The sequence below is a fragment of the Pongo abelii genome, chromosome 20, assembly GCF_028885655.2.
Source record: "Pongo abelii isolate AG06213 chromosome 20, NHGRI_mPonAbe1-v2.0_pri, whole genome shotgun sequence".
In the NCBI taxonomy this organism is placed as follows: domain Eukaryota; kingdom Metazoa; phylum Chordata; class Mammalia; order Primates; family Hominidae; genus Pongo; species Pongo abelii.
In genome coordinates this window covers 45806-115049 of record NC_072005.2, presented here as the reverse complement: position 1 = coordinate 115049, position 69244 = coordinate 45806, and the positions used below count along the sequence as shown (strand labels likewise).

The following is a 69244-nucleotide window of genomic DNA, read 5'->3' as shown; positions in this document are numbered from 1 at the left end:
TTTCAAATGTACATACAAATATATATCCGTGTGTGCATGTGTTTGTGCGTGTGCATGCGTGTGTGAGAGAATGACGGAGGGTTGAGGCTTCCACCCACTCATAGTTGGGACCACCTTTTTTTTTGAGACAGAGTCTTGCTCTGTCGCCCAGGCTGGAGTGCAGTGGCGAGATCTTGGCTCACTGCAACCTCTACCTCCCGGGTTCAAGCAATTCTCCTGCTCCAGCCTCCCAAGTAGCTGGGACTACAGGAGCCTGCCATCACTCCTGGCTAATATTTGTATTTTTAGTAGAGACAGGGTTTCACCATGTTGGCCAGACTGATCTTGAATTCCTGACCTCATGATCCACCCACCTCGGCCTCCCAAAATGCTGGGATTACAGGCATGAGCCACCATTCCTGGCCAGGAAGCAGCATTTTTAAAACGTGAAGCAGACGAGCAAATGAAGTGCACTGAACTATGTGGGGTTAGAGGGAGAGTGTGGCTGTTTCTCTGTGTGTGCTCACGCTTCCTATGTGGTGGGGGTAGAGCGAGTGTGTGGCTGTTTCTCTGTGTGTGCTCACACTTGTTATGTGGTGGGAATAAGAGCGAGTGTGTGGCTGTGCTGTTTCTCTGTGTGTGCTCACACTTGCTATGTGGGCTCAGTTGCTGCTGCTAGGGAATGCTGGAAACTCAACAGAGTTTCAAAGCCCAGATGCCTACTAAATTCTCACAGAGGAGTTCAAAGGAGGCTAGGTTCTGGGCACGGTTCTTCCAGCCCCCTTAGGGTCACCAAGTCCCCACTGCTTGGCCCCCTTACCCTGCACAAGGGCATCTGCCAGGCAGAGCTCGCATCCACCCAGAAGGTGCAGAAGAGACAATTAGCGTGCGGAGCAGGGGCCAGAGAAGCACTCACACCTGCACCAGTGTATGGATGTTTATATTCACGACGTGTGTGTGTGGTGAGCGCGGGTGCATGCAGGATGGTCTAAGGCAGTGCTGCATCTGCAGTTTCCATTCAGATGGCCTTGCCCAGCCATGTGCCACGTGGGGTTCTGCCTGTCTAGTGGAAGAGACTCCACGCTCTTTTCCCCAGGAGCCTCTTCACAGAGCCAGGGCTGGTCTGCCAAGAAGTGGGTAGCCCTTATTCATTTGCACAGAGGTTCCACGCAAAGAGGGATTTGGAAAGAAGATGGGAGCTTCCCCAGAAATCAAAGGCCCTGAAGCCCTGAGAGACAAGGTAGAGGACAGCCCCGGCTGCTATGCCAGACGTGGTGGCCACCTTTCTTCCTAGTCTCCAAGCAGTCTGCTGCAGCTCCCTGCTATAAAGGAAGGGGTGGGGGAGAGATGGTGAGAAGGGGTACCAGGAGGAGGGGGCCACGCGTGCCTGAGGGACAGCCACCAGGGAGCAAGACATGACACCAGCCAGGGGGAGGAGATGCCTCCTGCCCAGACCCACTTACCACCATGACATGAGCAGCTGGAGAAGGGGGTGAACCAGGGTCACCTGGGTTGGCAGCAGAGTGAGGAGACTTGAGCTGTCTTGGCTGTGGCCCTCTGAGTCCCCCTTTCAGGTACCTGTGGCCATTTTTTTTTTTTTTTAGAGATAGGGTCTTGCTGTGTTGCTCAGTCTGGCCTCAAAACTCTAGGGCTCAGGTGATCCTCCTGCCTCTGCCTCCAAAAGTGCTGGAATGACAGGCATGTGCCATTGAGCCTGGCTGCCAGTGGCCATTTGAAATATTTTTTCTTTTCTTTTTTTTTTTTGAGACAGAGTCTCGCTCTGTCACCCAGGCTGGAGTGCACCGGCGCGATCTCAGCTCACTGCAAGCTCCGCCTCCCGGGTTCACGCCATTCTCCTGCCTCAGCCTCCTGAGTAGCTGGGACTACAGGCAGCCGCCACCACGCCCAGCTAATTTTTTTTTGTATTTTTAGTAGAGACGGGGTTTCACCGTGTTAGCCAGGATGGTCTTGATCTCCCGACCTCGTGATCTGCCCGCTTTGGCCTCCCAAAGTGCTGGGATTACAGGCATGAGTCACTGCGCCCGGCCGAAATATTTTTTCTTTATAATTCACCCTGTTTTTAAGTGTAGATTTCATAGCTCGATGTGGCAGTGCATGACTGTAACCCCAGCTACTTGGGAGGCTGAGGTGGGAGGATTGCTGGAACCCAGAAGTTCAAGTCAGGTGGAGGCTGCAGTGAGCTATGATTGTGCTCCAGCCTGGGAAACACAGCAAGACCCTGCCTCAAAATAAAATAAAATGGGGCCGGGCGCAGTGGCTCACGCCTGTAATCCCAGTACTTTGGGAGGCCGAGGCAGGCAGATTGCCTGAAGTCAGGAGTTCGAGACCAGCCTGGCCAACATGGGGAAACCCTGTCTCTACTAAAAATACAAAAAATTAGCCAGGCGTGGTGGCAGGCGCCTGTAGCCCCAGCTACTCGGGAGGCTGAGGCAGGAGAATCGCTTGAACCCGGGGAGCGGAGGTTACAGTGAGCCATGGTCATGCCACTGCACTCCAGCCTGGGCGACAGACTTTGTCTCAAAATAAAATAAAATAATAAAGTAAAATAAAATGATAAAATGAAATAAAATAAAAAATAGGCCAGGCACAGTGGCTCACGCCTGTAATCCCAGCCCTTTGGGAGGCTGAGGCGGGCGGATTGCCTGAGGTCAGGAGTTCAAGACCAACCTGGCCAACATGGTGAAACCCCGTCTCTACTAAAAATAGAAAGATTAGCTGGCTGTGGTGGTGCACATCTGTAGTCCCAGCTACTCAGGAGGCTGAGGCAGGAGAATTGCTTGAATCTGGGAGGCGGAGGTTGCAGTGAGCCGAGATCATGCCATTGCACTCCAGCCTGGGCGACAGAACAAGACTCTGTCTCAAAATAAATAAATAAATAAATAAAAATAAAAAATATGTTTCAGTGGCTTTTAGTACAGTCACGGGGTTATGCAACCACCACCACAGTCAATTTCAGAACCTTTTTATGCCTTCAGAGGGTAGCCCTGTCCCCATCAGCTGTCACTTCCCATTCCCATCTCCCAGCCCCTGGCACCCACACGTTCACTTCCAGACTCTGGATTGGCCTGTCCTGGACATTCGTATAAATGGAGTCACACACTGTGTGTCCTTTCGTGTCTCTGGCCTCTTGCAGAACGTGCTGTCCTCAAGGCTCAGCCACGCTGTAGCCGGTGCTAGAGCCTCGTTCCTTTTCTTGGCTGAGTCGTATTCCACTCTCTGAGTGGACTACATTTTCATTCTCCATTTCTCTGCTGATGAGCAGGCCATTTGAATGTGGGAGCTTTTTTTTTTTTTTTTTAGATGGAGTCTTGCTCTGTTGCCCAGGCTGGAGTGCAGTGGCACGATCTGGGCTCACTGCAACTTCTGCCTCCCAAGTTCAAGCCATCCTCATGCTTCAACCTCCCGAGTAGCTGGGACTACAGAGACGCACCACCACGCTCGGCTAATTTTTGTATTTTTAGTAGAGACGAGGTTTCATCATGTTGGCCAGGCTGGTCTCTAACTCCTGACCTCAGGTGATCTGCCTGCCTCAGCCTTCCACAGTGCTGGGATTCCAGGTGTGAGCTCCCATGCCCAGCCTGAATGTGGAGCTTTGAGGTTTGAGCTTCAGTGCTGTCCTCCTCTTCTGCCCCCACTAGGGCCCAAAGCTCAGTCGGACAAGTGCGTTCCTGACCGAGATCCTCGCTGGGAGGTGCTGGATGTCACCAAGAAGGTGGTGGCCAGCCCCCGGATCATCTCCCTGGCCAAGCCCAAAGTGCGGAAGGGCCTCAACGAGGGATACAACCCCTATTACATCTCCCCGGCGTCCCTGGTGGCCCAGGCGTCCCCGCGCCTCTATGAGCTTGCCACCCCCAAAAGCATCACCAGAAAAGTGTGATCAGCCCAGGCCTGGCCTCTAAGACCTCCGCTCCCAGTAAACACCCTCAGGCACCCTAACCCTGTGTGTGTGATTATTCTCAGCTTTTTGGCCTGGAGAAGGGAGGGCGGGCTGGAAGGCCAAAAGAAGGATGAGGAGGACAATAATATTTATTTTTGCATCCAACCTGCGACTTGTCCAACTGTTTATTTTCTGAGTCACTTTCATTGACCATCTCGAGCGCCTTCTGAATCTCTTCAGTCCAGACTTGTTCGTCCACTCTTCCTGAGGGCCCACAGGACCGTCGGAGTCGGAACGACAGCCACAGTCAAAGCAGCCGACGTTCCTCCTGAGGGCCCACGGGACCATCAGAGTCGGAACGACAGCCACAGTCAAAGCAGCCGACGTTCCTCCTGAGGGCCCACGGGACCATCAGAGTCGGAACGACAGCCACAGTCAAAGCAGCCGACGTTCCTCCTGAGGGCCCACGGGACCGTCGGAGTCGGAACGACAGCCACAGTCAAAGCAGCCGACTTTCCTCCTGAGGGCCCACGGGACCGTCGGAGTCGGAACGACAGCCACAGTCAAAGCAGCCGACGTTCCTCCTGAGGGCCCACGGGACCGTCGGAGTCGGAACGACAGCCACAGTCAAACCAGCTGACGCTCCTCCTGAGGGCCCACGGGACCATCAGAGTCGGAACGACAGCCACAGTCAAAGCAGTTGACACCTGTTGCACAACTTATGGATCTTTAGAGTGACCTAATGATGGAGGGATTATCATTGTCCTCATTCCACAGACGTGGAGATTGAGGCTCAGATAGGTTAGGAAAAGACCCCCAGTCCCTGCTATGGCCTGAACTACTGTGTCTCCCCCAAATTCATATGTTGTAATTCCCACCCCTCAAGGTGATGGTATTAGGAAGTGAGGCCTTGGGGAGGCGATGAGGTTATGGAGCAGAGCTGTCATGCATGGGATTGGTGTCCTTATAAAAGAGGACCAAGAGATACCTGTGGCCCCTGTCTGCCATGTGAGGACACTGAGAAGCAGGTGGTGTGCAACCAGGAGGACCCCCGTCACCAGCACCTGATCATGCTGGCACCCTGATCTCAGACTTGCAGCCTCCAGGACTGTGGGAAATAACCTTCTATTGTTTCTAACCCACCAGTCTATGGTACTTTGTTACAGCAGGGCAAATGGACAAAGACAGTTCCCATATTAGCATCTGGTCACTGCTGTAACAAACACCCACAAATGGGGTGACTTAAAACACTACACATTTGGGCCGGGCACAGTGGCTCACGCCTGTAATCCCAGCACTTTGGGAGGCTGAGGCGGGCGGATCACTTGAGGTCAGGAGTTCGAGACCTGGCCAACATGGCAAAACCCCATCTCTACTAAAAATGCAAAAATTAATTGGGTGTGGTGGCGCATGCATGTAATCCCAGCTACTCAGGAGGCTGAGACAGGAGACACTCCTGAACCTGGGAGGTTGAGGCTGCAGTGAGCCGAGATCGCCCCACTACACTCTAGCCTGGGCGACAGAGAGAGACTGTAAGACTCTGTCTCAAAAACAACAACAACAACAACAAAAAGCACATTCTCTTATCCTTCTGGAGGCTGGAGTCCAAAGTCGATCTCACTTGGGCTAAAGTCCAAGTATCAGCAGGGCTGCTTCTTCCAGAGGCCCCAGGGGAGAGTCCGTTTCCCACCTTTTCTGGCATCTGGAGGCACTTGCATCCCTGGTGTCGGGTTGCGAGCTGAGGTCTTTCATCTTCAAATCCAGCAGCACAGCCTCTTCTCTCTGACTCTCACCCTCCTGCCTCCTCTCTTGAGGACACTGTAATGACCTTGGGCCACCTGGGTCATCAGGATAATCTCTCATCTCAGCATCCTTAATCCCATCCGCAAATCTCTTGTCATTTAAGGTGACCCATTCACAGGCCTGGGAACGTCCTTGATCATTTAAGGTGACCCATTCACAGGCCTGGGGACGGGGCTGGGAACGTCCTTGAGGTGCTATTCTGCCTCACTCTCAATTTCTCTGTAGCCTTCCTTGGCACTCTCAATTTCTCTGTAGCCTGGAAGTGGGTGACATGCTGAATGGGAGAGATCTTCAGGAAGTACAATGTCAGAACTGGGTGAAATAAAATGATCAGGGCGGGCCGCGGTGGCTCACGCCTGTAATATCAGCATTTTGGGAGGCCAAGGTGGGGGATCACTGGAGGTCAGGAGTACCAGACCAGCCTGGCCAACATGGCGAAACCCCGTCTCTACTAAAAATATAAAAATTAGCCAGGCGTGGTGGTGGACACCTGTAGTCCCAGCTGCTTGGGAGGCTGAGGTAGGATAATCACTTGAACTCAGGAGGCGGAGGTTGCAGTGAGCCAAGATCATACCACTGCACTCCAGCCGGGGTGACAGACCGAGACTTTGTCTCAAAATAAATAAAAAAAAAAAAATCAGACTGTGGCATTTGTGAAAGAAGCAGAGAGTACCCTGTTCCTCATGGGGAGGTATCACCGTTTACCAAGATAGGGAACATTGGGAGAGGAGCTTTCTTTTAAACATGAGAGTGGGTAATGAATTCTGGGATTGAAACTGTACAGTTTCAAGGTGCTTCGATTTTTTTTTTTTTTTTTTTTTGAGACAGAGTCTCGCTTTGTTGCCCAGGATGGAGTGCAGTGGTGTGGTCTCAGCTCACTGCAGCCTCTGACTTCCAGGTTCCAGTGATTCTCCTGCCTCAGCCACCAGGGTAGCTGGGATTAGAGTCATGCACCACCATGTCTGGCTAATTTTTGTATTTTTAGTAGAGACGGGGTTTCACCATGTGAACCCCAGGCCAGGCTGGTCTCGAACTCCTGACCTCAGGTGATCTGGTCACCTCGGCCTCTCAAAGTGCTAGGATTATATGCGTGAGCCACCATGCCTGGCCGGTGCTTTGCTATTTCCAAGAGAAAATATACACCTACATCTGTACCTGCAAATACATCTGTGCCTGCACCTACACCTCTGCCTGTACTTACACCTGCACCTAATCCTACAATGCACCTACACCTTTGCCTACATCTAAACCTGTGCTATACCTACACCTCTGCCTATACCTACAACTGTGCTACACCTAAACCTGTGCTTATACCTAAACCTGTGCCTACACCTAAAACTGCCTGCACCTAAACCTGCACCTACACGATTTCTGCAACATTCTCTCCATTAGAGCCAAGGATAGGTGATGCCCACCAAAACCAGCGGGGCGCGGTGGCTCACACCTGTAATCCCAGCACGTTGGGAGGCCGAGGTGGGTGGATCATGAGGTGGGTGGATCATGAGGTGAGGAGTTCAAGACCAGCCTGGCCAACATGGTGAAAACCTGTCTCTGCTAAAAATACAAAAAATTCACCAAGCATGGTGGCAGATGCCTGTAGTCCCAGCTACTCGGGAGGCTGAGGCAGGAGAATCACTTGAACCCGGGAGGCGGAGCTTGCGGTGAGCGGAGATTGTGCCACTGCACTCCAACCTGGCGACAGAGCGAGACTCCATCTCAAAAAAAAAAAAATAAAATAAAAACAAAATAACCTATATATTCTTTAAAACTCATCATTGCTGGGCCGGGCATGGTGGCTCATACCTGTAATCCCAGCACTTTGGGAGGCAGAGGCGGGCAGATTACTTGAGGTTAGGAGTTCAGGAACAGCCTGGGCAACATGGTGAAACCCCGTCTCTACTAAAAATACAAAACAAATTAGCTGAGCGTGGTGGCGCATGCCTATAACCCCAACTACTCGGGAGGCTGAGGCACGAGAATCGCTTGAGCCTGGGAGGCAGAGGTTGCAGTGAGCCGAGATAGCACCCCTGCACTCCAACCTGGGTGATGGAGTGAGATTCTGTCTCAAAAATAAATAAATAAAAATTAAAATTAAAAATAAATCAAATTAAATCAAAGGGCTAGGCATAGTGGCTCGCGCCCGTAATCCCAGCACTTTGGGAGGCCGAGGTGGATGGATCACCTGAGGCCAGGAGTTCAAGACCAGCCTGGGCAACATGATAAAACCCCATCTCTACTAAAAATACAAGAATTAGCCGGGCATGGTGGCGGGTGCCTGTAATCCCAGCTACTCGGGAGGCTGAGGCAGGAGAATCGCTTGAGCCCAGGAGGCAGAGGTTGCAGAGAGCCGAGATTGAGCCATTGCACTTCAGCCTGGGTGACAGAGCGAGACTCCATTTCAAAAAAAAAAAAGAAAGAACTGTGTTGAATTTCATTTCATGGTTTCTTTTCAATAGACCAACTTGCTCCTGCTTTTTCACTACGGGCACTGCAGCTTCAAACGATGCTTCTATACTTTTGGTCTCTTCTTGACTTTTGGCAACAAAATTAGTCAGCTTTGTACTGGAAAACATTGCTTTGCTCTTGTTTAGGAAAAAAACAAATAAATTAACCAAAGAATTAAATGTGTGCTCTCTCTCAGTGGACAGATAGATAGATACAGATCTACAGAGACAGTGACAGCTGCTATGAAAAATGAGGCAGCCAGAATGTCCACCAATAGGGGAGCAAGTAAACGCAGCGGTGTAGTCCTACAGGGGCATCACGATCCAAAAGAAGTTACGGGAATGAGAAATGGAGATGCCCACACCTACCTGTGAAGAAACGTGATGACATCTGTGACCTTGAACTGATAAGAAAACAAATTAATGATAAAGGGAAGTTTACTAAGGGTATCAGAAATGCTGGGAAAGGGTGTCTATGGGCTCAGATCTCAGAAAAAGCTGGTAGGGCAGTTTTCCAAAATACATACATTGTCTGGGGGCAACACCTATAATTCTTTCTCAGAATATTAGGAGCAGGTGGCTGGGCACAGTGTCTCATGCGTGTAATCCCAGCACTTTGGGAAGCCGAGGCGGGTGAATCACCTGAGGTCGGAGTTTGAGACCAGCCTGACCAACATGGAGAAACCCCATCTCTACTAAAAATACAAAATTAGCCGGGCGTGGTGGTGCATGCCTGTGATCCCAGCTACTCGGGAGGGTGAGGCAGGAGAACTGCTTGAACCTGGGAGGCAGAGGTTGTGGTGAGCCAAGATCTTATTGCCCAATAAGAGTGAAACTCCGTCTCAAAATAATAATAATAATATTAGGAACAGGCTGGCAGTAGGAGTTTCTATAGATTCGGTTTGGCATGAAACTTCAGGAAGAAGGGAATGCAGGCTGAATGAGTAACTGCCATGGGAAATCATATTTGCAGGAGGAAGGAATCTTCCCGTAAACTGGGTGCTGGCGTGGGGTTGCCTTCTGAACAACTCTGCTGTGCCAGCCTTGCTGAGTCAGAGAACAACAAAGGCTAAAATAACTCACTGTCACACAGACTGTGTCACAGAAGGATTCCTACTAACAGGAGCAGAGTCCTGGCTTGATCATCATATAACCTCCTAATAAAGGCTGGTTTAGGGAGATCACCCTTATTCAAAGATAAGAAAGTAAAGGATGGCATTAAGGCCAGGCGCGGTGGCTCATGCTTGTAATCTTGAGGTCGGGAGTTCAAGATCAGCCTGACCAACATGGAGAAACCCTCGTCTCTACAAAAATACAAAAAATAGCCAGGTGTGGTGGCGCATGCCTGTAATCCCAGCTACTTGGGAGGCTAAGGCAGGAGAATTGCTTGAACCTGGGAGGCAGAGGTTGTGGTGAGCCGAGATCACATCATTGCACTCCAACCTGGGCAACAAGAGTGAAACTCCATCTCTCAAAAAAAGAAGGAAAAAAAGAAAAGGGTAGGATTGAAATAAAGATGTCACAGAGAAAATAAGTATTGTTTAAAAATCACCAAATACAGGCCAGGCACAGTGGCTCACGCCTGTAATCCCAGCACTTTGGGAGGCCGAGGCGGGCAGATCACTTGAAGTTAGGAATTCAAGCAGCCTGGCCGACATGGTGAAACCCCATCTCTACTAAAAATACAGAAATTAGCGTGGCAAGTTGGCGGGTGCCTGTAATCCCGGCTACTTGGGAGGCTGAGGCAGGAGAATCACTTGAACCCGAGAGGTGGAGGTTGAAGTGAGCCAAGATTGCGCCATTGCACTCCAGCCTGGGCAACAGAGTGAAACTCTCTCTCAAAAAAAAAAAAAAAAAAAAAAAAATCACCAAATATTTAAATGAATTATCACAAAGCAGGAATACAGTTCATAGAAGATATGGAAAGGAAACAGAAGGAGATTAACATGAGGTTGCAGAATTTAGGAAAGAAATGGAAGAAAAAATGAAAGTCTAAATTAGTTAAAATGAAGTCTAAATTGCCTTAAAGAGAAATGACATTGCAGAAGACATAATAGTAAAAGGACATGGAAAACAGGATTGACAAAAGCTAACACAATACATGAAAATAACAGATCATCATGAAGGGTCAGAGAGAAGATAATAGATTTGGAAGCTAGAAAAAGGCCATACTACATATATAAAAATGATATTCACGAAGAAGAGATACAAAATAATGGAACGCAGCAAATATTTAAATTTATAATTTAAGAAAACTTCCCAGAAATACAAGAAGATGTTCATCTATACATTGGAATAACTCACCATGTCCCAAGACAAATGGTACTAAATGGCTTACACCTGAGTGCATCAAGATAATAAAACCAAGTGACTTAAAAGGGAAAAGCCTCTCTCCAGACTTTATTTCAGCAATATTCATTGCTAGAAGTCAATAGAAAAACGTCTACAAAGTTCTGGAGGACTTAATTTTGAAGTAAGATGGTCTGGAGAAATAATTTTATACCCAGCCAAACTGTCATTAAAAAAATGAAGACATTGGCCAGGCATGGCGGCTCATGCCTGTAATCCCAGCACTTTGGGAGGCCGAGGTGGGTGGACCATCTGAGGTCAGGAGTTTGAGACCAGCCTGGCCAACATGGTGAAACCCCATTTCTACTAAAAATACAAAAATTAGCCAGGCGTGGTGGCGGGCGCCTGTAATCCCAGCTACTCGGGAGGCTGAGGCAGGAGAATTGCTTGAACCCAGGAGGCAGAGGTTGCAGTGAGCCAAGATTGCACCACTGCACTCCAGCCTGGGTGACAGAGTGAGACTCCGTCTCCAAAAAAAAAATAAATAAATAAAATAAAGACATCAGACAAATGTCTTAGAGCATGCAAGAATTGAAGGAACTTCCTGAAGAAACTATTTAAGAATGACTTTCAGCCAACTGAGAGAAAATGGAGAAGCCACAGCAAGAGAACTGATGCTGAGAGCTGAGTCCATTCACCTTGAAGACTGGCATTAAATCAAATCTAAGAAGAGTGGCTACAAATGTAGATGTTATAAATCTTGAAACTAGAAAGGGTATGGTTAACAAAAAGTGAGGGGAGCAGAGATAATAGGAAGTGGTACAGTTATACACATTCCCCATTAAAAAAATTATTTTAAATGGATTATTCCAATAATAGAAATGTAAGTATATTTAAGAGCATAATGTTAAACAGGAAGAAAATCAATGTAATTAACTAGGATTCTGTAATTTAGGAGAGGGGGAATAGGGCAAAGCAGAAGTATTCTAATGTCATTTTTTTAAACACTAGAGTCAATAGATAGAAACAGTGTCAGCATCTAAAGCTGCGCTGTGCAGTCTTGTACCACATGTGGTTCTCGGGCAAGTAAAACGTGGCTAATTTGAATTGTGATGTTCTATAAGTGTAAAACACACACCAGAGATTGAAAGCAGTATGGAAAACAGAGTGTAAATATCTCAATAATTTTGTATTGATTACACATGGGAAAGATAATACTTTACAGATATTTGTATTAAATAACATATTACAATTAATTTTACTTGTGTCTTTTTACCTTTTTAATGTGGTTACTAGAAAATTTTAAATTCTTTCACATTCGTGTTAGACAGTGTTGGTCTGAAGGAATGGAATTAAGTAGATTATATGAAATTGTAATTATAAAGGTGATCGCTAGAAGAAAAATACAAGCCATTTAAATTCTCAGAACAAGATGTAGTGGAGCTGTGGCACACCAGCCAGAAGATCCCCCCCAGAACTCAGCACTAGTCCTCCAGCCTCTGGAAGACAATACCTCTGGGAACTGTCTTTGCCTGAAGACAACTGGTCCCCGTGGTCACCTTCTCTCCCTCCCCAATGACTGGTCAATGCATGGGTACAAAGCCTTTGTCCTGTGCCCCCATAGGAGACAGCTCTGAGGGGCCAGCCTAGCTCCACAGCCGAAGCCTCCGCGGTAACTGTGCTGCAGATCCTTCTCTCTCTGCCCTGCTGCCTTCACTTCCCCACAGGTGCCAATCCCGAGGGCCCTCCTGTCAGAATTTCCTGCATACAAATCTCTACCTCAGCATTCACTTCCTGGAGAATCTGACCTGCAAAAGGAGTTTGAGAAAGTAGATTCTAAAGTTGGATTTGGGAGCCAGATCACCCACAAGCATGCTGGCGGTGAGGCACCCGTGCCTCCTGGACGGGAACGCCGTGTGACTCACTGTGTCTTAGGTTTACTCCTACGTTCGCTCATAAGGTTGAGATTTGTCCTGTGATCCTTTCTGAGTTTAGCCTATTTAAGTCTCTCGATAGGATAAATGCTTCATCTTTGTTTTTCATCATATTTGTTACACTTTCTATTTTGTTTTGCTTTCTTTTGTTTTATATTTCTTCTTTTTCTTTTTTAATATTATATATGTGTGTATATATGTGTGTGTATATACACATTTGTGTGTGTATATACACATTTGTGTGTGTATATACACATTTGTGTGTGTATATATATTTGTGTGTATATATATGTGTATATATATTTGTGTGTGTATATATGTGTGTGTATATATATTTGTATGTGTGTATATATGTGTGTGTATATATATTTGTGTGTGTATATATTTGTGTGTATGTGTTTATATATTTGTGTGTGTGTGTGTATATATATGTATCTGTGTGTGTGTGTGTGTGTGTGTATATTTGTTATTCTTGTTGTTGTTGTTGTTTTTCGGTAGAGATGGGGTCTCATTATGTTGCCCAGGCTAGTCTTGAACTCCTAGGCCCAAGCAATCCTCCCGCCTCAGTCTCCCAAAGTGCTGGGATTACAGGTATGAGCTGCCACACCCGGCCCTATTTTTTTTTTTCTTTCTCTTTTACGGCCTCTTCTCTCTCACTACGTTACACTTTCAATTTGTATTCCTTCTTGCTATGGTTTGAATGACGGTGTCCCTCCAAAATTCATGTTGAAACTTAATCCCCAGTGCAATTGTATTAAAAGGTGGGACCTTTGGCAGGTGATTAAGACATCAGGGCTCTGCCCTTAGGAGTAGATTAGCACCCTTATAAAAGGGGTTAAGGTCGGCTGGGCGCGGTGGCTCACGCCTGTAATCCCAGCACTTTGGGAGGCTGAGGAGGGGCGGATCACCTGAGGTCAGGAGTTTGAGATCAGCCTGGTTAACGTGGTGAAACCCCATCTCTACTAAAAATATAAAAACTAACTTGGTGTCGTGGTGCATGTCTGTAACCCCAGCTACTTGGGAGGCTGAGGCAGGAGAATTGCTTGAACCTGGGAGGTGGAGGTTGCAGTGAGCCGAGATGACGCCCTTGCACAGCCTGGGTGACAAAGACAAAACTCCGTCTCAAAAAAAAAAAGGGCTCGAGGTCAAAGGGAGCACTCTCTGCCCATCCCCTCTGCCATGTGAGGGTTCAGTGTTCCTCCCTTTGGAGGATGCTGTACCAAGGCACCATCTTGGGAGCAGAGACCAGGCTCTCACCAGACACCAAAACTGTCGGCGCCTTGATCAAGGCTTTCCAGCCTCCAGAACTGTGATAAATAAATGTGTTTTTTAAATATATATATATATATATATATATAAACTACCTCATCCGTGGTGCTTTATTATAGCAGCACGAATAGACTAAGATGGTTTTTTCTTTTTTTTCTTTGAGATGGAGTCTCGCTCTGTCGCCCAGGCTGGAGCGCAGTGGTGCAATCTCAGCTCACTGCAAGCTCCGCCTCCCGGGTTCACGCCATTCTCCGGCCTCAGCCTCCCGCGTAGCTGGGATTACAGGCGTTCGCTACCACGCCCGGCTGATTTTTGTATTTTCAGTAGAGACAGGGTTTCACCGGGTTGGCCAGGCTGGTCTTGATCTTTTGACCTTGTGATCCGCCCGCCTCGGCCTCCCAAAGTGCTGGAATTACAGGCGTGAGCCACCGCGCCGGGCCTTGTTTGTTTTTTTAAACCTTTCAAAATTTGACTCATGTTTTGTGTCACGGGTTAGGTCTCCAGGAAATAGACTTCGAGACAGAGATTATGTGCAGGAATATTGTGGGGGTTACCCTTGGGGTCAACACCTGTCAGAGAGTGAAGGAAGCAGGGCTGGAGGGAGGGAGGAGAGAGCTGAGATGACCAAGCCTCCTCCAATCCTACAGGAGCTCTGCAGCCTCATGGTTGACGCCAGTTGGTCACAGGTGCCTGGGTCTTTATGGATCTGTACCAACCAGTCGTTGATGTGGGCCGCCCCTCAGAGGGATACTTGAACCTGAGCAGAGGGGGAAGTTAGTGCTTGTGTAGGGGAGGGTTTGATGATGCACCCAGCATCCACCACAGGCCACCCCATGCACTACTCACAGGTCCTCCAGTATCTTGTGAGGCCTCTTTTTTCTAAGGAAAATTTGCAAGAACGACACTGCTTGGGTGAACTACAGCGCCCCCTGCCTCCCCGCCTCGGGGCTGCAATGGATTCATCACCCCCAGCTCCACCACGCAGTCTCCATCTGCTCCAAGAGGTGTAGCGATGTGGTGACCTGGACCCTCATCCCGGGACACCATGCCTCTGTCAAACTTCGGAGCTGCCTGGTGACCATGAAAACCAGGCAGAGAAGAAACAGGGATCCTGGAGTGCAGGCACACACAGGCGTATCTCCTCCAACGTGAGGTGTCCACTCAAACCACTGTGCCACGGCCAGGGGCACCCTCTCCAGCCTCTCCCCTTAAGCTCCCTGCTCAAGATTCATTGCTCTTTATTTTCTGAGTTTTACTTCATTTTATGCTCATGGAATAATTGCAAGAATGAATATAGTAGAACCCCTCCGTACCGGCTGGGTGCAGTGGCTCACGCCTGTAATCCCAGCACTTTGGGAGGCCAAGGTGGGCGGATCACGAGGTCAACAGATCGAGACCATCCTGGCCAACATGGTGAAACCCCATCTCTACTAAAAATACAAAAATTAGCCAAGTGCGGCGCATGCCTGCAGTCCCAGCTACTCCGGAGGCTGAGCCAGGAGAATGGCGTGAACTCAGGAGGTGGAGCTTGCAGGGAGCCAAGATTGTGCCACTGCACTCCAGCCTTGGCGACAGAGCGAGACTCCGTCTCAAAAAAAAAAAAAAAAAAAAAAGATTTACACAGGTTTATCTTTTCTGGCATTAACTTTTTGTTGTTGTTGTTGCTTTTTTGTTTTGTTTTGTTTTGTTTTTGTTTTTGTTTTTGTTTTTTGAGACGGAGTCTTGCTCTGTCGCCCAGGCTGGAATGCAATGGCACCATCTCAGCTTACTGCAACCTCCGCCTCCCAGGTTCAAGCGATTCTCTTGCCTCAGCCTCCCGAGTAGTTGGGACTACAGGTGTGCACCACCACGCCCGGCTAATTTTTTGTATTATTTTAGTAGAGATCAGGTTTCACCATGCTAGCCAGGCTGTTCTTGAACTCCTGACCTCGTGATCTGCCTGCTTCAGCCTCCCAAAGTGCTGGGATTACAGGTGTGAGCCACGGCGCCCAGCCTGTTTTGTTTTGAGATGGAGTTTTGCTCTTGTTGCCCAGGCTGGAGTGTAGTGGCGCGATCTCAGCTCACTGCAACCTCCACCTCTCGGGTTCAAGTGATTCTCCTGCCTCAGCCTCCTGAGCAGCTGGGATTACAGGCACCCGCCACCACGCCCCACTGTGGCATTAACATTTCTGAAGAATACAGTCCCTCTTTTGTTTAACAGAATATTCCTTATTTGGGTTTGTCTGAAATTTCCTCATATGAGTCTCCAGATATGGGTTTCCAGATATGGGTTGTGCATCCCTGGCTGGATTCAGTGATGCCGCGTCCTGCTTTGGACACCACATCCAGGTGCACATGGTGTGCACCTGCCCTTTGCCAGGGATGCTGAGTTTTATCACCTACCCAACAAGTGGCCTCATTTCTCCACTGCGACTAACAGTCTATGGAGACAGACTTTCAGACCTCAAGATATCCTTCACTCTTTTTTTTGAGACAGGTCTCACTCTGTTGCCCAGGCTGGGGTGCAGTGGCACAATCACTGCTCACCGCAGCCTCGACCTCCTGGGCTCAAGAGATCCTCCCACTTCGGCCTCCTGAGTAGCTGGGACTACAGGCACATTATCGTCATGCCCTCTAATGTTTAAAGTTGTTGTTGTTTTTTTTTTTTTTGAAACAGTGTCTCACTCTGTTTCCCAGGCTGGAGTGCAGTGATCTTAGCTCACTGCAACCTCTGCCTTCCCAGGTTCAAGTGATTCTTTTGCCTTAGCCTCCACAGAATAGCTGGGATTATGGGCACTTGCCACCACGCCCAGATAATTTTTGTATTTTTAGTAGAGACAGGGTTTCACCATGTTGCCCAGGCTGGTCTCAAACTCCTGACCTCAAGTGATCCTCCTGCCTCTGTCTCCCCAAGTGTTAGGATTACAGGTGTGAGTCACCATACCAGGCCACAATACCCTTCTCTTCACTCAAGTCCTCATTTGACATCTATGTGATGATTCTTGAAGCCCTCTCCTAAGAGTCTTCCCTGGCTGTGCCAGGCAGACTCAAGCCCCTGTTTTCAGGCCCCTCCACCTGTTACAGCACAGCACCTCACTGTCTTATCTGTTCATGCTTCTCCCTGCTTCACAGGACCTCTGGCTACCCAGCACCCAGTTGAGGACTGCATAAGATATGTGTTTAGTTCACTGAATGACTGAATGAATAATAATAAATGAATAATAAAGGAAGGAACCAACTGTTGCACAAATCAGTGAGGACTCTTCAACACGAGGGCCAGAACCCTCAATCTCAATGATGTAAACCAAAAAAGGAGTGAGGGTAGACCCCACCAGAGTGGTTCTTCTATCTCTTGGTTGGTGAATTCTCAGAGGACTGAGTAATGCTTTTGCATCAGGAATCAAGGCTGGTGCATGTCAAGTTCTCACTATTCATTGGCTGATCACCGGGAAACAGGAATGAGACTCATTCCCTTCTTCCTGGTCCCCCATTCCCTTCCTCCTGGTCCCCAATTCCCTTCTTCCTGGTCTCCAACTCCCTTCTTCCTGGTCTCAATAGGAACCGCCCTCCACTCATTTGCGCAAGCCACACATCTGGAGGCCATCCTTCACTCTCTCCAGCTTCCCTCCATCAGGGAGTCTTGTGGTGTCCACCTTCTCAAGTCTCTCTGCACTCTGGTCCAGGCCCCACAGCTCCCACCTGGCCCCTGCCTCTTCACGCCCCACCCCTGCTTCCTATCCTCTCTCTGCATCGTGCGCCCCGAAGATTCACGGCACTTATCGGTCTCAAATTTAGTGTGGCGAGTCCTTGCCTTCCCATCCTCCACTCTAAACGCCCTGAAGACAGGCGTTAGGGCTGTCTCTTTCAAACCCTCAGGATCAGAACGTGCACGTGTTCCAGAAATGTTCAATCTGCGAAACAATGACGGACTGCAGAGCCAAATGGCCCTGGGGTCAAGCCCACCTCCCTGCCTCCCGCCTTGGGCTCTCCGGCGCGGGGCCGCCGCTTCTAAAACCTCTCCGACTGGTGCGCGTTCGCAAGCTTCCCAATTGGTTCCTCCGCGCGCTAGTTTGCTCATCACGGGTGCGAAAGTGCAGAAAGTTCCAGAACCACGCAGCCCGGACACCAATTCTGGCTCTATCACTGACACTCTGGGTGGCCCGTCGCCCTGGGCCTCAGTTTCCTAGTCTGCAACGCGGGGTATTAACAACGAGCAGCCGAGGGATTGGAGAGGTCACACGGGACCACGTGGTATCCACGCAGGTGTGATTATCAGGAATTCGTATTTTTATGGAATGCAGTTTCCTCCGCCAAGGCCAAGGCCAAGGCCAGGGTCCAACAGAGACGGCCGGGAAAACATCCCAAGCTCGCCAGAAGCCGCCGGCCACGCTCGGCTGCGCGCCCGCGCCCGCGCCCGCGCACCTACTACGCGCCTGGCCCGCTCTCCACCACCTCCAGGCTCCGCCCCCACCCCGCCCTCCAGGCTCCATAGCCAATGAGTGCGCGGCCCCTCATCCGGGGATCCCGGCGCGGCCACCGCCTCCCGCGCACACACGGCCATGGCGGAGGTGAGTGAGCGGGCCGGGGGAGCCGGCCCCCCGCCCCCGCGCGTCCGCGCCCCCCGCCGCCGTGGCTCGGCCTCGCCGTGGGCCCCAGGGACGGAGAGCCCCGCTCTGGAGCTCTGAGGCCGGCCGGGGCGCCTGGCCCGTCCGGGGCCGGAGGGGCGCGGGGCTCCGTCGGCGGCCGCCCCCGGCCCGGCCCGGCCCGGCCCGGCCCCCCCCCACTCCCCCGGCTGCCACATCGCGGGCTGCAGTGCGCATGCGCGGCGGCGCGGGGCGGGCGGGGGCCGGGGTGGGGGAGGGGAGGGACGCGGGGCGGGGCTGGTGTCGGGGGCCGGTGGGCGCGCGGCCCCGTTCCCGGGTCCGGCTCCGGTTCCCGGCCCCGGCCCGGGCCCCGCGGCGCGCAGGCCTCCCCTCCCGCGCCTTTGCCAACTTTGTCGAGTGCTGGGGCCGCCAGGCGCCCCGCGCTCCCCGTCGGGATCCCGGTGGACCCATCGCGCCTCCGCCGCCCGCGAGCCCCCCGGCGGGGTTGGGTCAGACCCCGGGCGGGATTTGAACTACCGACGCGGACTCGCTTGGCGCAAACTGGGCGCAAGGTGGGTGGGTCTGCCGGGGCCTAGAGAGCGTCGGGACTGATCTCAGCAGAGTTGGACCAGCCTCTCCCGGGCACGAAGTTACTTCTGGAGCCTCCTCCCTCGTCCAGGAAACAAGCCCGGGACCCTTTATCTGAAATGTTTGGGGCCAGCTATATTTTGGAATCCAGAATTTTTCCGATTTGAGGATCTGTGGGATTTTGGACTGTGATGTTTGATCAAACCCACCTGGGACTGTCTAGGATAAGACAACAGATAGCTTCGTGTCAGGTCAAACCGGGAAAGAAGAAACTTTCGCTTTTGGAGCTTTTTTTGATTTTGGAGTGGTGGATGAGCCTGTGTGGACTTGCTTTCACCTTAGAGGGCCCTGGTGAAGATGGAAAGAGATAATGTAGGTGAAGGTGCGGCGGCTGCGAGGTGCTCAGTCAATGGGACTCAGTGCATGACTTCTGTGCGCAGAAGTTACGACAGGCGGGCAGACTCGAGCTGATCCTGTCTCTGGGATAGAGCCCACAGGAAAAGGTGCCCACCCAGCCAGGCACAGCCGCCTCGTGGGAAGCCGGGATTGGAACTGCGGCCTGGCCGTGGTGCCACGTTGCGTGTTTATGTCTTGGCACCACACGAGTGGGCGTTGTGGAAGGCAGGACTGGCCATTCTCTCCCCCGGTGACGGCCTCAGGGGCAGTAACAGGCCCTGTGTTTATGCCAAAGACGGTGTAGGTGTCTCGATGCTAGGCCAGACCCCACCGGCCAGTTCCTTCATCGAGAGTTAGTTCTTCTTGAGACGTTTAGGGAGACTGAGTCCCCATGCAGATGGTGGCTGGCCTCCAGGGTCGGAGGCAGAAGCCGCGTCTCCCAGTGGCCCTGCAGCTACGTGGTAGTCGAATGAGTTGTGCGCCTAGCATCTGGGCAACACACATGGCCTGACAGGTAGCTCTGTGTCTGGGATGGCACAAGTCAGACTCCCAAGCCAGCCTCGCCCAGAGCTGCCATGTGGCTGTTCTGCCCTGCCCTAGGCTGAGCTCCGTAAATGTGCACAGCAGCTGTGGTCCGGCTGCTCCTGGTAACCCTGTTTTACAGTTTGGGGTGGTGCCCTGTTGAGTGAATTTGATTTGATTTTCTAAGGAGGTCCCGCTCTGTCCTCGGCCGGAGGATCTGGGAGTGAATGGAGCAGACAGGGCCTGTCCTACAGGGATGCAGAGTCTGGTCAGAGAGAGACGTGGGTGGGTTAGGACCAACAAGTATGAGGTGCTGAGCGTGAGGAGCCATGGCAAGCTGTCTGACCACCGGACTTGTTCTGTGTGGTCTTGGGCAGGTTGCCCAGTGACTCAGAACTTCCTTTTCCTCATCTCTGAAATGGGAAGTTTAATGGTCACCCTTCAGAGCTAGGAGGTCTGATGAGGTCCTGCCACAACGGCTTGTACATAGAAGTTGAATCTTGTGAAGTTGACGATATTCCACTGTTTTTATCCGTAAAAGTGGCAATTTGTTAACTTTATAGCACTTGATCAGTACTAGCTACTTTATTATGTATCAGTATCCCAGAATAATCATAAGCACCACAGTGGCAGACGGGAATGCTTCATACTTTTCTCAAGCATACTAGATTAATCTTTTAAAAACCTAAGAGCACCATCTTTTGCTCCTGCCTAAAACCCTCCATGGCTTTTCATGGTTCCTGGGATAAAATGCTCCTCCTTGCTGAGTCCTGCAGCCCTGTGAGGTGGTCCCCACGGATCTGCCCCCTACTCTAGGGCCCTGGGCTCCTGTTTGCTGGTGCACTCTACCCCTTTGGGGGCTGCCAACGATGGTTCCACCTCGACTCAGGACCCCCAGGCCTTCCCTGACCTGCAGTTGCAGAGCCTGTGCGCCCTGTTTTCTCCTCTCAGTACCATACATGCCCACTTGTTTGTTATCTGTGTCCAAAACTAGCAACTCCATGTGGGTGGAGGCAGGTGGAACTTGTTTCTCGGGTTAACCACCACGCCACTGCCTTGCTGAGCCCAGAGTGGGCGCCCAGGGAACATTGGTCAGATGGAGGAGTGGGGTGCTGGGTGGTCCAACAAGCGCCTGGCACTTGAGTTGGTGTGGGTGGGAGGAGGGTCAAGCATGGCTCTTAGGAGGAGGTTGTTCCAGTCACACTGGGGAGAGGGCTTGGGGCATGGGAGAGGTAGGTGCAGCCATCTTGGCGAATGGAACCTGCCACCCTGTCATTTTGGGTTAAGCTTTGAAGGGTGGCCCCTTGTGTTTTCTAGTGCACTCTACACCTGTGGGGGCTGCCCTGGGAGAAGGGCTGGTCTGTGCTCTGCACTCAGGCCTCTGGTGCAGTCTTTATGCTGATTAGCTGGCTGCCGCTTCTGCTGCCTGAAGACCCTGGTGGACGCCTGGGTCTGTGGCCTGTTGTCCTCTGGACCTTGTTTCTGGAACGCTGTTTGCGCTTCCTTTGCTTTTTTTGTTGCCTGGAATACCCTTGGCCTGCTGCCCCTCTTTTTCCTGCTTCCACTGTAACAAAACAGAGGACTTTGTCTTTCCCGGGAGTGAACTCAGAGGGAAACATGCAGAGTGTTCTCAGTGAGTGAAGTAGAGTCCCTGGGAACCTGCTTTGAGAGTAGACTTGCACCTGGACACCAGGCATGGGCAGTGGGAGGAAGAAGATCCATGAAGTCTATATTCCATGGTAAGTTCCAGGAACTCAGAGTCGCCTGGAAATGAACTTGGGGATCCCAGGCTGCTCAGGGCCTCCCTGTTGGTGACCCTTTCTGCTGTTTCCAGCCGCTTCCCTCTTTGCCCCCATCTGCCTTAGCTCTCTTGTTGAATGGCAAGTCAAATAAGGGCCAGATCCTCCTCAGACCCTGCAGACCACCTCTTCTGGGGCCATATGTTACTCCCGGTTACTCGGTGTGGATCTCAAGCCTGCGGGACTGTTGTCAACTCGCCGTCCAGACTGGGGGTCTCATTTGATGTGGTCGCCTGCCCTCCCCTTGTTAGTCAGGCTCCTGGTTGCGGGAGTAGAAAGCCAGCCCCTGACTGAGGCAGGAACCTTTGCCCAGAGAGCCTGTCCTCGACCCCTACCCAGAGGGTCCTAGAGGGGGCCGAGGGTGATTTCAGAGGTCACTTAGGATGCTTTCCCTGTGGCTTTACACTGTGTGTGGCTGTGCAGAGTGGTTGTGGGCTGGTGGCCCCCTGCTGTGTCCTGGAAAGAAGTGATGCCATCTCTGTCGGACCCGGGCCAACCCCAGGGCAAGAGGCATGAGATGCCCCTGCAGCTGCCATGCACTCTGTGCCGCTTGCTTCCAGTCCCCGTGGCCCCTTCCCACTGGGGGCCCTGCTGGCTCTTCCTTCCCTCTGTCTTCTATTTGCCCTCTGCCACCACGGAGCTAAACTTTCTAAAGCTGGATGGGTTGTGTCACTCTCCACTTAGAGCTTGAGGTGCTCCTTGGTCCTTGGCAGCCTTGTTGCCAGAGTCACTCCAGGGCCAGTGGCTGCCCCAGCTCCCTTCCATGGCTTTGCTGTACAGTCGGCCCTTGAACCTCACGGGTTTGAACTGCATGGTCACTTATACGTGGATTTCCTTCCATCTCTGCCACCCCGAGACAGCAAGACCAACCCCTCCTCTTCCTCCTCAGCCTACTCAACGTGAAGATGATGAGGACGAAGACCTTTAGGATGATCCACTTCCACTTAATGAATAGTAAATACACTTTCTCTTTCTTCCAGTTTTCTTAATAACTTTTTCTGTAGTTTACTTTTTTTGTGAGAATACAGTACATAATACAATATATAAAATATGCGTTTATCAACGGTTGATGTTATCAGCAATGCTCCCGACCAACAGGAGGCTATTAATCGAGTTTCGGGGAGTCAGAAGTCATGCATGGGTTTTCACCTGTATGGAGGGTTGGCACCCATAACCCCCGCGTTGTTCAAGGGTCAACTGTACTAGCTGTTGTGCTCCCCAGTAGTGTGACGGGCTGGAAAGGGTTTGCAAGCCGCTGGCCTGAGCTCCACTTTGTAACTGCACCACTTAACCTGCTGTGTGAGCTTGGGTAACTGACTCTGTGTCTTTGAGCTTGTTTCCTTGTTTTTCTTATGAGGGGCATGATTATACAACCTGTGAGGTTGTTTCTTGAGGACCCATGAAGAAGTATTGAAATTCTTACCACACAAGTTTTTAAACTTCATTAAATATTTTAATCTGCTCTTTTTGGCAGCAGCTTTACTGAGGTAGGGTTCATTTACCGTTTTAATGTGTCCAGTTCCGTGGTTGTTAGTGTATTCACCGAGTTGTGCAGCCGCCATCACAGTCAATTTTAGAACATTTTCATCACCCCAAAAGGAACCCCACACCCCTTAGTGGTCACTCCCCAAACCCCAGATCAACCCCCAGCCCCTTTCCACCAGGAATCCATTTTCTGTCTCTACGGATTTGCCTGCTTTAGACATTTGAGATTAAATGAGTCATATGATGCGTGGCCTTTCGTGTCTGGCTGTTTTCAGGAGCATGAGTCTTTCGAGGTACGTCCAAGTGGTAGTGTGTCAGTGCGTCCTTCCTTTGCCCGATTGCTAGTCCTTTGTTTTGTTTTTGTCAGCTGATGGATATTAGGACCCTGACCTGGGTCACATGGTTAAATACTATTTAACTTTTGGAGGAATTGCTGGACTGTTTTCCAAAGTGGCTGCACTATTTTAACATTCCCGCCAGCAGGGCACAGTAGAGTTCCAGTTTGTCCATGTTCTTGCCAACACTTGTTACTGTCTTTTTGAGCACAGTTTTTATTCTCTGATTAGGAACTGGTATCGTAGTGTGGACTTTGCTTGCTTTTCCTTGATATCACATTGAGCATGTTTTCCTGTGCTTATTGGCCATTTGTCTGTCCTCTTTGGAGAAATGTCTGTTCAGATCCTTTGCCCATTTTTCAATGGGATTATCCCTTCCTTATTGAGTTTTAAAAGTTCTTTATACTGAGAACAAGTTCCTTATCAGATAGATGATTTTTCAGATATTTTCTCCTATTCTCTCAGTTGTCCTTTCACTTTCTTGATGGCGTCCTTTGAAGCACAAAAGTTTTTAATTTTGGTGAAGTTGTTTATCCATTTGGTTTTTTGGTTTTTTTTTTTGTCACTTGTGATTTTGGTGTCTTATCTAAGAAACCATTGCCAAATCCAAGGTCACAAACTTTTTTCCGCCACATTTTTAGATTCAATCAAAAGGTTACAAATATTTATCCATATATTTTCTCTGAAAAGTTGTATAGTTTTGGCTCTCATATTTAAGGCCTTTGATCCATTTTGAGGTAATTTTTGCATATGGTATGAGATAGGGGTCCAACTTCATTCTTTTGCTCATGGATATTCAACTGTCCCAGTACCATTTGTTAAAGACTGTTCATTCCCCAATGGAACTGTTTTGATACCTTTGTTGAAATCCAATTGACTATGAATGTGTGAGTATATTTCTGGATTCTCAGTTCTAGTTCGTTGATCTTTGTGCTGTCCTTATGGCAGTACCACACTGTGTTGATTGCTGTAGCTGTGTGGTGAATTTTGAAATCATGAAGTATTCAAGATTGGGCTGTTTTGGGTACCTTGAGCTTCCATATGCTTTTTGAAATCAGCTCGTGGGTTTCTACAAAGAAGCCAACTGGGGTTCTGATAGAGATGGTGTTGAATTTGTCAGTTGGGGGGGTGTTGCCACCTTAATGTTATCTTCTCAGCCATGAACGTGGGATGCCTTTTCATTCCCTTGGATCTTCCTTTCAACACTGCTTTGTTCACTCAGAGTACTGTACACATTTTACACTTCCCTTGATGCTGTTGTAAATGGAATTGTTCTTTTTATATTTGTTGCTTTTATATAGAAATAAAATTGATTTTTATGTATTGATTTTGTGTACTGCAACCTTGCTGAACTCACTTTAGTTTGAATAGTTTTTTAGATCATGTCACCAGCACCAGCACAGAGATAGTTTTACTTCTTCCTTACCAATCTTTTTTTTTTTTTTTTTTTTTTGAGATGGAGTCTTGCTGTATCGCCAGGCTGGAGTGCAGTGGCACGATCTCGGCTCACTGCAACCTCCGCCTCCCTGGTTCAAGCAATTCTCCTGCCTCAGCCTTCTGAGTAGCTGGGATTACAGGCACATGCCACAATGCCTGGCTAATTTTTTTGTATTTTTGGTAGAGACAGGGTTTCACCATGTTGGCCAGGCTGGTCTTGAACTCCTGACCTCAAGTCATCCGCCTGCCTGGGCCTCCCAAAGTGCTGGGATTACAGGCGTGAGCCACCGTGCCCGGCTTCCTTACCGATCTTGATTCTTTTTATTTAATGGTTTTACGCTGACTGCACCATCCAGCACTCCATTTAGCATGAGAGGTGAGAGTACACGTTGTTGTGCTCATGGTATGAAGGAGAAAGCGGCCTTTCCCCATTGAGGGCAATGATAAGTATGGGTTTTTCCCCATTGAGGGCAATGATAAGTATGGGTTTTTCCGAGACGCTCTTTGTCAGCTTGAGAAGGAAGCTCCCTTCTGTTCTGAGTTTGTTGGGTATTTTTCATTATGAAAGTATGTTGGATTTTGTTGGATTGGGTATGTTGAGATGATCCTGTGTTTTGGTTTTTTATTTTATTGATGTGATGTATTATATTAATTGACTTTTGGATGTTAAATCGACCTTGCATCCCTGTGGTAAATCTTACCTGGTCATGGCTTATAACCATCTTTATATGTTGCTGGATTCCGTTTGCTAGTGTTTTGTTGAGGGTTTTGTGTTTATGCACATGAAAGAGATCGTGGCTTGCGGTGGCTCACACCTGTAATCCCAGCACTTTGGGAGGCCGAGGCGGGCAGATCACTTGAGGTCAAAAGTTCGAGACCAGCCTGGGCAACATGGTGAAACCCCCATCTCTAGTAAAAATACAGAAATTAGCTGGGCGTGGTGGTGCGCACGTGTAGTCCTAGCTACTCGGGAGGCTGAGTACTGGGTGACAGAGGTTGCAGTGAGCCGAGATTGCGCCCTGCGCTCCGGCCTGGGCGACAGAGCAAGGCTCTGTCTCAGAAAAAAAAAAAAAGAGAGAGATATTGAACATTGTGATAATGGTAACTTATAATGGTTTTGTTTGCCTTTTTATAAAAAAAAGTTGAGGTAATTGACAAACCATAAAATATGCCCATTTTAAAGTTTATAATTCATTGATTTTTAGTGTATTCACGGCCATGCAACCATCACCTCTATCTGATTATAAAACATTCTGTCATCCCCAAAAGAAGCCCTGTCCCCGTTAGCAGTCACTCTCCCACTGTCTGTCTCCTTGGCTCCTGGCCCCCACGAGCCCCCATTCTGTCTGTGGACTGGCCTGTTCTGGACGAGCCCCCATTCTGTCGGTGGACTGGCCTGTTCTGGACGTTTGGTATCAATGGACCCTATGCTGTGGCCGTTGGTGTCTGGCTTCCCTCCCAGCGCATGCTGTTCTTGAGCTTCATCCAGGTTGCAGCGTGGGTCAGGACTGTAGGCCTGTGTGTGGGCAGTTTTCAGTGTCACATGATGCATGACCTGCCCTGGGCGAGAACGCCTCCACCCCGTGAGCGGTCCTTGGGGGGAAGCGGGGCGAGTGGTGGCCACACGCGTGTGCTGCTCCTAGTGCCCCCCAGCCCTCAGAGGCGGAGACAGAGCCCCTTCCCCAGTCACTGGGGACGGGGCTCTGACCAGCGCTTGCTCTTGGCTGCCACACTGTGATGTCCAGCAGCAGGTTTTGAGCCGGCCGAGCTAACCCTGCCTCTCTTCCTTCACAGGCCTCCTCGCTGGGGAGGCAGAGTCCTCGCGTGGTCTCCTGCCTCGAGCACAGCCTGTGCCCCGGGGAGCCGGGCTTGCAGACAACAGCAGGTACCTCCCTCCCTCCTCCCCCTGCTCAGGTCGCCACGGCCTTTGTGGCTGAGAGAGGCAGAATGCCTGCTGGGCCTGGCTGAGCTGTGGACCGGGGCACTGGCTTCCAGAGTCCAGGGTGTCCCAGCTCCCACCCGTTCAGATGGAGCTGTGGGGAAGAGTGGTCAGGACTCTGTCTTCCTGCTCTTTAGCAGGGGCAGGGAGCCCAGGCGACCCAAGACCATCCTCAGAGCCCAGCACCCCCAGCAGAGGACCCGGGCACATGCCTGCACCGAGCTGAGGGCTGCCTCATCTTGCCAGGGTGTTGGGAAGGGTTGGCTTGCTGAGGGAGCCGGGGCTGAGAAGGTGGAGGGCGGCGAGACAGGCAGCACCCCGGGTTCCCTGCACCTCCCTGCGCTGCTGCTTGCCTGGTGGGCATCAAGGTCCCATGCTCGCCTGCCAGCCACCTGTGTTGGGCCCACGGGGAGGAGCTGACGCTGTAGGGCAAGGGTCTCTATGACTGTTCTTTCTTCCCCTGGCCGGGCTCCTTCTGCGGGCCAGGTGTAGGGCTGCATCTCTTTCCGGTATCAAACTAGTCCCCACCCCAGTCCCAGAGAAGGCAGTGCCATCCCTGTTTTCCCTCACGTGGCTCCTCCAAGTATGCCGTGGTCACTGAGGGTCCAGGCTTTTCCGTCACGTGGCTCCTCCAAGGATGCCGTGGTCACTGAGGGTCCAGGTTTTTCCGTCACGTGGCTCCTCCAAGGATGCCGTGGTCACTGAGGGTCCGGGCGCACCCAGGCAGCTCCAGGTCATTCCCTCACTCTAACGAGGTGCCTGCCGCCGGGGGTCCTCTGTGCCTTGCAGCTGCATGTTCTGTGCATGGGCTGTGTGTGGTGCACACCTGTGTGCCCAGCCATACAGGCTGTGTGGCTGTCCTAGAGGCCTCCTGCCCTGGACTCCCAGGCCCTCAAACCCCCAGCCTTGGGCTACACTGCTCTGTGTCTGGATTGATTGAGCCCTAGCTATTCCCTTTGTTTGTTTGAAAATTTGACCAATTGGAGAGTAAACATGCAGAGGAATGGTGACACATCCCAGTTCTTTTGGGGAAACCCTGGATCGGATGACAGCCGCCAACTGTTGGGCCATGTACATCGCATGGCTTCTTTATGTGGCCCTGCAGACGGAGCTTAAGGGACTGGCGTTGTCGAGCCCCCATTGGTGTTGTCCCTGCATGCTCCTTGATGCTGTACTGACCTGTGCAGGTGAGGGTTCAGCGTCACCCCTGTTTCAGGAGTCATGGAGCCCAGCGTGAACCCAGCTCCACTGAGTCCTGCTGCTCCTTCCACCCTAAAGAGATGGGTATTGGTCTCTTTCTAGTCCACTTGCTCCCCAAATCCTTGCAGGCTTCTCTGTGTTCAGGAAGACACGCAGTCTCTCAGAAAGAGACACACCCCCCAAAAAAAAATCCTTGGAATTTGTATGTGCAGCTCACCAGCTGTGCTCCTGTGTGCATTAGTCGTGGGGTGTCCTGTTGGGTTCCCTCATGAGGCTGATCCTGGCAGCATGCAGAGGGCCTCATCCTTAGGGCTTCTCCAGGCATCAGTAGTCTCGGCAGGATGGTTGGGACAGGCGAGGCAAGGTGCTCACCTGGGCTGCTGTCTTCTCCCCAGTGGTGTCCATGGGCTCTGGAGACCATCAGTTCAACCTCGCAGAGATCCTGTCACAGAACTACAGTGTTCGGGGGGAGTGCGAGGAGGCCTCGAGGTGCCCAGACAAACCCAAGGAGGAGCTGGAGAAGGACTTCATCTCCCAGGTACTTGGCCAAGGTGATCCTGCCCCTGTGTTGGGTGGAACCCTCCGGGGTAAGCCTCATGATTTTTGTGCAGCTCAGATTCCACATTGGTAAGTGCTAAATTGTACATCTTTTTGCAAAATGCCAGATGCTGTCCTAGTAGCTGAAATTCAGTGTAGACCAGGTCTTTCGTGGGGCTCTTTCAGCAGCACGGTGGTCAAGGATTAAGCCAGCTGCTCTCAAATCTTTTGGTCTCAGAACCTGCTTTGTACTCTTAAAAATTATTGAGAGTTTCAGGCTGGGTGCAGTGGCTCACGCTTGTAATCCCAGCACTTTGGGAGGCTGAGGGGGGCGGATCACCTGAGATCAGGAGTTCAAGACCAGCTTGGCCAACATGGTGAAACCCCATCTCTACTAAGAATACAAAATTGCCGGGCACGGTGGCTCATACCTGTAATCCCAGCACTTTGGGAGGCCGAGGCGGGTGGATCACGAGGTCAGGAGATCGAGACCATCCTGCCTAACACGGTGAAACCCCGTCTCTACTGAAAATACAAAAACAAAATTAGCCGGGCGTGGTGGTGGGCGCCTGTAGTCCCAGCTACTCGGGAGGCTGAGGTGGGAGAATGATGTGAACCCGGGAGGCGGAGCTTGCAGTGAGCTGAGATCGTGCCACTGCACTGCAGCCTGGGTGACACAGCGAGACTCCATCTCCAAAAAAAAAAAAAAAAAAAAGAATACAAAATTAGCCAGGCGTGGTGGTGCACGTCTATAGTCCCAGCTACTCGGGAGGCTGAGGCAGGAGAATCACTTGAACCTGGGAGGCGGAGGTTGCAGTGAGCCGAGATCACACCATTGCACTCCAGCCTGGGTGACAGAGTGAGACCCTGTCTCAAAAAAAAAAAAAAAAAAAAATTACTGAGAGTTTCAAGGAGCTTTGTTAATGTGCTTTATCTATTGCTTTTTTATTACATGAAAAGTTAAAACTGACATGTAAATTGGCCGGATGCAGTGGCTAATGCCTGTAATCCCAGCACTTTGGGAGGCCGAGGTAGGCGGATCATGAGGTCAGGAGTTTGAGCCTAGCCTGGCCAACATAGTGAAACCCTGTCTCTACTAAAAATACAAAAATTGTTGGGCATGGTGGCTCACGCTTGTAATCCCAGCACTTTGGGAGGCTGAGGCAGTTGATCACCTGAGGTCAGGAGTTCTAGATCAGGCTGGCCAACATGGTGAAACCCCGTCTGTACTAAAAATACAAAAATTAGCCGGGCGTGGTGGCAGGCGCCTGTAATCCCAGCACTCAAAGGGCTGAGGCAGGAGAATCGCTTGAACCCAGGAGGCGGAGGTTGCAGTGAGCTGAGATCAGGCCATCGCACTGTAGCCTGGGGGACAGAGCAAGACTGTGTCTCAAAAAAACAAAAAAAATTGACATGTAAAAATACTTATTCGCTAACTCATTTTAAAATGAGCTGAGATCGTGTCACTGCAGTCCAGCCTGAGTGACACAGTGAGACTCCATCTCAAAAAAAAAAAAAAGAATACAAAATTAGCCAGGCGTGGTGGTGCACGTCTGTAGTCCCAGCTACCCCGGAGGCTGAATAAATCAGTTACATGTTAATATAAATTTTTTTTTTTTTTTTTTTTTTTGAGATGGAGTCTCAATCTGTTGCCCAGGCTGGAGTGCAGTGGCGCGATCTCAGCTCACTGCAAGCTCCGCCTCCCGGGTTCAGGTCATTCTCCTACCTCAGCCTCCTGTGTAGCTGGGACTACAGGCGCCCACCACCACGCCAGTCTAATTTTTTGTATTTTTAGTAGAGACAGGGTTTCACCGTGTTAGCCAGGATGGTCTCGATCTCCTGACCTTGTGATCCGCCCGCCTTGGCCTCCCAAAGTGCTGGGAATACAGGCGTGAGCCACCGCGCCCCGCCCAAAAGTTAAGTCTTAGAAGAGGTTAGGTGCAGTGGCGCATGCCTGTGGTCCCAGGTACCTGAGAGGTAGGAGGATTGTTCGAGCCCAGGAGGTGGAGGCTAGTGAGCTGTGATTGTGCCACTGCACTCCAGCCCGGCCTAATATAAATATTTTTATGAAAATGAAAAAAAACTGTCCCAAAAGAAAAAAAAATTAGAAGAATGAATTTTTAGTTTTCCATATCTCTTTGAATGTGGAAACAAATATGAAAATCTAGCTTCTGTCTTTTTATTTTTTTGAGATGGAGTCTTGCTCTGTTTCCCAGGCTGGAGTGCAGTGGTGCGATCTTGGCTCACTGCATCCTCCGCCTCCTGAGCTCAAGTGATTCTCCTACCTCAGCCTCCCAAGTAGCTGGGACCACAGGTGCGTGCGCCACCACGCCCGGCAAATTTTTGTATTTTTAGCAGAGACGGGGTTTCACCATGTTGGCCAGGCTGGTCTCAGACTCTTGACCTTGTGATCTGCCCACCTCGGCCTCCCAAAGTGCTGGATTACAGGCGTGAGCCACCACGCCTGGCCAAGCTTCTGTCTTTAAAACATTTATTTATTTTTTTTTGAGACCGGATCTCACTTTTGCCTAGGCTGGAATGCAGTGGTGCAATCATAGTTTACTGCAGCCTCGAACTCCTGGGCTCAAGGGTTCCTCCTGCCTCAGCCTCCTGAGTAACTGGGACTATAGTCGCACGCCACCACGCCTCACCAACTTTTTAATTTTATTTATTTGTAGAGTTCTTGCTATGTTGCTAGGGTTGGTCTCAAACTGTTGGCCTCAAGCAATTTTTCTGCCTAGGTCTCCCAAAGTGCTGGGAGTATAGGTGTGAGCCACTGTACCTGACCCAGTTTCTGTCTTTTTTTTTTTTTTTTTTTTTTTTGCTGGAGACAGAATCTTGCTCTTTTGCCCATACTGGAGTGCAGTGGTGCAATCTGGGCTCACTGCAACCTCTACCTCTTGGGTTCAAGTGATTCTCCTGCCTTAGCCTCCTGAGTAGCTGGGACTACAGGCGCCCACGACCGTGCCTGGCTAACTTGTATTTTTAGTAGAGACGAGGTTTTACCATGTTGGCCAGGCTAGTCTCAAACTCCTGACCTCAAGTTGATCCTGCCACCTTGGCCTCCCAGAATGCTTGGATTACAGGCATGAGCCACGCCTGGCCAGTTTCTGTCGTTTAAGGGAGACATTAATCTATTGTGATAGGCTCTTATGGTTGAAGTACAAATATAGCTTCAACCAGATCTGTTGTTGAAACAGGTAGGAGTATTTCACAGCTTTTCAGATAATTGTGGGTATTCTTTGATGTTACAGCAAAACCCATCAAGTGATAGTTTTGTAGAGAGTAGTTGTGGAGTGGAATCGGAGACTGTATCAGTGAACCTCATAGGTCAAGAGGCAGAAAGGTCCATGATCAAGGTCCAGCAGAGTGGGTTCTGGTGCCGGCTCTCTTCTTCTGGTGCCGGCCTCACCATGTGAGGCTTGCTGTGTCCTCACATGGTGGACAGAGAACATGAGGGAGCCTTCTGGTGTTTTTCTTAAAAGGACACTAATCCTGTTGGATCAGGGCCCCACCCTCACGGCCTCCTTGAACCTTAATTACCTCTGTAAAGGCCCCATCTCCAAATATAGTCATGTTGGGGGTTAGGGTTGACTGTAACAGTTAATATCACTACCAGCCTTATCATAAGTTTTTTGTTTTTTTTTTTTTTTTTTTTTTTTTTTTTTTTTTTGAGACAGTCTCACTGTCGCCCAGGCTGGAGTGCAGTGGCGCGATCTTGGCTCACTGCAAGCTCCGCCTCCCAGGTTCATGCCATTCTCCTGCCTCAGCCTCCCAAGTAGCTGGGACTACAGGCGCTTGCCACTTCGCCTGGCTAATTTTTTGTATTTTTTTAGTAGAGATGGGGTTTCATCGTGTTCGCCAGGATGGTCTCCATCTCCTGACCTCGTGATCCGCCCGCCTCGGCCTTCCAAAGTGCTGGGATTACAGGCATGAGCCACCGTGCCCGGCCTATAAGTTTTTTAAATATTAGAAATTTGGCAAGTTCATATTTGTCAAACCCAAGTTTTTCAAAATCCTGAGTTTTACCATTGCAGCAGTTATGGTCAGCTGTTTCCTTTGAAGTAACAGCCCCCCTGGCTTGCATACAAGGCAGCGCCTGCCAGGTGCCTGTCTGAGTGGCTATAGTTGGCCAGCATTCTTTCAGGTGAAACGACCAGGAACAGCCTCTTTGTCTCACCACTCGTTCCATGCATGTGGTTCCTTGAAGGAATCACCTCGCTTTGGTATGCAGCAGATGCATTGTGCATGCTTCCCACGCCCTCACAGCACGTGGAAACATCTGCTCAGGGTGAGACTTAACAAAATGCTCACTTTGTCCAGCACCTTTTTTTTTTTTTTTTGAGACAGAGTGTTGCTCTCGTCACCCAGGCTGGAGTGCAGTAGCATGATCTCGGCTCACTGCAACCTCTGCCTCCTAGGTTCAAGCGATTCTCCCTGGGATTACAGGAACCCACCACCATCCCCAGCTAATGTTTGTATTTTAGTAGAGACAGGGTTTCTCCATGTTAGGCTGGTCTCAAACTCCTGATCTCGTGATCCGCCTGCCTCAGCCTCCCAAAGTGCTGGGATTACAGGCATGAGCCACCATGCCTGGCTGTCCAGCATCTTCTGAAGTGAAGCTGGGGTGTTTGCTTTTGGTCTGTGAGGAATGTGACAGCAGTGACTTGTGGGCAGGGATGCACTGGCTGCAGCTTCCACGGGCACTGGGCTCTTGCCGGCTGCCAATGCAGCACCATCAGTGCAAGCCTCAATGAAGCCAAAAACGGAAATCACGGCTGAGTGCTCTTAGGAAAGGGTCTTCACCTTGGGCTACTCTGGAGAGGTCCAGGCAGCCCAAGGGCCTCTGGACCACTGTGTCAACCTTCCCGCCTGCATAATCCTGAAGGTAATGGGCATACAGAATCTGTTCTTTCCACAGGGTCCTGTGAGAGAACAAAAGGGGGGAACTCAGTGTAGATGTTTCACCTGGAGAAGGGCTGGGACTAGGCCGGGAGGTTTCTATGTGGACTTGAAGCCCCCAGGATGAGTCTGGGCAGGAGCTGGGGTGGAGGGGAGGCCAGTGCTGACATCTTGAGAGAATGAGAGGGAGTGTTCCGGAAGTTGGAGGCTGAAAGTGACCCACAGGGGTCAGGGTGGAGTCTGAGCAGACAGGACTAGCCTCTGTGGAACAGAGGCTCACACAAGGGAGGACAGAAGGATTTGAAAGCAGCACTGGAGAGTACGACGTTGATAGTTTGCATCGCTTCCTTCCCAGGAATTACATGCCTTATTTCTACTTCTTGTCATATTGCATTGGCTCAGAGCATCAAAACAGTGTTCGTTAATCACAGTGCTCTTGTTCCAGATCGTGATGGGGGCTGCTCTGGTTACTCATTTTTGACCCAGTGTGAATTGACAGCTTCTCCATTATATCGATGAAGCATCCATCTGTTTATGTGGTTTTCTTCTTCTTTTTTATTTTTTATTTTGAGACAGATTCTCATTCTGCCACCCAGGCTGGAGTGCAGTGGTGTGATCTTGGCTCACTGCAACCTCCGCCTCCCGAGTACAAGTGATTCTCGTGCTTCAGCCTCCCGAGTAGCTGAGACTACAGGCGGGTGCCACCAAGCACAGCTAATTTTTGTATTTTTAGTGGAGACGGGATTTCGCCATGTTGCCCAGGCTGGTCTCGAACTCCTAGCCTCAAGTGATCTGCCTGCTGTAGCCTTCCAAAATGCTGGGATTACAGGTGTGAACTACTGTGTCTGGCCTGTTTATGTAGTTTTCTGAGGGTTTTTTTTTTTTTTTTTTTCAAATCAGGAATAGATGTCGGATTTCACCAAATGCCTTTTTCAGATAACTTTTTTCCCCTTTAATATATTGATGTTGAGTTACAATAGTAAATTGCCACGTGTCGCACTATCCTTGTATTCCTATAATTCACCCTGTGTCACACCATCCTTGTATTCCTGTAATTCACCCTGTGCAAGGAGGCATTGTGGGCAGGGTGGTGCCCTCTTCCCTGGCCGGTGACCCCTAGGCTCTGGTGCCTCTCTGAGGGATTGTGAAGGAGCTCTTGGATGAAGGACTGGGCCTGAGGTCTGGCTGGGGAGTGCTGCTATGTGGGGAGTTGCTATGGGTGTGACAGAGTGGCCAAGATTGTGGCCAACGAGGCTCAGGCAAGAGGACAGGGACAGGAACCCCCAGAGCAGTCCCTCCTGATGGGGCCTTGTTCCCTTCCCCAACTCAGAGCAACGACATGCCCTTTGATGAGCTGCTTGCGCTCTATGGCTACGAGGCGTCAGACCCCATTTCAGACCGGGAGAGTGAGGGTGGTGACGTGGCCCCGAACCTCCCAGACATGACCCTGGACAAAGTGAGTGAGGGCCCTTCCTGGAACTGGCTCGCAGCTGAAGGTGGGGGGGCCTGGGGCTGCCTCTCTGCAGAGGAGGGTGTTCAGTGAGAGGAGGCACAAAGGCCCCCAGAATAAGTAGAATGTACCTGTGACCACACCCCCGGGGTTGGAATGGCCATGGGCATGGGGCTGGACCCTAGCCTTAACCCCAGGCCACATGTCATTCTGGCTTTGGTGGGTAGAGGGGCACATCGGGGCCTCCCCAGGACTGGTCTCTCTGCCATTCCGTACCCAGAGGTCACAGGTCGAGGCTTGGGTGTTGGGAGCAGGGGAGGGCTGCATTGTAGAAGGTTAAAATCAAATGCACAGGCAGAGAAAGAGCCATGCACTCTGGGCGTGTGCCCAGTGGCAGCTCTAACTGTCTCCAGCTCTGGTGGCTGGGTGTGGGCTCCCACGTGTCTCCGTCCCATCCCCGCTCCCCCCACACTGTGCACCCTCTCCAGAATGGGAATAGCAGCCCCATGTGAGCCTCAGGGCGCTCCCAGTGTCTTTACTGTTGTTATCATTAGTGGTATTGCGAGATTGTTAAACTGTAAAATGTTCTTTACTTTTTTTTTTTTTAAAGGAACAAATAGCGAAGGATTTGCTTTCAGGGGAAGAAGAGGAAGAGACACAGTCATCTGCTGACGACCTCACCCCGTCCGTGACCTCCCACGAGGCCTCCGACCTCTTCCCTAACCGGAGTGGATGTAGGTGACTCTGTCCCCCTACTCCACCGCAGCCAGGCCCCCTGCCAGGCAGTCGTGATGCTTGATGAAGGGTCCTTGGGCTGATGCAGGCCAAGAACTCATCCCAGATGAGGGCGTCTGCCTGGCGGGAAACGTCAGTAGCCCTGGGGATGCTTTGTTCTCCCCCACGCTGGCCAGTGAGCCTGGACTCTCAGAGCGATTTGGTTTAAACAAGTAGGGAACATGTTGGTTCCCCTAGCAGATCCAGGGACAGCATCCCCAGAACCGGCCTCCTTCACAAGCCTCTGTGCTGGCTTTCCTGGGAACTGAGGGCTCAGGGCCCAGAGGTGCAGCAGCTGCATAGAAGGGAAGGCCTCTTTCTTCAAAGGTGCATCCCTGGTCCTGGGTCCTGTGCCCATCTGTGTACCCAATGTCTGGCCAGAGAGAGGGTTACGGCCTGGGGATCAGGTGGATGGAGGGTGGGAGTGGAGAGAAGGGGTTGTATAGGCTGCAGGCAGTGGAGACCCTGGGGGACCTGCCTCTGTTTTCCCAAAGCTCGTTTCCTGGCTGATGAAGACAGAGATCCTGGCTCTTCTGCCTCCTCCGACACCGAGGAGGACTCTCTTCCTGCCAACAAATGTAAGAAGGTGCGTGGTTCTGCCGTCTCCCCAACCTGGCATCCCGGCCGTGGTTCTGCCGTATCCCCAACCTGGCATCCTGGCCGTGGCTCTGCCGTCTCCCCAACCTGGCATCCAGGCTGTGGCTCTGCTGTATCCTCAACCTGGCATCCCGACCGTGGCTCTGCTCTCTCCCTAACCTGGCATCCTGGCCGTGGCTCTGCCGTGTCCCCACCCTGGCATCCCGGCTGTGGTTCTACCATCTCCCCAGCCTGGCATCCTGGCCGTGGTTCTGCCGTGTCCCCACCCTGGCATCCCGGCCGTGGTTCTACCATCTCCCCAGCCTGGCATCCCGGCCGTGGTTCTACCATCTCCCCAGCCTGGCATCCTGGCCGTGGTTCTACCATCTCCCCAACCTAGCATCCCAGCCGTGGCTCTGCCGTGTCCCCAACCTGGCATCCCAGCCGTGGCTCTGCTGTGTCCCCAACCTGGCATCCCGCCCATGGCTCTGCCCTCTCCCCAACCTGGTATCTTGGCCGCAGTAGCCGCAGCTGGGTCCTGCTGAGCCCTCTCCCTGGGTTTGCGCCCCTTCTCAGAGGAGGGACATGCTGCTCGACTCCAGGGTGGGCTGGGACCGGCCACAGGTGCTTTGGACCGGAGCCTGGGCCCCTGCTGCTGACCCAGAGTGTTTGTCCTCCGACATCCTGTCTGGGCCTCTGCCAGGCCGGGCGTCAGGACACAGCCTCACCCTTCACACACCCAGGCCTCTGCCTCCCACCCTCAGACCCCAGAACTGGGCATCAGCAGGTAGATGGCACAGATGGGTCTGGGGTCTGGATAGTGGCCCCTCCACGTAAGCCTGCCACAGCACGCTGCAGCCAGCCTCCCGCCTGGCCTAGATGCTCCTCGGTGTCCTGATTCCCAGGCCCTTGCTTTGCAGGAGATCATGGTGGGACCTCAGTTCCAAGCTGACCTCAGCAACCTGCACTTGAACCGGCACTGTGAGAAGAGTAAGTAGGGCTTGGGGAGAGGAGGCGAAACCCACTTCTGCAGGGGAGTGGCCTGGCTGGACGTCAGATCCTTGGACAGTCTGGTCAGGTCCCCGCCCTGCATCGCTCACTGGGGCAGCCGAGCCTGTGGCTGGAGGAGGTGGGAGGCTCTCGTGGCTACAGTGGGCCTGTTGCTGCCTGCCCCTGCCCAGCTCTGTCCCTCCCTTGGTGTCTGCTCCCGTCAGCCTGTGCAGCCAGACCCTCAGCAGCCCATCCTGCCCCTGACCCAGCCCTGCCCTGCCCTTGACTCCAGCCGCCTCCCCACAGCCAGGGCTGCTGCATTCGATGCCTCTGTGCCAGGTTAGACGGTTCTCCAGAGACCTGCCGGGGGCTGCGCTGCACCCCCTGCGTTGCTCCGCTCCTCTTCAGGGTTGCTCCCTTTCCTGGGCTTGACCTTTGTCTCTTTCCCAGTAGAGTTCAGAATCGAGCCTCTCTTGACCCTTCGAGGCATGGAGTCACGTGCCTGTTGACTTGGGTCTCATTTGTCTTGCCCTGGAGCCCTCGCAGGCCCTGGGCCAGTGCTCCTAGCTCAGGATCCTTCTCCAAGGTGATTCAGTGGCTGAGATGGGTGGTGGGAAGGGACAGGTGCAGCAGAAGTACTGAGTCCAGGGAGACAGGGACCCTCCATGAAGAGAAGTCGTCCTCCTGGGGCTGGTGGGAGGTGCCCCATGTGAGAAGAGGACAGAGCCAGGAAGGTGCAGCCAAGCTGCTGGGACATCCAGAAGGCAGGGTCAAAGGGGACACATGGGATCCTCACCCAGAAACCCTGGCCTTGGAGTCTGTCATCAGGGCCCTTTCCCCACCCTGACTCACCCCCCATGAGGGTGCCCTGTCTGGAGCAGCCAGGACTTCTTCGTCCCATGGGATGCCAGCTGGCCCCCTCCCACTCGGTATGACGCCTGTGTCATTCGAGTCGTCTGTGTGGTTGTGTGTGTCTTTATTGCATTGTGATGACGTCTGTGTCATTCGAGTCGTCTGCGTGGTCGTGTGTGTCTTTATTGCATTGTGATGACGTCTGTGTCATTTGAGTCGTCTGCGTGGTTGTGTGTGTCTTTATTGCATTGTGATGACGTCTGTGTCATTCGAGTCGTCTGTGTGGTCGTGTGTGTCTTTATTGCATTGTGATGATGTCTGTCATTCGAGTCGTCTGTGTGGTTGTGTGTGTCTTTATTGCATTGTGATGACGTCTGTCATTCGAGTCGTCTGCGTGGTTGTGTGTGTCCTGTGTATTGCATTGTGATGATGTCTGTCATTCGAGTCGTCTGTGTGGTTGTGTGTGTCTTTATTGCATCGTGATGACGTCTGTGTCATTCGAGTCGTCTGTGTGGTTGTGTGTGTCTTTATTGCATCGTGATGACGTCTGTGTCATTCGAGTCGTCTGTGTGGTCGTGTGTGTCTTTATTGCATTGTGATGATGTCTGTCATTCGAGTCGTCTGTGTGGTCGTGTGTGTCTTTATTGCATTGTGATGACGTCTGTCATTCGAGTTGTCTGCGTGGTTGTGTGTGTCTTGTGTATTGCATTGTGGTCCTTGGTTTGGATGCCATGGTTTTTGAGTCTCTTGTGTGTTCCATTGTGGTCCTTGGTTTGGAGCTGTGGTTGTGTGTGTCTTGTGTGTTGCATCGTGGTCTTTGGTTTGGATGCCACATTTGCCCACCCTTTCTGCCATGGGCTGCGGTCATGGTTGGTTCAGCCGTGGGTTGTGAATGCCCTTGTGTGCGTTGTTAGTGGACATAGGCACTCAGCACTTGATGGACAGTGGGGAGTCGTGTGGGAAGTGTGTGCTTAGGGTGACACATACTGCTTGAGTTTCTCACTAATGATTTGTGGGAGTTGCTCCACATTTTCGGTGTTTGCCACTGAGGGTGAATTTGCCTGAATTTTAGCCCTCCTGGTAGATAAGGACTCCTGTCCCATTGTGGTTTTAATTGGCATTTCCCTGGTGAGCACCTTTCGCAGGTGTACTGGCCATTTGGATATTCTCTCTTTGCGTGCTCCAAGCTTTCTCCCGTTTTGTTGTCTTTCCCTTTCTGATTTGTAGTCATTGACATGTTGTGGAAACAAGTCTTTGTGGGCTTTGTGCACTGCTGCTGTTTTCTCCAGTTTGTGGTTTGCCCATTGACTCTCTTAGTGATGTCTTTAATTTTAATAAAGTCCAACTTATCAATCATTATTTGAATAATTGTGTGTGTGTTCTACTTAAGGAGTGTTTGCTTACCTCAGGCTCTTGGAGATATTCTTCCACGTTTCTTTCTAGAAGATTTATTGTTTTTCCTTTCACATTTAAGGGTGTGATCCAACTTAGTTTACATTTTGGTGTATGGTGGCCGGGTGCGGTGGCTCACACCTGTCATCCCGGCACTTTGGGAGGCCGAGGTGGGAGGATTACTTGAGGTCAGGATATCGAGACCAGCCTGGCCAACATGGTGAAACCCCGTCTCTACTAAAAATACAAAAAATTAGCCGGGCATGGTGGCAGGTGCCTGTAGTCCCAGCTACTCGGGAGGCTGAGGCAGGAGAATGGTGTGAACCCGGAAGGCGGAGCTTGCAGTGAGCCGAGATAGCGCCACTGCACTCCAGCCTGGGCGACAGAGCGAGACTCTGTCTCAAAAAAAAAAAAAAAGTAAAAATAAAAAACAAAAGTCCATTGTCTCCCCCACTGAGTTGCAGTGATGCCTTTGTGATAAATCAGGTGCCTGTAAGGTGTGTCTTGTCTCACCCTGAGTCATTGTCACTGTCTCAGTTATTACAGGTTACAAGGAAGTCTGAGGTGGCCCAAGTCTTCTAACTTTGTAAGTTTTCATTGCATATCTATATAAGTTTTAAGATTAAAACTTATTTTTTTCGGCAACTGACAAGTTTTAATCTTTTTTTTTTTTTTTGAGACGGAGTCTTGCTCTGTTGCCCAGGCTGGAGTGCAGTGGCATAATCTCAGCTCACTGCAACCTCTGCCTCCCGGGTTCAAGCAGTTCTCCTGTCTCAGCCTCCCAAGTAACTGGGATTACAGGCGCCTGCCACCACGCCTAGCTAATTTTTGTATTTTTAGCAGAGATGGGGTTTCACCATGTTGGCCAAGCTGATCTCGAACTCCCGACCTCAGGTGTTCTGCCTGCCTCGGCCTCCCAAAGTGCTGGGATTACAGGCATGAGCCACTGTGCCCGGCCCATAAATTGATTTTCAAACGTTAAATTAACTGTGCACGGTGGAATAAACGCGTGTCCTGGCCATGAAGTGTTCTCTCTTGTGTTTGTGTATCACATGCACTCAGTCCTCATTATTTGTGGGTTCTGTACTGGTGAATTGCCTACTTGCTAAAATTTATTTGAAACCCCAAATCAAAACTCGCAACACCTTTATGGTCAGGCGCCAGCAGATGTGTGTAGAGTGTCAGTGAAGGTGAGTTATCTGACGTGCAGTTCCAGCCGAGGTGGGACAAGATGCTGCTCTGTCTTGTCTCTCAGATCTTTTACTGTGAGCAAGTGCCTTTCCTACCGTGTACTTAATGCCGTTTTTCACATCGTTGTGCGTTGTGTTGGCTACTTGACGGTTTAAAGGGTCCTTTAAATGTAGTGCCAACGTTCTGTCTAGTGTTCTTAAGTGGAAGAAGGCTATGATGTGCCTTTTGGAGAAAATTCGAGAAACTCCACTCAGGCGTGAGCTCTGGTGCTGCTGGCCGTGAGTTCAGTGTTAGTCCACAAGGTAGATCCAGTGAGACAGTGGTTCCCAACCTTTTTTGGCACCAGGGACTGGTTTCGTGGAAGACAATTTTTCCATGGATGTTGGAGTAGGGGGCGTGGTTTCAGGAGGAAACCGTTCCACCTCAGATCGTCAGGCATTAGATTCTCATAAGGAGTGTGCAGCCTGCATCCCTGGTGTGTGCAGTTCACAGTGGGATTTGCGCTCCTATGAGGATCTAATGCCACCACTGATCTGACAGGAGGTGGAGCTCAGGCAGTGATGCTGGCTCGCCTGCCGCTCACTTCCTGCTGTGCGGCCACTTCCTAACAGGCCATGGACCAGTGGTGGTCCGTGGCCTGGGGGTTGGGAACCCCTGCAATAACACATTTTTTAAAATTTAAATTTTATTTATTTTTTAATTTAAATTTTATTTATGTATCTGTTTTTTACATTTAAATTTTATTTATTTATCTATCTATTTAGTTTTTTGGACAAAGTCTTGCTCTGTCGCTCAGGCTGGAGTGCTGTGGTGCAATCTTGGCTCACTGCAACCTCTGCTCCCGGGCTCAAGTGATTCTCGTGCTGCAGTCTCCCGAGTAGCTGGGACTACAGATGTGCGCCACCGCACACCGGCTAATTTTTTTTTTTTTGTATATTTTGTAGAGACCAGGCTTCATCTTGTTGCCCAGACTGGTCTCAAACTCCTGGCCTCAAGTGGTTTGTCTGCCTCAGCCCCCCAGAGTGCCAGGATTACACTCATGAGCCACTGCACCCGGCCTGCAGTAAGGCGTCTTTAAGTGGACATCTGAAACAAGTTTATGTATTGATTGGTTGATGAAAATGCTGTATATCCCCTGGTGCAGTGATTACGTGCTCGCTGTGAGCACCTGGATTAATGAAAACACATATGTATTTAATCCCTTCCCTCCTCAGTTTGATGTGCTCACATTTATGATTTTTGCATGTATGTTCATGGAGGTACTGGCCTGTCCTTTTATTTTTATTTGTCCATGTCTGGTTTTGGTACCAGAGTTATGCTGCTTTTGTGAATGTGTTTGGAAGTGTGCCTTTTTCCTAACCTCTGGAGGAATTATTCTTTAAGATGTAAGAGGCCAGGAGTGGGGGCTCATGCCTTTAATCCCAGCACTTTGGGAGGCTGAGGTGGGTGGATCACGAGGTCAGGAGAACAGCCTGACCAACATGGTGAAACCCTGTCTCTACTAAAAATACAAAAATTAGCTGAGCATGGTGGCGTGCAACTGTAGTCCCAGCTACTAGGGAGGCTGAGGCAGGAGAATCACTTGAACCCGGGAGGCGGAGGTTGCAGTGAGCCAAGATTTCGCCATTGCACTCCAGCCTGGGTGACAGAGCAAGACTCCATCTCAAAAACAAAAACAAAAAGTTTTATCAATTATATTACTCTTTACAAAGGACTAACTTTAGCTTTGTTCATGTCTCTCTGTTGCTGGATTTCTGTTTTTTACTCTTTGTGTGTGTGTGTGACAGGGTCTCGCTCTATTGCCCAGGCTGGAGTTCAGTGGTACAATATTGACTCACTGGAAACTTCGCCTCCAAGGTTCAAACGATTCTCCTGCCGCAGCCTCCTGAGTAGCTGGGACTACAGGCGCCCGCCACCACGCCTGGCTAATTTTTATATTTTTAGTAGAGATGGGGTTTCACCATGTTGGCCAGGCTGGTCTCGAACTCCTGACCTCAGGTGATCCACCCACCTTGGCCTCCCAAAGAGCTGGGAATACAGGCATGAACCAGCGCCCAGCCTTTACACTGTTTTTTTTTTGAGACAGAGTCTCGCCTGTGGCCCAGGCTGGAGTGCAGTGGCGCCATCTCGGCTCACTGCAAGTTCCGCCTCCTGAGTTCACACCATTCTCCTGCCTCAGCCTCCCGAGTAGCTGGGATTACAGGCGCCCACCACCAACGCCCGGCTAGTTTTTTTTTATTTTTTAGTAGAGACGGGGTTTCACTGTGTTAGCCAGGATGGTCTCGATCTCCTGACCTCATGATCTACCCGCCTTGGCCTCCCGAAGTGTTGGGATTACAGGTGTGAGCCACCGCGCCCGGCCTCCTTTTACTGATTTTTAATTGAATTACACTGTGGTCAGAAAACATACTCTGTGATTTCAGTTCTTTGTAATTAGTTGCACCTCGCTTTATGACCAGTATTTGATCTGTTTTGGTAAATGTTGTACGTGTTTGAAAAGAGTGTGTTGTGCCGTTGTTGGGAGGAATTTTCCGTGTATTCCCTTGGATCCGTTGGGTAATTGTTGTTCACATCATCTGTATTCTCACTTAATTTTTTTGGCTGCTTGTTCTATTTACTGAAAGATTGTTAATGACCTCCTCTGATTGTGGATTGTCTATTTCCCCTTTTTAATTCTGTCCATTTTTACTTCACATTGCGGCTTTATTATTAAGTGCATACACGTTAAGATTGCTTTGTCTTCGTGTTGAATTGTTTCTTTTACCATTGTGACATGTCTCTCTGTAGTAATACTTCTTACCGTAAATAAGTACTTAATCTGCCATCAGTGTGACCATGGCAGCTTTTTGTTGATTTGTTTAGTGTTTGCATGGTTTTTTCCCATTCTTTTTATCATTCTAGATTCCTATATTTGAAGTGTATTTTCTATAATGGCACATGTTTAGATCTTGTTTTTTTGAGACGGAGTCTCTGGAGTGCAGTGGCATAATCTCCACTCACTGCAGCCTCTGCCTCCCGGGTTCAAGCAATTCTTCCCCCTCAGCCTCCCAAGTAGCTGCAATTACAGGCGTCCGCCACCATGCCCAGCTAATTTTTGTATTTTTAGTAGAGATGGTTTTCACCATGTTGGCCAGGCTGGTCTCAATCTCTAGACCTCAAGTGACCTGCCCACTTCGGCCTCCCAATGTGCTGGGATTATAGGTGTGAGCCACTGTGTCCGACCTAGATCTTATTTTTAATTGTCTGAGAAAATCATTGTCTTTTAATAGACTTTTTAGTCCATTTACATTTTTTAGATCACTTGTATGTCATGTAATTATAAAACAATTGTGTAATGCCGCCGTCTTGCTCTTTGCTTTCTGTGTGTTCCATCTGTTCTTTGTTTTTTGTTTGTTTTTATTTTTTTTTGAGACAGAGTCTCACTCTTGTTGCCCAGGCTGGAGTGCAGTGATGCGCTCTTACTTCACTGCAACCTCCACCTCCTGGGTTCAAGTGATTCTCCTGCCTTAGCCTCCCAAGTAGCTGGGATTACAGGCATCCACCACCATGCCTGGATAATTTTGTATTTTTATTTTATTTATTTATTTTTTCTGAGACAGTGTCTCGCTTTGTCACCCAGGCTGGAGTGCAGTGGCGCGATCTCAGCTCACTGCAAGCTCCGCCTCCCAGGTTCATGCCATTCTCCTGCCTCAGCCTCCTGAGTAGCTGGGACTACAGGCACCTGCCATGACGCCCGGCTAATGTTTTGTATTTTTAGTAGAGACGAGGTTTCACCATGTTAGCCAGGATGGTGTCGATCTCCTGAGCTCGTGATCCGCCTGCCTCAGCGTCCCAAAGTGCTGGGATTACAGGTGCCTGCCACCACGCCCGGCCTAATTTTGTATTTTTAGTAGAGACGGGTTGTCTCCACGTTGGTCAGGATGGTCTTGATCTCCTGACCTCGTGATTCGCCCACCTCGGCCTCCCAAAGTGCTGGTATTACAGGCGTGAGCCACTGGACCTGGCCTGTTCTTTGTTTTTTAATTTTTTTATATCTTCTTTTGGATTAATTAAATAGGTTTATTTGGTCCTCCTGTTTCAGCTTATAAGTTTTAGTTTTAGCGCTTTAGAGGTTACAACATGAATTATTGACTTATCACAGTCTACATTTTTTTTGAGACAGAGTCTTGCTCTGTCGCCCAGGCTGGAGTACAGTGGTGTGATCTCGGCTCACTGCAACCTCCGCCTCCTGGGCTCAAGCGATTCTCCTGCCTCAGCCTCCCAAGTAGCTGGGACTACAGGCACACGCCACCATCCCCAGCTAATTTTTGTATTTTTAGTAGGGATGAGGTTTCACTGTGTTGGCTGTGCTGGTCTTGAACTCCTGACCTCCAGTGACCTCAGCCTCCCAAAGTGCTGACGTTACAGGAGTGAGCCACCACACTGGGCCTCACAGATTGAAATAAGTACATTCTAGTTCCCCTACAATGCAAGAAACAGTTTAACTCAGTTTACCTGCCCCCTGCCTTTTGTGCTATCGTTAATTCTACATATTGGCCGGGCGTGGTGTCTCACGCCTATAATCCCAGCACTTTGGGAGGCCGAGGTGGGCAGATTGCCTGAGGTCAGGAATTTGAGACCAGCCTGGCCAACATAGTGAAACCCTGTCTCTACTAAAAATAAAAAAATTAGCCAGGCGTGGTGGCAGGTGCCTGTAGTCCCAGCTACTCGGGAGGTTGAGGCAGGAGAATCGCTTGAACCCCGGAAATGGAGGTTGCAGTGAGCCGAGATCACACCACTGTACTCCAACCTGGGGGACAGAGCAAGACTCCATCTCCAAAAAAAAAAAAAAAAAATCTACATATCAGAAGATTATAACGTTGTTTTAAACAGTGAACATTCTTTGTGTTTATCCTATCCACATATTTCCTCCAACTTCCATTTGGAATCATTTCCTTCAGCCCGAAGAACTTCCTTTGTAATAGGCCTTGTGCTTTCTTTCAGCATTTTTTGTCTGAAAAGCCTGGATTTTTGCTTTTGTTCTTTAAAGCATATTTTCATGGCATGTTTTTCCAGGTTTGCTGGGTGTTTTCTTTCAACATTTGAACAGTTTCATTCCATTGCGTTTTGGCTGTCGTCGTTTCTGTTGAGAAGTCAGAGGACGGTCTTACTGTTTCCTCTGAAATCATCGTGCCCTTTTCTCTCCTAAGATTTGTTTCCTTTCCTTTATTTATTTGTTTTTAACCAGTTTGACTCTGACGTGCCTGTGCACACATCTTTTTGTGTCCTTGTATTTACCCTGAGTTTCCTGACTCTGTGGGTTGGTATCAGTTGTCAGTTTTGAAGAATTCTTGGCTATTATCTCTTCAGATTTTGTGCTGCCTCCTCCTTTGCTTTTTCTGTGACTCATTTGTACGTATCTTAGAGGTTGCCTCATTGTCTTGTACCTATCCTAAACTGTGTTCTTTCCTTTTAGACTTTAGTTTTGGTCTTGTAAACATTGGTTTCCTTTTGATTCCGCTAATTGTGTTTTGTGCTGTGTTCAGGCTGCTGGTAAAAAAGCTTTTCAGTGGGTCCATTCGGGTATTGTATTTTCCAGTCCTGGAAGGTCCTTGAGATTCTTTTCTATAAATTTCAAGTCTCTGCTGAGACTCTCCGGCTTTTTGTCCATTTCCTTAACATATTAATCCTAGTTAGATTGAAGTCTTTGTCTGCTGACTCTTAACATCGGCTGTGTGTAGACCTGCTTTGTTGTCTGATGTTTTCTCGTTTTGTTTGTTTGTTTGAGACGGAGTCTCACTCTTGTCGCCTAGGCTGGAGTGCAGTGGCACGATCTTGGCTCACTGCAACCTCCGCCTCCCGGGTTCAAGTGATTCTCCTCCCTCAGCCTCCCGAGTAGCTGAGATTACAGGCGCCCACCACCACGCCTGGCTAATTTTTGTATTTTTAGTAGAGCTGGGGTTTCGCCATGCTTGCCAGGCTGGTCTCGAACTCCTGACCTCAGGTGACCCGCCTGCCTCAGCCTCCCAATGTGCTGGGATGACAGGTGTGAGCCACCACGCCCGGCCTTGTTTTCTTGTTTTATTCTGAGACAGGGTCTTGCTCTATTGCCCAGGCTGGAGTGCAGTGGCGCCATTGTGGCTCATCGCAACCTCAACCTCCTGGGCTCAATCCCACCGTAGCCTCGATCCCACCGTAGCCTCGATCCCACCGTAGCCTCAATCCCACCGTAGCCTCACCCACCTCCTGGGCTCAATCCCACCGTAGCCTCGATCCCACCGTAGCCTCAATCCCACTGTAGCTGGGACTACGGACATGTGCCTGTCCAACGTTTGAAATTTTTTGTAGAGATGGAGTGTGTGGGTCTCAAATTCTGGCCTCAACCAATCCTCCCACGTCAGCCTCCCAGAGTGCTGGGATTACAGGCATGAGCCCTCACATCCGGTTAATGTTTTTCCCTCGTGTTTTCCCACCCTTCATATGCTAGGCTGTACGTGGTGTTCTTTTTCTCCAGAGATGGTCTGCTGTTTTCTTGGAGACCACCTCGGTCCAAGCAGGGCTCAGGTGTCGCCTGTGGAGATGGAGAAAGGTGGCTGTGGTGTCTGCCTGTTTTCCTCATGGCCATGAGGACCAGGAGAGGCACCCGCTTGGTGGGGCACAGCACCAACCTGGGAGCTAGTTACCGCGTCAGCCCCCAGCAGTGGAGACTCCCGTGTGGAGCTGTTTTTCCCCAGTGCGTTTTTCACTTTTCTTCCCATGCTCTGATTTTGTTTTTTATTTGTTGGTTTGCTTTGTTTGGGTTCCTGTGCCTCTTTACTGGATAATCGAGAGGTGCTGGCACTTGAGCCTTGCCAGACCTGGCCCTGAGCTCTCCCCTGCCTTGTCCCCAATCATGTCCCTCACCACAGCTGGAGGCTGCGTCCCTCCCTTTGCCAAAAGCCAATTGCATCCGAGGTCGTGGACTTTTCCTCCCCTCTATGAACACATCTGCCATCCACACCAGCTACCAGGGGTAGGACGTCTCTCCAGCGGTAATGCACCTTCTGGCCGTGGCTCTTCAGATTCCAGGGTTAGAGCGCAACAGTGCCTGTGGGGGCTCCCGCTTGTCCACGGGCCCAAGTCTCAGCTGCCTTTATCCAGAGTTGGGGGCCTCCTTGCTGCTCCCTCAGGCCTCTGCATTTCAGGTGCTCTTGTAGCTGTGCAGCCTGAAGCCAGCCTCACCTCACTGGTCTCACTACTTAGAACCCCCTGTGCAGAGTCCTTGCTCAGAATTCCCCTGCCCCAGATCTAGGCTACCCACAGCTTCCTCTGACCCCTTGGCTGGATCAGGCGCCCCTGCTGACCGCTTATGACTCCCTGCACTTGGTCGTTGGGATACAGGCCTATGTCTGGTGCCCAGAGCCTGCTCTGGACCCACTCGGTAGTTGAATTGAGCACAGCAGCACCAAGCCCAGGAGGAGCGCAGCAATGGCGGCCCAGGGCTTGGGTAAGGGAAGGCGGACAGTGCATCCTCCTTGTCAGGGGCTGAGTTGGCTGCTCTGCTTGTCCTGGCGTGTGTGGGTGCAGATTGGGTTCCTGCAACCTGACCTTTGCCCTCTGCTTGTGCAGTCTACGAGAACGAAGACCAGCTGCTCTGGGACCCCAGCGTCCTCCCTGAGAGGGAGGTGGAGGAGTTCCTGTACAGGGCGGTGAAGCGGCGTTGGCACGAGATGGCCGGGCCTCAGCTCCCAGAGGGAGAAGCCGTGAAAGACAGTGAGCAGGTGGGGGCTGCCATGCCGGGGACAGAGGGGCTGAGGGCTGCAGCGGCGTGGGCCAGAGCTCACACCCCAGTGCCTCCAGGGGCCAGGCAGGGCAGAGGGGAGGGCAGGGGTCAGGTGTGCGGGGGCCTGGGCACTGGCACAGCTACTCAGGTCAGAAGGGGGCCAATTAAAACCACGTATCAGGGAGGAGGTGTAGACGCCTTCGGGTATCTGCAAGGGGATGTTGACACCCCTGATGTCACTCCCTGGATAGAGATGTAGGTGGCCCTGACATCGCCCAGGGGGGTGGTGTGGACGGCCCCTGATGTCACTCCCTGGATGGTATAGACAGTTCTTGCTTTCGGCTCCTGGGCTGAGCCCATAGGAAGAGCCAACACGTCCTCTCCCCAGGCGCTGTACGAGTTGGTGAAATGCAACTTCAATGTGGAGGAGGCCCTGCGAAGGCTGCGGTTCAACGTGAAGGTGATCCGAGGTGAGCAGCGGCCTGGGCCTTTCTTCCGCTGCGGCCCCACCCTGGGCACTGCTGACCAGTCTCCCCGGCCGTTTTTGCAGATGGGCTCTGTGCTTGGAGTGAAGAGGAGTGCAGGAACTTTGAGCACGGCTTCCGTGTGCATGGAAAGAACTTTCACCTGATCCAGGCCAACAAGGTGCGGACCCCACTTCCAGCTCCACCGGGGGCTTCTCGATCTGGGGAGGGGCTCAGGGTCAGCAGACGCACAGCACACGGCCGACTCCACTGCCAGGCTCCACCGGGGGCTTCTCGATCTGGGGAGGGGCTCAGGGTCAGCAGACGCACAGCACACGCCGACTGGAGGCCTGAAGCCCCGTGTCCCGTGTCCACCTCATCACCGTGTGCCCATTGCTGTCTTCTGCAGTTTCTGCTACTGACTTCTGTGGGCCCCTTTCCTGTCCCCACAAGAACAAGGCTCTGGTTTTGGGAAAGAATGTGCCAAAAGCTGAATTCTAGTAGTTGTTTCTGCCTCACATTCCACCCCAGGGCCCTGGGTACCTCATCTTCATGTCTGTGTCCTCTGAGCAGAGCCCACTGGCTCAGTGTCCAGCATTGGCCCCAAAGCAGAACCCCTGACACCTGGGGACCAGGGGTCTCCTGGTTCCCTCCTCCAGGGACCCAGGTCCTTCTGCCACCTGGGACAAACCCTCGTGACAGGCAGGTGCTGCCAAGTGCTGGGGCCTTCTGCCCTTCCTTAGACCTTCCCCACGTCCTCTGTGGGTCTCTGCATGTCTGCAGCAGTGCCCTCTGCCCTGTGGCTTCTTGAGTGGTAACTTCCAAGCCAGCCTCTTGGCAGTCAGACATCTCTGGCTGAAAACCTTCCCGTGGCTCTGACCAGTGGCTTCTCCGCCTCTGTCCACGCCCCGGTTGGGCACCGAGTCCCTTCAGGACCAGTGGGCTGTGGCCTTCTTGTTGCTGAGCCTTGCTTCTGCGTCATGTCCTGGGACCGTGCTCCATTTGGGGCCCGATGTCTTCCACTGAAGGGCTTGGGTGAGGAGGCGCCTGCCCTGGGCTGGTTGTACGGCCCAGGACGTTGCTCGGGTGACTGTGCGGTGCCATGCGCAGGAGCGATAGACTGTCCTTGTCAGACTCCAGCACCACGTGGTGTTTTGATTGGAGACAGCTGGGTGAGGTGTGGCTGGAGTGTGGTACTCCCGCGCTACACTTGGAGCCCCTGTCAAGTTTCTGTAGCTCCGGGCCGTGTTTCTACAGCTCTGGGCGGTGTTTCTACAGCTCCGGGCCGTGTTTCTATATCTCCGGGCAGTGTTTCTATAGCTCCGGGCCGTATTCCTATAGCTCCCGGTGTTTCTATAGCTCCGGGCCGTGTTTTTGTAACTCCCAGCCGTGTTTCTTGAGCTCCCGGCAGGTCCTGGCCCAGCCAACAAGGGGCTGTGTGTAGCCAGCACACTTTGGTCAGACTGCTGTCTGGAATGGGACAGGGAGCCAGTGCGTATTTCAGCCTGGCCCTTCACAGAAGAGCTCCCTCATGACGTGCGTTTGAGGTTTGCCCTGCAGAGAGGTTGTCTCGGTCTCACCCCCAGGCAGGACCCCACGTTGTTCTCGCAGTGGTGAGCACTGGGCATCCTCGTTCTGGGTAGTGGTGGGTTAGTTGCCCCAGAGCATGTCCAAGTGAGGGGGTCTTTTCCGCCATCACCAGCAGTGGCCACAGCCTCAAGCTCTCTGTGGGATGAGCCTCCCGGGTGGAGATGCTGGAGGTGTTGCCAGGTGTGCGCCCAGCTCTGTGCCAGGTGCCATGTGGAACGCACTTGATGTGTGTCCCTTCTTGTCTCTCTGAAGCCTTATGTGCATGTGTGTTTGGCCTTTATGTGCTACGTTGTGAGTTTTGAGTCGGTTTCACAGAACCCACGTGTCCTTCCGTGGTGTCTTCTGTGCACTTGGGAAGCATTCGCTGGGCCCTGGAGGGATGTGTTCGGCGGGAAAGCAGGCGCTGCGGGCTTGTGCCTCTTCCTTCCGGGGCAGGGGCTCAGTCCAGGAGTCTGTGGACCCGGGGGTTGTCACTCCAACTCCCACCCCGGGCCTGTGAGAAGCAGGCAGATGAGGTGGACGCAACTGGCCCATGGCTCATGGTCTGGAATAGGGTGGGCGAGCAGTAGACAGGGGCCTGGAGGGTTCGTTTGTCTGGCTGATGCTACAGAAGGGAAAGAGGGGTCTCAAGCCAGGAGCTGGGGGGCTCTGAGGGGGCTTGAAACAGGAGGCAGTGCCGCAGTGCTCCAAGCCCCCGTTCCCCGTGGTGGGCATAGCCTGTGGGCCTGTTAGGGTCATGGGTCGGGGGGTCTTGCGTTATCTGAGAGTGGTGGGTGCTGTGCTCCTTCTGTGCTGTCCCGGGGTCCCAGGACATCCTGGGATGGTGGTGCAGGTGCCGGGGCTGGGCAGCCAGGGACAGAGATGGCTCCTGACCCTTCCCCGCAGGTGCGCACACGGTCAGTGGGCGAGTGTGTCGAGTACTACTACCTGTGGAAGAAGTCGGAGCGCTACGACTACTTCGCCCAGCAGACGCGGCTGGGCCGGAGGAAGTACGTCCCGTCTGGAACCACGTGCGTGCAGCGCTCCCCAGCAGTAACGATGGGCGGTCACCCCGCCGGGGGTGGGCTCGTGGGCGCCTGGGCGGCACCTCCTGGGTGGGGGCGTCCATCCTGTCTGCTGCCCCTCATGGCGCCCTCTCCCCACAGGGACGCAGACCAGGACCTGGATGGCAGCGACCCCGATGGCCCCGGCCGTCCACGCCCGGAGCAGGACACCCTGACCAGGATGCGCACAGGTGAGGCTTGGGAAGTATCTCCTGCCCTGGGGGCGGCCACGGGTCTGGAGCCGTGAGTGAGGCCCGGTGGAGCCTCTCCTGCCTGGCGCCCTGTGCTGGGCCAGCCTCGCCAGGAGGAGTGGGCGTCTGGGTGGTGGAGGGCAGCCACGTGATGTGGATGCCGCTCTGTGCACCTGGCTGGGAGAGGGGAGGACAGGGATTACGCTTACCCTCTGGGCTTGCGGGAGGGGTGCATGTGGCCCCACCACTGGGGAGCCCCATATGGTGAGGTTGGAGTATTTACCAGGCCTCAGTCTCCGGGGAGGGCCTGCCTGCCCCAGGGTGGGGACTTAGCCCATCACCAGGACACTCAGGAAGGACAGGGTGTCCAGAGCCGTCGCCAGGATCTTGCACCTGAGGCCATGACAGAGCACAGCAGGGCCTTGGGTAGGGACCGTGTCCGATGGTGGTGTCTGATGTGGCGTCCGATGGTGGAGACCCACACGGGGAGGGTGCAAACGAGGATCCTTTGCTTTCTGGCTCTGTGTTTAGATGGTTGAGTCTGGGAGGGTCCTCCATTTCCAGAATCTGGTTGTTTCCATAGTTTGTTTGCCAGAGGGTGTCCACCTTGGCTACTTCCTAGAATTGTGGTGAGGCCCTGTGTGCTGCCTGTGGGAACAAAACTTTCACAGACCCTGTATTAACCCTCACAGTGCCCCCGGCATTGTTTACACCTAAGTCTGTGTATTCCACAGACCCTGTATTTACCCTCTGCAGTGCCCCCGGTATTGTTTACACCTATGTCTATTGTATTCTGCTCTTTTTAAAGATGTGGGTTGTGACCCACTCAGTTGATTTTATGAACTAAAATCTACTTCTAAAGCTGAGGCCCTTAACCTGGGGCTCTCGGATTTCAGTGTAACTGGTTTCTTTTGTATTCGTGTGGAGGCTTTTCTGGGGAGGGATCCACAGGCTTTGCTGGACCCAGCAAGGTTAAGCAGGAGCCTGCACAGGAGCCGAGGCTGTGGGCAGTCCCCACCCTCTGTTGCATTCTCTTTCACAGACCCACTGAGCGTGGATGGCACGGCCGGTGGTCTCGATGAGCCTGGAGTGGCCTCTGATGGACTCCCATCATCGGAGCCAGGGCCGTGTTCCTTCCAGCAGCTGGATGAGCCCCCTGCTGTACCTCTGTCCCATCGGCCCCCAGCCCTGGCTGACCCAGCCTCATACCCGCCAGCTGTCACTGCTCCCGAGCCAGACGCCAGCCCAAGGCTGGCTGTGGACTTCGCCCTGCCCAAGGAGCTGCCCCTCATCTCCAGCCATGTGGACCTGAGCGGGGATCCGGAGGAGACTGTGGCCCCTGCACAGGTGGCTTTGTCGGTCACTGAGTTTGGACTCATCGGCATTGGGGACGTGAACCCCTTCCTGGCCGCCCACCCCACGTGCCCGGCCCCCGGGCTACACTCGGAGCCCCTGTCACAGTGAGTGCCACCCCATGCCCGGAGCCTCCGCAACACTCCAACTGAGGTCCCCCCAGCCCTCAGGCTGAGCCGAGGAGATTGGGAGGCATTTGCCCCAAGGACCCAAGGACAGCGTGGCTCCACGAGCAGGCTGTCAGTGTGTCTTTAGGTTTATTCTTTACTTTTATGTATTTTTTGACTGGAGAATACATTCATGTGGTCCACATTCTCCACAAATGGGGGCAGGTGCCAGGCTATCCCACCCCTGCTCCAGCCACCAGCTCCCCCCAGGGCACCCCGGGCCCTGCTGCCATAGGCTGTCGGGGAGGCAAGGCTGGGAGTCTCGAGTCCAGCACTCAGCACTGGGCTGTGCAGGCACGTGGGGCCGCACTGACACTCTCTGCGTCTCTCTTGGTCTCTCCCCTGCAGCTGTAACGTGATGACCTGCTGACTCCTGGCCGCGGGCGGCGTATGCGGCCCAGACTGGACTTAGCGCTGCCGCTGGGCCCGCCTCTGTCAGTCTTCCTGACCCCTTCCCCACCCCCTGGGCCTTGGGGTGGCGCCTCCTTCTGCTTCAGAACACGCCAGGACTGGGGTGAGGTGGCTGGGCCGTGAGCCCTTGCCCCTGTCCACACAGACTGGACCCATGGCCACACCCAACGCCGTCAGCGCCCGGCACTGCCACCCGGGTCCGGGCTGCTGCCTGCACGTGGGATCCGTCGGGCAGCCGGGGACAGAAAAGACCCGGCCCTTGGGACACAGGGCAGAGCCGGCCACCTAGTCCCTTCCAGCCAGCAGAGGCGAGGGAAGGCGTCACTGCCCCGGCGGGGAGACGGGCAGGACGCCCCGCCCCGCACCAGCAGCTTCCGCCGGGGCACCCTCAGCTCCCTGCTTGGCTCTGTCTCTCCACACCCAGCAGGGCCACGGGCTGCCCCAGCCCTGGGGGTCATGGGCAGCTGCTACTCAGTGCCAACCCCGTGGGGCACAGAGCCATATACCTCGCTGTCCGGCCCCCACCCCAGCCTCGCCTTCCCACCCCATTGTCTCCACTTCAGGAAAAGCCGCACTTTACACCCCCACCTGCCTCTTCCCCCTCCATCCCTGCTCCCCGATCCTGAGCGGTTGGGGTGGGGTCCCTCAGCAACCCCAGGCGTGGGTTTGAGGAGACAGGTGATTTACACACCCCTTTGCTGTCCTCCCCTGGTACCAAGGCAGGGAGCCTCCGGAGGAACCGGCCCTGCTGGCCACACAGGGGCCAGACTCCAGCCTGTTCCCCAGCCCTACAGGTCTTCCTTCTGTGGGAAGCTTCCCAGCAAGATGGCTTGGAGTCCTGGTCCCCCTCCTCCCTGGCTCCCTCGTTCGTTTCTGTTTCTGTTTACACATTGGAGTGGGGTCCTCCGTGGGCGGCGGCGCGCCCTGCCCCGGGTGTCGTCCAGCCTCTTGTGCTCGAGCCCCTTTCCGAGTTGGACTCGACCATCCCTCACCCCACCAAGGACCACACTGTGAAGTGATAACTGCCTTGAACCCCCCTTTGCTGTTTTATTTATTAAACTTGATTTGAAGCCCGGGGTGCCTTGTGGTGGATCGGGTGGGGGCTGGGGCGGCAGGTGTCCTCGTCATCTCACCTGGGGGCCTGCATGTCTGTTGGAGGATCCGGGATAAGTCGTGAGCAACACAGGCGAGGGGTGCACTTGGGGCATGACGTGGTGGGCTACGTATTGTTCACGTCAGTAAGGGAATCGTGGCCACGATGACGGGATGTGAGGACGGCTCACGTCTGGGTAGAGGTGGTCAGGGCAGCCTCCTAGAAGTGATATTTAAGCTGAAACATGAAGGAGAATGGGCCTCCTTTGCTGAGTTTGCCGAGAGGCCTGGCAGGCGTGACAGCAGATGCAGAGGACAGAAGCCTGGGTCTCCAGAAGAAGCTGAGGGCACAGAGGCCAGAGGCTGGGCGGGGTGGGGACAGTAGGTCATGAGGCTGGGTTTTGTTCTTGGTGTGGAAGCCACTTGAGGTCTGCATTGTTTTTTTGTTTTGTTTTGTTTTGCTTTTTTTTTTAGACGGGGTCTCACACTGTCACCAGGCTGGAGTGCAGTGGTGCGATCTCGGCTCACTGCAACCTCTGCTTCCCGAGTTCACGCGATTCTCCTGCCTCAGCCTCCCGAGTAGCTGGGATTACAGGCGCCCGCCACCATGCCCAGCTACTTTTTGTATTTTTTGTAGAGATGGGGTTTCCCCTTATTGGCCAGGATGGTCTCTATCTCTTGACCTCGTGTTCTCCCGCCTCGGCCTCCCCAAGTGCTGGGATTACAGGCATGAGCCACCGCGCCCGGCTGAGGTCTGCATTGTTAATAGCGCCCTGCAGGGACAGTGCAGGCTGGTTGGGTTGCATATTGTCCACATCAGTGATGGGATATGAGGAGGGCCGGCCCCCAGCTGGGAGGTGACTGTGGCTTGGCCTCAGGGACTATAGGTAAGGGACCAGGACCACTTGCATGATGGGTGTGGGAGAGTTAGGGGTCTTGCTGGTGAGCCCGTGCCAGGAGCTGTGAGAACCAGGGCCAGCCACTGGGCAACCTGGGTGTTTGGGGATGGGCGTAGAGCAGTTTTCATTGGAGCGCCACAGCCTGCTGACGTTTTCTTCAGACGTGCAAGGTCTTCTGTCTTCCAGCTTGCCCTGCCTCCAGCAGGAAATCTTCAGTCCTCTCTTGGTGTTTTCCTCCAACTGCTTTGAAGATTTTTCAGTACCACTGGTTTTGAGCAGTTTGATGAGGATGTGCTTTGGTGTATTGAGGAGTCTGACGAGGATGTGCTTTGGTGTATTGAGTCTGATGAGGATGTGCTTTGGTGTATTGAGTCTGATGAGGATGTGCTTTGGTGTATTGAGTCTGATGAGGATGTGCTTTGGTGTACACGTACAGTATGTAGCCTTTGAGATTGGCTTCTTTCATATTCATTGAAGGCTTTGCCATGTCTTTTCGTGGCTTGACGGCTCATTTCTTTTTAGCGCTGAATGATACTCCATCCTGGGCGTGTGCTGCAGCTTGTTTATCTACATATCTGTTGAAGGACATGTTAGTAGCTTCCAAGCTTCAGCAGTTACGCATAAAGACATCTTAGCAGCTTCCAAGCTTCAGCAGTTACACATAAAGACACCTTAGCAGCTTCCAAGCTTTGGCAGTTACGCATAAAGCTACTGTAAACGCCCATGTGCAGGTTTTTGTTTTGACACAACTTTTCAGCCCATTTGGATGAATAAAGAAACCTGATTGCCGGACCGTGTGATGAGACCGTGTTTAATGAGAAGCTGCCGTTTCACTCCCACCAACAATGAGTAAGAGCTCCCGAGGCCCATGTCCTCCCCAGTGTTTGGTGGTGTCAGTATTTTGTGTTTGGCCATTCGAATAGGTGTGTAGTGGGATCTTGTTTTCCATAGCCTTTGAAGCTGTGTATATTTCTGTACTTTTCTGGTGCTCTTAAGTTCTTCATTCAGACCCCGTGTTGCCAAGAGGGATAATTTTCTTTGAGTCTGAAGTGCCATATTTAATATATATTGTCTTGTAGGTCCTCTGCAGTGACATTCTGCCTAGGCTTAGCTCTTACGTGGATCAAAAGGCCCTAATTCTTCCTCCTTTTTTGAAGTGCATTTTTACAGGATATACGGTTCTGAGTGGACTGTGTTTTTCTCTGGGCATGTTAAGGTTGTTCTGTTCATGCCTGCTTTGTACTGTTTCTGATGAGGAATTTTCTCATTCTTCTCTTTTCCTTACTATGAAATCTCTTACCTCTGACTATATACATGATTTTCTTTTATTTTTGGACTTTGGCTGTTTGTGATGCACCTGGGTCTAGTTTTCTAAACTGAGCTACTTCGACCTGAGGCTGGGTGCATTTTAACAGATTTTGAAGTCTTGACTATTATTTCTGCAGATATTTCTGTTTTCTTTTTCTTTCTTAGAGTTCCATTTCTGAAAGAATATTTCTCAAATTTTTCTGATGTCCCACTCTCTGTCTTTTGGGTCTTTGGTACATGTGCCCTGTCCTGGGTGCTGTCCCACAGGTCCTTCCAGTCATAGGTATTATGGCCATGGGTGACCCACAGCCTCTCCAGTCACTGATGTCAACTGCCATGGGTGACCCACAGTCTCTCCAGTCACTGATGTCACGGCCATGGGTGTCCCACAGTCTCTCCAGTCATTGGTGTCATGGCCCTGGGTGTTGACCCACAGTCTCTCCAGTCACTGGTGTCACGGCCATGGGTGACCCACAGTCTCTCCAGTCACTGATGTCACGGCCATGGGTGTCCCACAGTCTCTCCAGTCATTGGTGTCATGGCCCTGGGTGTTGACCCACAGTCTCTCCAGTCACTGGTGTCACAGCCATGGGTGTTGTCCCACAGGTCTCTCTAGTTGTGTGTTACTGCCATGGGTTTTGTCCCACAGTCTCTCCAGTCACTAATGTTACAACCCTGGGTGTTGCCTCACAGCTCTCTCTTTGTTTTATTTTATTTTTCTCTCTGTGCTTCTGTTTGAATAATTTTTTTTTTTTTCTTTTTTGGAGACGGAGTCTTGCTCTGTCACCCAGGCTGGAGTGCAGTGACATGATGTCGTCTCACTGCAACCTCCATCTCCTGGGTTCAAGCGATTCTCCTGCCTCAGCCTTCCCAGTAGCTGGGATTATAGGTGTGCGCCACCACACCCGGCTAATTTTTGTTTTATTTTTAGTAGACACGGGGTTTCACCGTATTGGCCAGGCTGGTCTTGAACTCCTGACCTCATGAGCCGCCCGCCTCAGCCTCTCAAAGTACTGGGATTACAGGCGTGAGCCAGTGTGCCCGGCCTCTGAATAATTTCTGTCGACATGTCTTTGATGCTACCAATCCTCTTTTCTCATATTCCAGATTGCTATTTAGTCTGTTTCACAAAATTTTTATTTCCCATATTGTATATTTTAATAGTTGCTCTTACGTGTTTTTAATTTTTCTGCTGAAATTCTCCATTTTCTCATCTTCCCCCCATCTTTTCTTCCGCAATCTTTAACCTTTTAATAATAGTTACTTTAAATCATTGTCATCCTATTCTTTTGCTTTTTTTTTTTTTTTGAGGTGAGGTCTTGCTCTATCGCCCAGGCTGGAGTGCAGTGGTGTGATCTCAGCTCACAGCAACTGCCACCTCCCGGGTTCAAGTGATTGTCCTGCCTCAGCCTCCCGAGTAGCTGAGACTACAGGCACCCATCACCATGCCCGGCTAATTTTTGTATTTTTAATAGAGATGGGGTTTCACCATGTTGGCCAGGATGGTCTCAAACTCCTGACCTCAGGTGATCCACCCACCTTGGCCTCCCAAAGTGCTGGGATTACAGGTGTGAGCCACTGAGCCCAGCCCTTTTTTTTTTTTTTTTTTTTTTTTTAAGATGGAGTCTCGCTCTGTTGCCCAGGCTGGAGTGCAGTGGTGTGATCTCAGTTCACTGCAACCCCTGCCTCCCAGGTTTAAGTGATTCTCCTGCCTCAGCCTCTGGAGTAGCTGGGATTACAGGCGCACACCACCACGCCGCACACACAGCCACGCCCGGCTAATTTTTGTATTCTTAGTAGACGGGCTTTCACCATGGTGGCCAGGCTGGTCTCAAACTCTTGACCTCGTTATCTGCCCTCCTCGGCCTCCCAAAGTGCTGAGATGACAGGCATGAGCCACTGCGCCCAGCCTGAAAGTTATACTCTTAAGACCCAGTCCGGGGATGCCAGGGCCTTCAGAAACAGGAATCAGGAGTCACCATCCACATTATGATGTTTCAGTGCTTCTATTTCTCTGCTGCCCAAACTGACCTCCTCAGGGGCAGTGCCCTTCGTGGCAACTGAGATGGCACCAGAAGCTCCAGGCACACAACCTTACATCTGTGATTTCTGTGGGAAGCCTATGTCTTGCCCACCTGTTCCAATAAAACTCCTGGGTAGAATTTGTTCTTGGGTCTCGTGCCCATAACTGAATCAGGAACTGCCGAGCAGAAGGGATTTCCTGGTTGGCCAGGCAGGGTCCCTTGTTCCCCTTCGGTAGCAGGGCAGGCCCCAAGGAGAAGGAATAGTAAGAGGGAGGAGCACATGGGCAGGCCGGGCGCAGCCACCCAGAGGCATGAGCGTCCCATTTGTGTGGGGTGAGCACAAAGGTCAGGAGGGCAGTGCAGGAACAACTTCCCTCTTAGGCCAAGGAATCTGAAACTGTGGGAAGGCAGTGAGTGTTTTTTTTTTTTTAGCTGAAGTAGAGTCACGCTTTAGGGAGACTGGATTTGATTGGAATATCTAGGATAGGTTGGAGCTGGGAGAGACCATGGGATGCCATTTGTTGACTAATAATGTTCCGTTCTTGTCCATGGTGTCTTGTGTTTCTGAGGGTGCACTAGATGTGGGTAAGACAGTTAAGGAGCAGAGGGGATACTGTTTTGCCTCAGGAAGGACTTGCCCCTCCCCTGTCAGCAGCTGGGTTGATGTGCTGGTCTCAGGAGCTGGGCTGGCCTGCTCACCGCTTGTGTAGCATAGCTTTGCCTCTGGGTTAGCTGTGGGGTGGTGGAATCCTGCTCTTCCTGCAGCCCAGACCCAGGCAGGAGGACCTGGAGGGCCTGCTCTGCCTTGGGGCTCTTCCGGATTCATCTGACACCAGGCTCCTGGGATTAATGAGGCCTCCACTGGACTAGGTCTTGACTAACCTCAGGAGAGCTCATACCTCTCTAGAACAAACTTACTGTCCTCAGCTTTTTGGCAGCCATAAATAAAAGTCATTTGTGTTAGTTTATTTAATGCTTTCCTTTTACAGTGAAGTGAAGGTCTTTGATGACCTCCTACCTGCTAACCAAATATGGAAATCTGTTCTGGACAGAGTCCATGACCATGCCAGGAAGCAGGCCTTAGCCAGGGGCCTGCCTGCCTGGAGATCGGCCCTCCTGAGACAATTTCTGTGAGGGTGGAAGTGGGGGAGGGAGAAGGTTGCTCAGAACTGATGGTCCTGGACGGGCCACTGTCCCCAGAGCCTCAGCCTCCCAGGCCCAGGCTTTGTTGAAGATGTCTGGGCTCTGGACTGGCACTGTCTGGGCCCCTACTGACCTGACCCAGCTGTTTCTCTCTCCCTGGTGGTCCTTGTTTCCTCGGTTTGTAGTTCCTGGGTAGGATGGCCAGATAAAATACAGGATGCCCGGTTAGATTCGGATTACAGATAAACGAATGTGTAAGTATGTCCCATGCAGTATTTGGGACACACACTGAAAACTGGTTTGTTGCTCTTCTGGGATTCAAATGTAACTGGGTGTCCTGTTTGTTTCACAGGTATCAGGACTCAGCTAGGGGGTCCTTGATGTTTATTTGCTCCATCTGTCAGCCCCGTTGCTGGGCTGTTCTCAGGAGGATGAGACCCTGGCGTGGAGCGCCTCCTCCGCGTGTCCAGCAGAGGGCGCCCGTGCCTCCCGAAGGCATCACGGAGCCCAGAGCGCAGCCCAGCCCCGTCCCCTGGTCCTGTGGCTTGAGGTCGGGGAAGGAGGGGTGGTGGTCGCTGCGGGGCAAATGTTTCCACTCACCCGGAGCCACGACCCACGGCCTGTGCAGGGAGAGTCGAAAACACGGCCCCTGGTGAGCACTTGAGAAGTGAACTGGTTCCCCGCCCTGGTGGGCTGTCACCAGTCACATCGAGATACAGGACGGCGGTGGCCTCACCAGAGGCATTACGAGTTCTCTGGAGCCCCTCCACCACCATCGTCTTTGTTCTTCCTTGAGTCGGAACCAGGTCCTTGGGGTCTGTGGGTGCTCAGCAGCTTTGCAGAGGAGGAAAGCTCTTCCTCGTCTTGAGGTCTTCCAGGGGACTCCTTGCCTTCACCAGATCCTGGTTTGGGGGACACGAATAGCTTCCATGCATCAGGAAGGTTTGTGAATGGGAATTTAATCGATGTTTCACAGGGTGGCCCCTGCCTTCTCCACCCCTCGTTTTGTACGAGAAGCAGGCGGAAACCAACTCTCCTTTTGAGAACACACTGTTGCCCTCCACTGTTGCTTGTGTGTCTTGCCTTGCTGTGACCCAGTGAGAGCTCCCTGCAGCTGTCAGGTCCCTGCTGACCTCAGGCTCCGGGCATCCCAGTAAGCACGGCCTGTGCACCCACTGTGTGCCAGCTCCCACTTTCCTGGAGCTTGTGGGAGGAGACGGGGACAGTGAACAAACGCACAGACTGAGGTGGTGGGAGGGGCTGTGCGTTCCGGGTTGTCTGCACGAGGGGCTCTGGCAGGGGGGCCGCATCCCGGGTTGTCTGCACGAGGGGCTCTGGCAGGGGGGCCGCATCCCGGGTTGTCTGCACGAGGGGCTCTGGCAGGGGGGCCGCATCCTGGGTTGTCTGCGCGAGCGTCTCTGGCGACCGCATCCAGCACTACTGCTATGTGTTTTTCTTTGCTGTGGCACAGTGAAGACTTCCTCACAGACAGAGCACACCAGACTCGTGGTGCTGAAACCCGGAGGGTTACCCTGTCCCTGACTGTAAGGTTACACTAAATTAAGAGGCACTCCAAGGATTGCAAAGTCTGAGTGGGATTTTGAATTCATGGGTCCTGGATTGTGAATTTGAAGGCAGCAGTTTCCAACCCTTTTAAATCTTGACCCCAGGAAGAAGTACCTTCTACATCTTGACCCAGCAAACACATGATACCTACCCACACTGTATTTTGTTCAATTAACCCTCAAATGATGTTTCCTAATGTTTGGCCCTGGGTCAAGCATTTCACAAACTATTTAATCTCTACAATCCCAGGTGGTAGCTACTGTCTTGCCGCCTTTATGCAGACAGAGACTGAGGGATACCTTAGATGTCTTTCCACACCATCCACCCCCTCAGCGTTCCATGCCCACTGCCTGCACGTCAAACCCACTGACGGGCACCTGTTCAACTCCAAGAGCCCCGTGCCAGAAACCTGGGAGACAACTCCCATCTTGACCTAGGGCAAGGTACTTCACCTCTCAAGTCCCAGAGAAGTGCAGAAAGCAAGGGCAGGTATAGTGGCTGGCTGCACTTAGGTGGCACCTACTGTGTGCCAGGCCCCCTTCTGCCCACTTCACAGGTGTCTCAGTCTCCACAGAGTCCATTTGGAAACAGGCCTGGAGCCATCCAGGTTGCAACGAGGCACCAAGGTGGCAGAGCCAGTGCTGGGCAAGAGGTGGGAGCTGCAGCTGCTGAACCCGTGAGCCTGCTTGCCTGGGAGTGGCGACCTGGCTCCCAGGGGTTGCTTGTCTCTAGGGGACCCAGCTTGGGGACGTGTACCACCACCCGCTTCCAGCTCTGCCATTTGCAGGTGAAGGAGAAAGCCACTGAGGCCTGGCCTCCAGGCCAGGCTCTGTCCCTGCTGGGAGCTGCACTGGCCTCAGGTTCTTCCTGTAAGGGAGGACCAGGCAGCTGGGGGCAGCAGCAGATCCAGCTGTGAAAGCCCTGACAGGAAGTTCCTTGAAGTATGGTGGACCGCAGTCAGCATATGTAGGAGACGACCCCAATCCTGACCCTAATCCTAATTCTTGCTTTCCCCACCAGATTTTAATCCTTATCCTGCCCAGGGATTTTAAGGGTGACCCAAATCCTGACCCAAGGGTTAGGATGGAAGGGGGAACAGCCTCCAGCCTCACCTCTGCCCTCTATCCTCCTAGGTCTACCTTCACCCCTCTCCTGGGTCTCTCCCTCCTGGCTTGGCCCAATCCCACAGCCCCCACTGTCTTCCCCCCCCCCCCACTTTGGCAAGCCCCTCCAAGTGACCTCTCCCTTGCTCCCCAGCACACAGTAGGTACTCCATAAAGAACCCTGCCTTTCCTTGACTCCAGTAGACGTTGCACCCTCTCCATCTTAGCAGAAAATGAGGGTTGGCTGTCAAGACTACACTGACAGCAGTGGTCACTCATTTGCAGACAGGTTGAAGTGTGGGGGAAAGCGCAGTAGTGATGCAGAAGCCTACATTTATGTAGCATTTATGCTAGGCACCAGAACCATCACAATCCTAATTCTGACGGGAGCTAGAGCCCCTCCACCCCACCGTGAGTGCAGCAGGGAAGCCTGAAACCTCCTGCACCTCACCCCTGCCCTTGGAGGGCCACAGGTCAGCTTGCACCGTCTTCCCACCCAGCACCACACTGGGTGCCTTTGCTGTCTCCCAAGAGCCCCTTGCCCTTGGAATTCCCTCATGACGCCCCCTGCCCCACGTGCAAGTTTGGTGTTGCTGGGGCGGGGGGCTGATGGTGGTGCTGAACAGGTTTTAGAGGAGGTTCAGGGTGGCAGCGGACCTGGGGCCCAGCAGTCTTGTTTCTGATCCCAGCCCTGCCACTTCCCATTTAAGTGACCGTGAGTGGCAGAGGTCAAGGCTGGAAACGTGGGTCTGACACTCCTGAGGCCTCCCGGATGGTCCCAGCCGAAAGGACCCAGTGTGGGTCCCTTGGGCCTCTGTTTCCCTGGCTCAGGTGCCCTCAATCCCCAGGCACCCTCAGCTCAGGGCTCCCCAGGACCTGGTGGGGGCACAGACCCCGGCGCCATTTCATGGGGTTCCCAGCTCCTGGCGCCCCTGTGCTCTTCTGTGAAATGGGATAGCAAGTGCGCTAATAGGAACGGTGCCTGGGCACAGGGGTGCGCCGGGGACACTCTACACCGTCGCAAGGTGGGTGCCGAGGAACTTGAGCTTCTAACGTGCCAGGGATCGAAGGACGCGCCAGGATTTTGAGTATTAGGAGAAAAGAAATTCCTCTGAAATGAAGCCACGTCGCCCCTTCAACTTTGAGGTGCTTCCTGCTTTCTGAGATTCAAGGTGCACAGCGCGGCTGCCGTTTCCTGAGGAGGAAAGTCGGGGAACCGTCCTGCGGGGCCGGAGCCCACCCCCCCGCGGCCCTGCCGGTCCCGCCGCTCGCTCGTCTTCCTTCTCCACGTCCCCGCCCGGGGCTCCGCCGGCCTGACCCGCGGGGAACCTCCAGCCTCTGAGGACCTCACGCCGCTCGGAGACCCGCACACCCCCGGTCAGGGCCGGGACTCCGGGCGGACGAGGTCCCCGTGGCGCCCGCACGCTCCGGGCAGGTGGGGGCAGAGTCCGCGCGGTCCCGGGGCCTCCGCGCCCCGCCCCGCCTCTGCCCTCCCCTCCACTCCCCTCCCCGCCCCCTCCCCTCCCCCTCCCCCTCCCCTCCCCGCCCCCTCCCCGCCCCTCCCCTCCCCTCCTCGCCCCTCCCCTCCCCGCCCCTCCCCTCCCCTCCTCGCCCCTCCCCTCCCCCCCTCGCCCCTCCCATTCCCCCTCCCCTCCCCTCCCCCCTCCCCTCCTCTCCCCCCTCCTCTCCCCCCTCCCCTCCTCTCCCCCCCCGCCCCGCCCCTCCCGTCCCCCCCCGCCCCGCCCCGCCCCTCCCGTCCCCTCCTCGCCCCTCCCCTCCCCCCTCTCCTCCTCTCCCCCTCCCCTCCTCTCCCCCCTCCCCGCCCCGCCCCTCCCCTCTGCACGGGGCGGGCTCCGCGCCCACGTGACACCGCGGCCGGGCCGGGACGCGACGGGACTCGCTGGGACCGGCGTCGGGGGTCGCGGGGACCATGCAGCGGAGGTGGGTCTTCGTGCTGCTCGACGTGCTGTGCTTACTGGTCGGTAAGAGCCGCGGGGACTCGGGTGCGGGGGGACCCTCCCGGGACGGACACGCCCCCGGCTCCGCGCAAGTTTGCAGGGGAACGGGGAGGCTGCACGCCCTCGTCCCTCCGAGGACCCTGGAGGCGGGGACCTCGCGTGAGGACCAGACCTCCCTCCGCGCCCCCACTGCGCGCGCCCTCCCAGGCCCGGGGGTCCCCGCGTCCCAGGCCCAGGGGGATGGAGGTCGCGAAAGGCCCGGGGAGCCGGGGCCGCATCCCCCGCCCCGGCAGCAGGAAGTCGCTGCGGAGGAACCGCGCGCGCCTCCCCTCCCGCCCCGCCTGGCCTGGGAGGTGATTCACGCGGGCGGCGGCCCGGGCGGGCCCGGGAGGTGGGGGCGGCCGTGGGTTATCCCGGCAGGACGTCCGCGCCTCCGCCCCTGGGGTGGGCGCTCCCGGTGCGCGCGGAGAGGGGCTGACCCTCGGTCCCGGCACCCAGTGCGTCGGCGGGATTCGAACCCCTGCACATGCGGGGAGGTCCAGCCGCCCTCCTGGCTCGGGCGGGGGAGACACTGGAGATAAAGGCTGGGTCCCAGGCTTCGGGTGAACGGGGTGGCAGGGGGCCGGGAGGCCAGGAGAACCAAACCTGTCAGGCGGGTTTGCGGGCCAGACTGGCGGAAGGGGCATCCCGAGGCCCCCCTCCCGCAGGGTCCCGGGAACAAAGGCCGAGTGTTTGCTCTGCGGCTGAACAGACAATGGCCCTGGAATTCTATCTCTGGGGGGTGCCCTCCTCCCCAGTGTGTTTCCTGCTTCTCTGCCATCTCACAGCAGAGGCCAAGTCCTCTTACCTCCCGAAGGAGACCCTTTTTTAGGGTGGGCCAGGTGACAGGAAGAAGTCCCTGTGGGTGTCTGCCAGCCCTGGGTACCATTTCCTGAGCACCTATGGTGTTATTTATTTAAACATTTAGGTGGCACTTTCTGTATGCCAGGCACTAAGCAACATGTAAATAACAAACATTTCCCTTACAACAGCCTGTGAGGGAGGTGCTGAGTCACCTGCCGGAGGTCACACAGCAGCGGGAGGTACAGCCGAGATGGGGTTGGCTGTTGCTGCTGTGTGCCAGGGGTGGTGGCCAGGCCCAGTGCACCTCCATGCTGGAAGCTTGAGCACATCACAGTTCAGTCAACACTGAGGTTCCAGATGCTGGCATGAGGGCAGTGTGAGGGCGGGAAGGCTTCCAGGGGGCTAAATGAAGAGAAGGTGTCTGTTTTGGGGACCCCAGGGAGAGCTTTCCAGGCCGAGGGAAGCCTGGCGCCTGTCGTCATGGGGGTGCCTGAGTCTCTAGTTGGAGTTGCTGGGGCAGGGAGGTCGGAAACGGAGGCTAACCTGTGTGAGCCTCCGCCCGACAAGAGCTGTGGGTAGGGGCTGGACTCCCTTCTCAGCATCTTGTAACCCTGACTTTCCACCCGGCCGGCAACTGCAGGAGCCTCCTCCAAGGCCTCTCCCCTCACAGCAGCTCCAGCCCCTCCTGTGTGGGAGCAGAAGCCAGGTTCTTGCGTCCCGCCCTCTCCGCAGTCCTGCCCTGCCTCCAGGCCCTGGCGCTGCCCGTTTTTTGTTTGTTTGTTTTTTTTCTTGAGACAGAGTCTCGCCCTGTCGCCAGGCTGGTGTGCAGTGGTGCAATCTCAGCTCACTGCAACCTCCGCCTCCTGAGTTCAAACGATTCTCCTGCCTCAGCCTCCCGAGGAGCTGGGACACCACCACACCCAGATAATTTTTGTATTTTTAGTAGAGACGGGGTTTCACCATGTTGGCCAGAACGGTCTCGATCTCTTGACCTCGTGATCCGCCCGCCTTGGCCTCCCAAAGTGCTGGGATTACAGGCATGAGCCACCGCACCGGGCCTGCCCATTCGATTCTGCATTCCCTCCACCTTTCTTGCTCTGTGAGGCAGACCTGTTTTCTTCACTGGATTATTTCCCCAGACATAGCCAGCATGGAAGGTGTATGGTGTCCTAGGGCCCTTGAAGTTAGCACGTCGGGAGGAGTGCGGGGCTCCCTGCCCCTCCGCTGACATTCAGAACTTAGAAAAGCCACACCCTTTTGTACTTGCCCTGCTGGGCCAAAGGACGCCCTGCCTTGGTTTGTCTCTGGGCTAGCCGACCCGGGCTTTTGTTGTGCACCTGCCCTCTGCCCCGTCCTCCATAGATGACTCCTGCTTCCCTGGCCACCCTCAGCTCAGCAGGGCCCCAGGAGCCCCAGTGGCAACACCTTCCGTAAGTGGCTTCTGAATGTGTCTTTGATCCCTGAGGCCAGGGCTGGGTCTGTCCTGGTCACCACGTCGATGAAGGGGCAAGTGCGTGAACGAAGGCGTCTCAGCTGTGCCCTTCCTTGGCTTCTTCCTGACTTCTCTGGCCAGCTCTTAGGTTAAAATAAGTCCTGCCTTATTTTAACAGATGTTTATTAAACATCTGCCCTGGCCAGGCCCTGAGCATGGTAGGCCCCTCCTGGTGCCGGTGGGTGGATGGGGGGAAATTAATTCCAGTGTCCCACATGTGGCTGCCTAATTCCACGTGGGATTTGCATGTGGAAGAGGGAAAAAGAGCAGACCTTTCCTTCTGTGAGAGGGACGCTGGCATGGACAGTCAGCAGGGGAGGTGAGAGTGGAGGTTACTCAGAGCTACTTTGGGGCCCGGCACATAAGTTAGAGATACTTTGGGGCCTGGCACGTTGGCTCACACCTGTAATCTCAGCACTTTGGGAGGCTGATGCTGGAGGATCGTTCCATCCCAGGAGTTTGTGACCAGCCTGGTCAACATGAGACCCCTGTCCCTACTTTTAAAAATTTAAAAAAAAAAAAAAAAAAGATATTTTAGGCAGAGAGAAGTGGCTGTGCAAAGGTGGGTGTTTGCTGAGTTTGTTCAAGGAGCAGAAAGGAGGCTGCGAGGCTGCAAGGGTGTGAGGGGCAGAGGGCCTGGGGAGTTTGTGTTTGTCTGAGGGGGATGGGAAAGGGGGTGTTACTTGGGCTGTGAAAAAAGCTCTTCCTTGCTGTCTGGTGAGAGTAGAGGTGGGAGGCCTCCAGGCCAAGGCAGGTGTGTGTGGCCCCAAGGCAGGTGTGTGCGGCCCCAAGGCAGGTGTGTGCGGCCCCAAGGCAGGTGTGTGGGGCCCCAAGGCCCAGCGGGTGAGACAACCTCACAGCTCCCAGGCTTTTCTTCCCCACCAGCCTCCCTGCCCTTTGCTATCCTGACGCTGGTGAACGCCCCGTACAAGCGAGGATTTTACTGTGGGGATGACTCCATCCGGTACCCCTACCGTCCAGATACCATCACCCATGGGCTCATGGCTGGGGTCACTACGACGGCCACCATCGTCCTTGTAAGGCAGGAGGGGCTCAGAGGGACTGGGTAGGGGTATGGGGTGGGGCACAGCTTTACCCTGGGGGCCTGATGGGGGGTGGCACAGCCCTGTCCTGGAGGTCTGTGTGGGGCTGGGGGACACAGCCTTGCCCTGAGTGGTACCTGTGGGTAATAGGGCCCCCTTTAGAGTCCCCAGCTCTCCAGCAGCCTTGAGAAGGCCCGTGGGGAGGAGTGAGGGCCCCTGGACTGACTGAGACTCCCACTGGTTCCCGCGGCTGCCCCACTTGCAGGTCTCGGCCGGGGAAGCCTACCTGGTGTACACAGACCGGCTCTATTCTCGCTCTGACTTCAACAACTATGTGGCTGCTGTATACAAGGTGCTGGGGACCTTCCTGTTCGGGGCTGCTGTGAGCCAGTCTCTGACAGACCTGGCCAAGTACATGATTGGGCGTCTGAGGCCCAACTTCCTAGCCGTCTGCGACCCCGACTGGAGCCGGATCAACTGCTCGGTCTATGTGCAGCTGGAGAAAGTGTGCAGGGGAAACCCTGCCGACGTCACCGAGGCCAGGTGGGTGTGGACCAGCAGCCTTCACTCGTGGGGGGAATGGGAGCTGAAGAAGGCCCAGGAGCCAAATCATGAAGAGCCAGCAGGCAGCTGGCCAGGCAGGAGCCAGACCTCAGGGTTCCGTGGGCCCTGCAGACACTGGGAGGCCGAGGGGAGCATGCCCTGTCTCTGTCTCCCCTAAATTTCACGCCCTACCCTCTTCTGCACTATCTTTTTTTTTTTTTTTGAGACAGAGTCTCACTCTGTTGCCCAGGCTGGAGTGCAGTGGCACGATCTTGGCTCACTGCAACCTCTGCCTCCCAGGTTCAAGAGATCCTCCTGCCTCAGCTGCCCTAGTAGTTGGGATTACAGGCACCCACCACTACGCCCGGCTAAGTTTTGTATTTTTAGTAGAGACGGGGTTTCGCCATATTGGCCAGGCTGGTCCCGAACTCCTGACCTCAGGTGATCCACCCTCCTCGGCCTCACAAAGTGCTGGGATGACAGGCGTGAGCCACGGTGCCTGGCTTTCTGCACTATCTTCTTACCATCTCTACTGATAAGTCCTTAAACTTTTCACCGAATTGTTGACCTTTTTAAAAAATTGAAATAAAATTTGTGTAAGATAAAATTCACAATTTTTTCTATTTTAATGTGTACAATTCATTTTTAGTACATTCACAATGTTGTGCAGCCATCTCCTCGACCTAGTTCCAGAATATTTTCATCACATCGAAAAGAAACCCCTCAG

At 52.8% G+C, this 69244-nt stretch overlaps 3 protein-coding genes across 16 annotated transcripts in view; all 3 read left to right on the top strand.

The window, feature by feature from the left end:
- The window catches only part of SPMAP2 (sperm microtubule associated protein 2), a 17287-nt gene extending 13351 nt beyond the window's left edge, over positions 1-3936 (top strand). For 4 of the 6 annotated variants that reach the window (XM_054538514.2, XM_054538515.2, XM_054538518.2 and 1 more), the window contains one exon: positions 3639-3936. In XM_054538514.2, the coding sequence (XP_054394489.2) occupies positions 3639-3877 (239 nt within the window). In that variant the 3' untranslated portion in view covers positions 3878-3936. The remainder of the gene's footprint in view (positions 1-3638) is intronic. The other 2 variants (XM_002828348.5, XM_002828347.5) reach the window with 1 other exon arrangement.
- A 14170-nt stretch (positions 3937-18106) lies between these two features.
- MIER2 (MIER family member 2) lies at positions 18107-54577 on the top strand. Of its 8 annotated transcripts, none has more exons than XM_024238226.3 (14): positions 18107-18163; positions 26535-26625; positions 28275-28417; positions 34649-34774; positions 35379-35502; positions 36037-36128; positions 37039-37108; positions 48131-48282; positions 48673-48754; positions 48835-48929; positions 51224-51348; positions 51484-51572; positions 52615-53032; positions 53441-54577. In XM_024238226.3, exons 1-14 carry the CDS (start codon positions 18155-18157, stop codon positions 53460-53462), a joined length of 1638 nt encoding a protein of 545 aa, XP_024093994.1. In that variant the 5' UTR covers positions 18107-18154; the 3' UTR covers positions 53463-54577. The 8 variants fall into 8 exon arrangements, with proteins under 8 accessions (XP_024093994.1, XP_054394486.1, XP_063575878.1 ...); XM_054538511.2 differs by having other exon boundaries at positions 18117-18163; positions 51224-51327; XM_009252505.4 differs by lacking the exon at positions 18107-18163 and adding an exon at positions 18474-19138.
- Positions 54578-64459: 9882 nt separating this feature from the next.
- The window catches only part of PLPP2 (phospholipid phosphatase 2), a 10887-nt gene continuing 6102 nt past the window's right edge, over positions 64460-69244 (top strand). The window contains exons 1-3 of one of the 2 annotated variants that reach the window (XM_054538509.2): positions 64460-64579; positions 67817-67968; positions 68240-68517. In XM_054538509.2, the coding sequence (XP_054394484.1) occupies positions 67933-67968; positions 68240-68517 (314 nt within the window). In that variant the 5' untranslated portion in view covers positions 64460-64579; positions 67817-67932. Of the gene's footprint in view, positions 64621-67816; positions 67969-68239; positions 68518-69244 lie in introns of both variants that reach the window. The other variant, XM_054538508.2, reaches the window with a different exon arrangement.

Excerpts from the sequence above, each read along its gene's own strand:
- MIER2 (XM_009252505.4), top strand. Across the intron at positions 28,418-34,648 it reads AGAAGGACTTCATCTCCCAG|AGCAACGACATGCCCTTTGA; the intron begins GTACTTGGCCAA and ends TCCCCAACTCAG. Across the intron at positions 48,755-48,834 it reads CAACGTGAAGGTGATCCGAG|ATGGGCTCTGTGCTTGGAGT; the intron begins GTGAGCAGCGGC and ends CCGTTTTTGCAG.